This window comes from Macrotis lagotis, chromosome X (genome assembly GCF_037893015.1).
Source record: "Macrotis lagotis isolate mMagLag1 chromosome X, bilby.v1.9.chrom.fasta, whole genome shotgun sequence".
Lineage (NCBI taxonomy): Eukaryota > Metazoa > Chordata > Mammalia > Peramelemorphia > Peramelidae > Macrotis > Macrotis lagotis.
Window position 1 is genome coordinate 624,451,809 of NC_133666.1, and position 59,558 is coordinate 624,511,366.

The 59,558-nt window shown below is 40.1% G+C and overlaps 2 protein-coding genes across 3 annotated transcripts; one reads left to right on the forward strand and one right to left on the reverse strand.

Annotated features, from left to right (window-relative positions):
- The first annotated feature begins 12,785 nt into the window (after positions 1 to 12,785).
- LOC141500239 (zymogen granule membrane protein 16-like) lies at positions 12,786 to 17,389 on the forward strand. Its single transcript, XM_074203261.1, has 4 exons — positions 12,786 to 12,849; positions 14,340 to 14,403; positions 16,070 to 16,205; positions 16,530 to 17,389. Exons 2-4 carry the CDS (start codon positions 14,340 to 14,342, stop codon positions 16,843 to 16,845), a joined length of 516 nt encoding a protein of 171 aa, XP_074059362.1. The 5' UTR covers positions 12,786 to 12,849; the 3' UTR covers positions 16,846 to 17,389.
- A 3,002-nt stretch (positions 17,390 to 20,391) lies between these two features.
- Positions 20,392 to 54,747, reverse strand: COLGALT1 (collagen beta(1-O)galactosyltransferase 1). 2 transcript variants are annotated; one of them, XM_074203259.1, is made up of 12 exons: positions 54,324 to 54,743; positions 54,118 to 54,228; positions 53,750 to 53,867; positions 49,060 to 49,194; positions 48,351 to 48,555; positions 48,014 to 48,133; positions 40,995 to 41,071; positions 40,778 to 40,884; positions 39,842 to 39,974; positions 37,428 to 37,555; positions 22,865 to 23,071; positions 20,392 to 22,069 (listed from the first exon to the last, which is right to left on the reverse strand). In XM_074203259.1, exons 1-12 carry the CDS (start codon positions 54,590 to 54,592, stop codon positions 21,802 to 21,804), a joined length of 1,878 nt encoding a protein of 625 aa, XP_074059360.1. In that variant the 5' UTR covers positions 54,593 to 54,743; the 3' UTR covers positions 20,392 to 21,801. The 2 variants fall into 2 exon arrangements, with proteins under 2 accessions (XP_074059360.1, XP_074059361.1); XM_074203260.1 differs by lacking the exons at positions 20,392 to 22,069; positions 22,865 to 23,071 and adding an exon at positions 32,864 to 34,271 and having other exon boundaries at positions 54,324 to 54,747.
- Between the last annotated feature and the right edge of the window lie 4,811 nt (positions 54,748 to 59,558).

The following is a 59,558-nucleotide window of genomic DNA, read 5'->3' on the forward strand; positions in this document are numbered from 1 at the left end:
GGGTCACACAACTAGTAAGTGTCAAGTATCTGAAGCCAGATTTGAACTTAGATCCTCCTGCTTCCACATGCACCCCATGACAGAGGTAGATTCTCATAGGTATAGTACAGGACACAAAGCAGTGGCCAAAATTATTGCATATTTTCAAGGATATCTCCTCTGGATAATTATATCCACTTGTTTCAGTGAAAATAAAATCAAGAATTAAGAGTTAATAAAAGTGAAACCAGTACAGCAAATTTACTCCATCTAATTGTCTGAGCACCACAACAGTTATTTAATAGAGAATATGTTCAAATTAGGTTAACTCTGAGCTCCTGCCTGTAGAATCTTAAGGCCAGTATAATCTGCCACTGTCTTCCTCAGCTCTTGTAAAGTACTGTAGCATTAAACTATATTTTGTCTTAAGGGAATTGTATTACGGTCAGTATTTGCTTGAGCCAGCACATCACATCATGTCACATCACCAGCTAGAGCTTGCAGAATTTAGCTGAGACACCCAATTTTAGCTCAGTGATTAGCTGGTGAGTGATAAGAGAATTCTGTCTCAATTCTATTAACCTCTTTTCATTTAAGAGGAGTATGTCAAATAACTTGCTCAGGGGTTAATGGTTCTGGTTAGTACACAAATTCAAATTTTATCCTGAGAGTTTTCTAACATGTTTAGAATTTTACCTGATACAGATCTTTCCTTTATATGGTCTGTTCTCTGATGTGTACATCTTTACCTTCTTCTGCCTTCTATAAAATTCAATTGTCACCATCCTGTCTTATAAATAAAACTTATGTAAAATTCCTTAAAATATTCCTTGTAGGGGCAGCTAGGTGGCACAGTAAATAGAGCACTGGCCCTGGAATCAGGAGGACCTAAGCTCAAATCCAACCTCAGACAAGTACCTAGCTGTGTGATCTTGGGCAAGTCACTTAACCCCATTGCCTTGCAAAAACCTAAAATAGATAGATAGATAGATAGATAGATAGATAGATAGATAGATAGATAGATAGATAGATAAATTATATTGCTTGTAGTCCACTAGTTTTTGTATATCATGGGATTATGTGAGCAGCAAGGTGGCATAGTGGATAGAATGATGGGCATGGAATCCAGAAGATCTGAATTTAAATCTGGTCTCAAATATTTACTAGCTGTGTGACTCTGGACAAGTCACACAAGATGAGGAGGGAGAGCATTCCAGCTCTGAAGGATAGCCAGAGAAAATGCCTCAAAAAAAGAGATGACATGTTGGGAGTCAATGTCATTGCATTGAAGAATATGTGGGAGAAAAAAGAAAACCAGAAAGGTGGGAGAGGGGATGAGGAGTGAGGTTGTGAAGGAATTCAAACATGCAAGATTTTCTATTTGCTTTCTCTAGCTAGACTGAGTGCCAAACCTAGAGGCAAGAAGATCTGAGTTCAAATCCAGACTCAGACACTTAATAGTTGTGTGACCTTGGGCAAGTCACTTAACCCTATTTACCTCAGTTTCCTCTGTAAAATGAGTTGTAGAAGGAAATGATAAATCATTGCAGGATCTTTGCCAACAAAACCGCAAATGGGGTCAGACATGAAGAGTCAGGCATGACTGAATAAAAACAACATGTTTGGTATATAATAAATCAGCTTTTCAAATGACCCTGGATTTTGATAAATAGCATTTGATCAGCAGCATTATCTAGGTCAACTGCAATTAATGATCCATTGGAGAGGTATGTTAGGGAGTAAATTTGAGGGATGGAGGTTGTTCTCTTTGTATTCTACTTGGGGAGGGGGAATGGAGGATGATCAGAAAAAGGAAAATTTGCCTAGCCCTATCTATCCTAGATGAAAGCAGGTTCTCAGCTATAAACTTTTTTCTTTATAGGAATTTTTTATTTCCTCTTATTAACTTTTTTTATTCAAGATTCAGGATAATTTGTCCTGTAAATTTTGGTTCCCTAAGTGTCTGTCTTCTCTTAATTTTAACCTTACCCAGGGTAGCTAGGTTGTGCAGTGGATAGAGCACAGACCCTGGAGTCAGAAGGATCTGAGTTCAAATTCCGACTTAGACACTTAATTAATTACCCACCTCTGTAACCCTGGGGAAGTCACTTAACCCCATTGCCTTGCAAAAAAAAAAAATTAACCTTATCTAATTAAAATCTGACTCATGAAATAAGGGAAGACTGTTTGACATTCCTCAGATAGTAAACAAAGGGGAGCCAAAGTGATTTAGTTATTTGATAGCTTCCCTAGCTAACTTTGTAGGAAGGATTTTCCAGATGTTGACTCTTCTTGGTTATCTTGTAAGATAAGTCATTTGGCTAGAAATGGAATATGAATCTCTCTTAATCACAGTGGTCTATCCTGACCAGAAAAGTCCCAGGCTGGCCATTCAGTCCTTATTTGGGCATGGAACCTGGGTGTACCAGTTATATACCTCGTTTATAGTTGATGATACATTTGTAAGTCTCAGATTTGGCATGATGCTGACTGTTCTATGCCCCATAACTGTCCAGTCTAGAGGACAGACTGTGGGGTACATTGAGGTGAGCCAGTGTGGTTAGCTGAGTTGGTCAGACCTTGTATTGCTTGCAGCATAGAGTAGGCAATGATGGACAGTGGACAGGCAGACAATGGATTTATCGAACAAGGAGGTGAAATGAACTAGGAACTTGGGATACTGATAAGTAAGGTTGGTTTTGTAGATTTATGAGTAGATTTGACCCTGTAGCTTCCCACCTCCAAGGCTGTACAATAAAAGTTATATATCTCTCCAAGCCTCCTTAGCATTCCTTTGGCTTCTCTGAATAAAGAACCTAGAAAGCAATGAGGAGGGGATTTGTTTGAAACACTCTGCTCCCCTCTATTAGATAAGGATTAGTTGTTGAAGTTTTGAAAGGATTGATCTGTCTTACATTTTTATTTGCTTTAAACCCCTTCAATCATCCTATTTATAAAACCTCTAAATGTAGTTTCATCTGTAGCCTAACTTAGTTTACCTGCAGAATTTGTTTGCTGCTTCAGTTTATTCAACCTTTATGAAACTGAAGGAAATATGAAATTATGATTCTAGCTTCCCTTTTACTTGTGTGGCCTAAGAAGGTACAAGATTAAATACGTAATATTTTTCTGTCACTCTGCTATAACTTTACCTCTAAGAGGACTTATGTGAATTCGAATGGAGGTTAGGGTTTTCTCTAAGGCCCAAATCTATGCTTGGACATAATAATAAAACCTAGGTTTTTAATTACATAATTTCTACATTGTGGTAAATATATTTTGGCAGCAATTACCTGCTTCCCTATGTATCTCCTATGTAATTGTGAGACCATCTTTTGTTTTTTATATCACCTAAATTTCTGAATGCTTCTCTCTCCTCTCCCCTGTCCAATGAGCTGGCTATCATAATAAAGGAATGAGAGGAAAGCAAGAGGCCTTCAGGAAAACTAACCAAGAAGTCAGTCCAGACTGATGTCATCAATACAAAATTGCCTTTCTTTATATTCTCAGTGCTTAGGTCTGGCACATAATGAGCTCTAAGTAAATGCTTATTAACTGACTGGCTAGTTTACTGACCCCCCAAGGTTATGGAAATATGATTCCCCACCTTTGTAAAGAAAGGAGGAAAGGAAGGAGGTCTCAGCCCCAAACATATCCATCCTGTACTGCTTTCCCAGACACTGGATTTTTGCTGTCCCTTTAACTATCATCTACTTTATTTATCATCTACTATTGGTGCTGAGGCTAGAACCCCCATCTCTGCAAATTAGCTCCTTTGAATCAAATTTTAGGAAAATATTCTTCTTTGCTTCCCCTGCAACTTTGATGGCATTTTCCCCCATTTTCAAAGAAGCTAAGTGATTTGCCCAATGTTACAGGACATATTTAGACCTTATTGCAGGTCACCTCTCTCAATCTCAGCCAAGTAGGTCTTCCTGAAATAAGAACTTGATTTTTGCCTAAGGCATATTTTCATCACAGTAGTAATTTGGAGAGTCTAGAAATTATCAAGAGAGACTCCCTCAATCCCACTCCAAGGAATGTGTGTGTAGTGGGCAAAGAAGGAAACTGAGCCAGAAAGAAATGGAAGTGATCTACCTAAAGTCACACAGAGTTTCAGAGCAGTCAAGACTGAAATTCAGGTCTCCAGGACTCCTAGATCATTGAAATTTATTACATTTTTGCACCCAGAAGCTGTTCACACACACACCCCTCCAGACTAGCCCTCTCTGTTTTGTGGTTAAGGATCGGTTGTTGCAGATGCTGCCACTGACCACAATGTAGGGGTCTTGAGAATGCTCTGGAGAATGTGAATGTTTGGTCAGCAGGGCCCTAGACCCTAGGATGTTTGAGTTCTGACCATCTTTGAAGACTCAGCCAAAGCTATGATCTAAGATGTTATTGGAATATCAAAACGGTTTGGGTTAATGTGATAAGAGAATTTTTGAACTAACTTTCTGACCACAATCTACTTAAGATAAGTGGATCAGTAACTAGCTAGACCCTGAAGAAGCAAGCTGAAGTTATATAGCTCAGGTATTAATGGTCAGTTTAAAAATTCCAGCAAATTCTGGTGTTTACTGACCAGTTTATTATTTTATCTCATAAAGATCTTCTACTTCTGCTTTCTTTAAAATTCCATTATACTCATTCTGTCTCTATAAATAAATTCTAAATAAAGCTACTGGGTCTGCTGACCACTTAATCAGCTGTCCATGTTTCTGCATGTTGATAGTTATATGATTGACAGTAATATCTATCAACAAATTGTTGAAGAATTTTTTTATCATATATATGAAGGAAAGAAAAGAGTATCAGTAAAACATCTAAAGCACGCAAAAGAAAACAAAAGTAAATTTAGAAAAGGGGGAAACAGGACAATGTTGTTTCTACTGTATTAAATATAATATATATTTGGAAAAAGGCTGAAGTTTGTGATTTCATATACAATTCATTTTTTGTTACTTGTATATTGAAATGTTCAGGAAGATCTTTTTTTAGCATGTTTGAAGAGATCTATAGATATTCAGAGTTTAGCCAATAAATGCCCTTGAGCAAAAGTTCTCTTAGGACAAATTTGTGCCTTCTGGTTGTGAGAATGAACTTCATGTCACTATATATGTTCTCTGTGTATCTAGAGATATCCCAGGCCACACAATAGAAAGAACACAAGGCTTGGAAATCAAAGGAGCCAAGTTGGAAACCCAGTTCTGCCATTCTCTGTAATTTTGGGTAAGTCATTTGACCTCATGGACCTATTTCCTCATCTATAAAATAAGGAGTTTGGACTGGATGACCTTTCAGATTCCTTCCAACTCTAAATTTATGAAATTATCATGTTAAAATTATGTGGATTGCCTTGGGAATTGATGATTTCTCTCCCCTAAAAGACTGTATGTTATTCTTACTGAATCATTTTTCAATCATGCTGATTCTCCATGACCTCATTTTTGAGGTTTTCATAGCAAAGATACTAAATTGGTTTAACTTTTCCTCCTGCAGTTTATTTTATAGATGAATAACTGAGGTAAACAAGGCAATTGACTTGTCCAGGATCACACAACTGGTAGGTATTTAAGACTATATTTGAACTCAAATGCTGACTCCAAAGACAGCACTTTATCCACTGTGCCACCTAATTGCCCAAGAGCCCTTATAGCTATAAATCTATGATCTTAAGTAACCAGATGTTTTTAAATTCAACAGAAAATTTTCAACTGAGTAGCCTTGGCAGAATAATGAGTTCTCCATAATTGAAGGTCTTCAAGTAAGGACTGGATGGTCACATGTTAATTGATATTAAGGATGGAAGGCATGTATTTCATTCTTTCTGACATTCCATATGCCAATTTTGTGATTTTTATGATTCTGTGACATATCTTTAAGATATATGAATAAAGGAATGACCCTGGTCATAAATGACCCTAAAATAGGTCTGGTTCTTCTTTGTGAATAGGGGTGGCCCCAACCACTAGTTCCCTAAAATATCTGTATCTTTTGTATGGATGCAAGAATGACCCCTTTTTGCCAGTTGAAAGAGATATGTCAACACAAAATCCTTCCTGTTTCTCTAAGTTTCCAAACTCCAATATCTCTGCTCCGGCCACAGTCCATCAGATAACATCTAAGTCTAACAGTCCTAGAGTTTTAGTCAGCAGATATTTGGTAAAGATGAGTCCATGCCCTGAACTGGGCTTAGGACACCTGGGTCTATTGTTCTCAATCAGTTGTCCCTGTGCAGCAAAGCCCCTGGAAAGGAATGCAAATTTATTATACTTTTATACTTTATTATTATATATCTTATATACTTTATTTGTACTTATTTAGTATTTACTTTACTATCCAGTTTATACTTCCACACAACCTAAATGTGAGATTGTAAAAGTATGAGAAAGTAGGTCAGTAAAGAATGCAAGCCAATTGAATTCAATTGAGTTCAACAAACATTTATTAAATAGCTATCATTAAATACCCCATAAGTTATTGGAGGTTCAACTATCTCAGTTGTCCCTTCTTATAGGTTTTCTCTAAGCCCTTCCTTCCTCTCCTAACTTACTTTTACTATCTTAATTGCCTGTTGGAGAGCTAGAGACCTTATGGCCTTAATTTATGGAAATTTAGACATGAACTGTGAATGAAAGAAGCAATTATTAAGCTCTTACAACATACAAAACATTGTGTTAAGTATCAAACCTACAAACAGAAAAAACCAAGACAGTCTCAACTCTCAAGAACTCACATTCTAATGGAGAGACAAAATACCTGGAAGGTTTTAGTTTCCAAGTCAAATGGATCCTACTCTTTAGGAGACAACAGCAAAGCAGATGAACATTCCTCTTATTTAATATCATTTTCACTGATGAAATCATATCAGTTTCTTATGTTGAACCATTTGGCAACACCAAAGATTTGGTGGCAAGAATGTTCTTTTCTGGGTCTTCAATAGATGTTACTGAAGAACATGTAGGAGCAACTGTCAGGGCACATTTTCCTAGGGGTTGCTTCTTTGGAAGATGTTGGAGGACACTAGGCTAGAAGCTGTTCCCAAGTCTTTTGGACTAAGCTCCTGGACAGTCAATGAAAGGATTTGAGGGGAGGTGGAAGTGAGAGGAGTTGATGCTCAAGGCTATGGTGGTGGTTTGACTTGCCTGTATATGCTGCCTCTTATCTCTCAGAGGCCCTTGCCTCTGTAGTGAGAGATTTTCCTGGAGTAGCCTCCAGGTGGGAGCAGCAAGCCAAGAAAAGAAATGTGAGTACTTAAGATGGAAAATGAGTCTGTGCAAACCCAGAATCTTGAGTTGAGGAATATCTCCAATATTTATTGAGGTCTGACTATGTGTAGGGCACTTTTTTAAACATAGTGAGGAATTCAAAGAATAAGACAAAAGCTAGACTTTCAAAGAACTTTGAGGAAAATAAGACTAATTAGTGCACACAGAAAAGATAACAACATAAAAGACCTTCAGCCTCTGAGAATTCACCATTCTCTCAGCCCACATCCTTTTCCTTAGCAGCACATTTTGTTTTTATTAAACTCCATATGGGACAGAGCCACTTTCTATTTTTTCATTCTTCTGACTTTATTTTATTATTTCTTGATTTCTCATGGAGTTGATAGCTTCTACTTGACCAATCCTAATTTTTAAGGAGTTATTTTCTTCAGTTTTTTTGGTGTCTTTTACCAAGTTATAAATTCTCTTTGGATAATTTTCTTGCATCAGTCACATTTCTTTTTCCATTTTTCTATAACTTTTATTTAATTCTTAAAATCTTTTTATTTGTTTGTATATTTGCTTTTTCTAAAGCTTAAACTTAAATTCAGCTAGAAATTCTTGTTGGACTTGTTCAGCTCTGCAATTTTTTCTTTCAGGCTTTACTTGAAGATAATTTTAAGTCATTGTCTTCTACTGAATGGTGTCTTGAACTTCCCTATCACTATAGAAACTCTTATGACTAGATTCTTTTGTTGTTGTTTACTCATTTTTCCAACCTTTGCACTCTGATGACCTTTGGGGGAACAGAATGGCAAGTCTATGCTTCTGTAGTTCAGTCTGAGAGACCTGGAGTTTTTAATGTTTCCACTATAGTGACATCAGCAGAAAGGTCTACTCACTGACCTCCTGATCTGTTCTAGTCTTTACCTAGGTAGGCCCTGCTCCCTCATGACCACATCACTCCTCTTTGCTCTAGAACTACACTCAGAATAAGGAGCTGCCAAATGATATCTAATCCTGTTCCCAGTTCTAGCAAAAGGATTCCCTGGAATCTTTTTCTCACAAAGTGGTCAATATTCTTACCTTCCTTGGTCATTGGACATTACCTTCCCCATGCCCCAATGTTACTGTTGTCTCTGCTACCTCCTGGCCCTTAGTTGGTGCTGTTACCATATTCTTCATACAAAATTCCAGCCAGCCCCTACGCCATTATCCATTGATCTTTCTGGGTTGTCCTACGCTAGAAAAATAACTTTCTGTGACTTTTTTGATTCTATTTCAATTTGGTGTTTTATCTGAGCATTTTGTAGAAGAGGTTTTGAGGGAAGTTTGATCATTGTGACTATTCACTTCTCTATCTTGGCTCTGCCTAATCCCCTCCCCCCAATTACTTCTAAGGGTGGCATAGGGCTATTTCTTTATGGTATATTTTTATTAATGAGTTAACTTGAGGGAGAGTGGAGAAGGCATAGTAAGAGCTTCTGCCTCCCCCTTCTCTCTGTTTTCACCTCTTCCTTGTTTCCTGCTCCTAGTTCTAAGCTTTTGAGGACTTGGGTCAAAATCCTACATAGTTTGGTTCAAGCTTCTCTATACCTTGTTTGCAAGAGAGATCAGGAAAAACTTGAAATCCCAGAATTCTCAGGGAGAATCCAGGCCATTCCTCCATCCCATGGGTGGAGGGGGGCAGAGTTGAATCTGTCCCACTCCACCTCCATTGTTGTCAACCAACAGAATTTAAGTTTCTTGAGCACAGGGCCTGTTTCATTTTTGTCTTTGTTTCTCTAGCATCCAGCACAATACATACTAATAAATACTTGCTCAGTTGAATTAAATTGAATGACACAAGGAATAGCTAACACACTGATGAAAAAGTCAAGATTCAAAGCGTATTAATAGGTTAGAACACTAGACTCAATAGAAAAAGTTGAAATTTAGCACCTATGTTAAAGAAATCAACTTCATATGTGCAAGATGGGTAATGTTACTACATGAAAAAGAAGTCAGTACATTGAAAGAAGGGATTTTGTGACTTACAAGCTCCATCTGGGTCAATTGTGTGACATGTCAGCCAAGAAAGTTTATGTGACCTCTTTGTTGTTGTTTTTCAGTCACTTCAGTAGTATCTGATTCTTTTTTTTTTTTTTTTTGCAAGGCAATGGTGGCTTGCCCAAGGCCACACAGCTAGGTAATTAAGTGTCTGAGGCTGGATTTGAACTTAGGTACTCCTGACTCCAGGGCTGGTGCTCTATCACTGTGCCACCTAGCCTCCCAGTAGTATCTGATTCTTTGTGACCCCATTGATCACATTTCTTGGCAAAGATAATGGAGTGGTTTTCCATTTCTCTCTCCAGCTGATTTTACTAATGAGGAAACTGAGGTAAGCATGGTTAAATGGCTTGCCCAGGGTTACACAGTTAGTGTCTAAGGGTGGATTTGAACTCAGGAAGACGAGCAGTCCTGGTTCCAAACCCAGTGCTCTATCCCCTGTACCACTCTATCCACTTGCCCCATGACCTACATTAAGAGGAGTATGTATCTAGGTCTAAGGAGGTGACCATGCTGCTGATCACTGGTCTGATCATATATCTGGAGTCCCATGTTTAGTTTTGGCTATCACATCCCAGGAAGGATATTTGCAAGGCAGATGATGTTCAAAGCAAGAAAACCAGTTTGGTAAAGTATCTCCCATTCATATATTGTGAGGATCAGTTCAAAGAACAAGGAATAGTTAAATTGAAGAAAAGAAACCTCAGGAGAGAGACAGCATAATTCTCTGAGGATTTGAAGGGCTATGGATGGCTTGTTTTATTGCCTCTCAAAGCAGAAAAGTGGAAAATCTAGAAACAATTAGTTTTGATATAAGGAAAATTTTTCTAATGATTAAATCCCAAATGGGGATTGGTATTAGGTAGGTTCCACCTCACTTGAGATCTTTACCTAAAAGCTGTACTGCTAAATGTGGTAGAGGGCATTCTTGTTCTGATAAGGGTTGGACTAAATCATCTCTGAGGCCCTTTCCAAATAGAGATTTTGTGACTCTGTAAGACTCTTAGCTTTGGATATTTATTCACCATTATACTCATAATAGGTACTAAAGTGGGCTAGCCATCGTAAGACAAGTAGGGAAATATAATTCCTATACAAATATAGCTATCACCGAGATATAGTTAGTCTTATCAAATTATCTTCTAGTCTGGCACCTGGGATGGGACTCTAGAACATGGCTATGGAAGAATATACTTTATGCAAAAGGAACAGATTATAATAAAGTGACATTGTAGTATCATGGAATTTCAAAAGAGAAAAGATATTCATGTGTGCCGAACCATGAATCTAAGCTGAATACGTGATAGAATCTAGTGGTAAGGTAAGGATTTCAATTATCTAGATATCTGCTGGATGCAGAGCCCCCTGTTTGCATTGTTGATTATGGTGATTAGATTAGATCATGGGTTCCTTTAGAATAAGGTTTTTTCCCCCCTTTCTTTGGATGTCTAGCACAAAATAGGACTTAAAGGAATATGGATAGACTTTTGATTGGTGCTCCAAGTGGCAACTTATGATTTCAGTGAGGAATAAAGAAGGATGGGTTTTCTCTATTAGAATCCGAGTGATCTTGCTGCTGCTTCCCACTTGAAGCATGGGAGGTTTGTGCTGGGGACCCCTAATAATCAAGATCTAGAGGCAACCTTGAGTTCCAAAGAGGCTGAGAGGCCTTTGAGGCAATGATGTCACCTTAGGGGGAATGGTTGGTGAGAGGGGAAGCTTCTGTATTAGAAATTGAGTTATTGAAATTATTGAAAAGAAGATTGAGGGGCAGCTAGGTGGAGCAGTGGATAAAGCACCGGCCCTGGAATCAGGAGTACCTGAGTTCGAATCCAACCTCAGACACTTAATAATTACCTAGCTGTGTGGCCTTGGGCAAGCCACTTAACCCCATTTGCTTTGCAAAAATAAAAAGAAGATTGAGTCAAGCTTAGCTGTTTCATTAGAAAGTGCTCAAATCTAGGAGAAATGTCAAATAACAGCTATGTATGTCCTAATAAAGTAAACATTAGCCTCCTAACTGATTGTAAGCTTTGTTATAAATTGTTCCTTTATTTTAATTGTTCTATCAATGTATGGTATGATTCTTTTATGCTGGGCATTTTTCTATGTAGGAATAAGCCACCTGACCCACACCCTTTTCATGTTTATATATTAGGTACCTTTACCTTTCCATATAGGAATAAATCCTAGGATTGTAATTCCAGGATCAGTCTTATGAGTGGAAGAATAGGGAGTCCCCTAATTAGAAGTCAGACTTTCCTAAGAATGAACTCAGTCAAACAGGATTTCCATATAAGACATATAAATTAGATGGAATTGGGTCCAAGTAAATTCCTCAAGATGCTGAAAAAAATAGAAGGCCCTACTAGTTCCCTGGAGCTTCTGATTTAAAAGTCTGTCTTGCTTCCAGCCTCAATGAGCTGCCTCAGATCTCCTAGACAGAAGAAAGCACACAACAATCTTTTGAGATCTGATGCTTAAATTTTTTGTGTGAGCATCTACACATTGAAATTCTACAAATCCTACAAATCAAGGCTTGATTTATTGCTTTACTATTTCTTAACTTATGAAAGTGATAGAGAAAATATTGATAAAGCCAATTAAACTTTAAAATATTCCATAGATACATTTTTTTGGGGGGGAAGGGGAAATCAGCTGTTAGATTCTAGTTATATTTCTCCTGCTCACTCTCAGTCTATTGAATGTAGTTCCCAATATCCTGCAATGATAGAAGAAGGTGGCTGCCCTAGGGTCAGGAGGACCTGAGTTCAAATTTGACCTCAGATACTTACTAGCTATGTGACCCTGGATGAATCACTTAACCCTAATTGCCTCCAAAAAAGAAAAAAACAAAATGGATTGGTTATACTCTGCTCTAATCATCTGAAATATTCCCTTCCAGATGCACTGCATTCTAAGAAGGACAGTAACATCAAAGAGTGTGTCAAAAGACAATCAAGATGGAACTACGCTGTGAAAATCGATAGGACCCCCAAGAATTGTAAAAAGGGAACAAGAATGGGTCAGACATTGTGCTAAGCTCTTTACTCATGGGAAAAAGGCATTAGACTTGATCTGTTTAGCCTCAGAGAAACGGAGTCAATCAGAATCAATGCTGGGGATGGAGGAAGTTACAGAGAGGCAGATTTCGTTTAAGATATAGAAAAACTTTCTTGAAACTAGAAAATGTCCCAAGGTATAATGGAAGACAATGAGTCACTAGAAGCCTTTGAGTTAAATCTAGGTAGGATGGGAGACAGAAGTAAGGAGGTATTCTAAAGACAGATTATATTTCAGGATAGGGACTGAACTGAATGTCCTCCTTTAAATCCTCAAATTCTCAGACTCTGGCTTCCCTCCTCACTTCTCTCCCAAGCTTGGGAACCCTATCCCCAGAATCTGTCCCTTCAGATCTGTTCTCGGTCAAGGAATCGGGAGGTTGGGACTTGAGATATGGATGAGGAACTGAGATGAACAGATAGAGGGATTGGCTCTGTGGGTTTGGACAACTGCCAAAGTGAGTTCCTATTTAAGGGGCAGAGAGAACAGGACCCTGCCTGGACACTTTGCTGAAGCATTGAGGACCAGTCAAAAAGAGTGAAAAAAGGTCAGTTTTCTCCTTTCTCTGGGTGGCACAGATTTTGGAACTTTGTTAATAGAGGTGGGAAGGGAAGCTGAATGACACAGTGTATAGAGGAAGGAGCCTAGAGTCAGGAAAACTCCTTTTCCAGCTCAAATTTGATCTCAGACTCTTACAGTATGATCCTGAGTAAGTTACTGAACTTTGTTTCCCTCAGTTTCCTTATCTGTAAAATGAGGCAGAAAAGGAAACAGCAAACTACTCCAATATGTCTGCCAACAAAACCCCAAATGGGGTCATGAATATCCAGACATGTTGTCTGTTGTTGTTGGCCCTTCATTCCCCAAAAGGACCATAGTATCAGAGAGATGTCATGCCTTACAAGTGAATTGGAGTTAAGTGAGGGAGAGCTGGGCAAAGTCATCATCCTCACTCTTCCAGAACCATCTTGGTCCAGGGGCAAGATATAGATCAGGACAATTGGAGCTGCACCCCACCCCCGGTCATTTTAATCAGACATAATTCAAAAAATGCCTGAACAACCACTACAACAATGAATAACAGATACGAGAGATTAATCCTGGGAGAATTGGGGAGGAAAGTAAGGTTCAGGGTAGAGAAAGTAGACTAAGGAGGAGCTCAGGAGAGTTAGGTCTAATCATAGGAGCCAGGGCTGATGGGAGGAAGCGAATTTATATGTGTCACATAATATTGTGTATCACACAATGTTACAAGTTTGGGGCTACATTACACTGTTGCCTGGCATGGTATTTCATTGCAGGATAAAATCTTTATATTGTGTCCCATTTTTCTACAATTAGTAGATCATATCTGAAATAATTCAACCTTAGTATAATTCAGGTCTGGGAATATGGGATCTTCAATCAGGAATGGAGAGCAGGGGCTTCATGATTGTCATCAGACAGACATTGTTACCCCACTGTCACAGGAATCCTGTCTCCTGGGGGGAGTCTTCACCCTCAGTCACTAAAATTACCACCAATTCTTGGGGGCTAAGAGATGATGAGACACAGTTCACAGTGACCCCTTCTCAAATTCTCAGAGCTTCCCATCAACTCTTCCACTGAATTTTTTGAAAAATTACATTGAAAACTCCCCTCTCCATTTGAATTTGGGTGGGGCCACATCAGCTGCATCAACTTCATAATCTTGGAAGAATCCACCTGGAGAATCCACATACCAAATCCTTTCTGGGACAGAGATTATAATCCTGATGCCTTCCCTGCCTTCATCAGAGTTCTTTCAAGGGAAAAGGGCATGCTTATTTTTTCAGTCTCCCCAAAGATCTCTGGATAGGATTTCCAGAGACACTACCCCTCCCTTCCCTAAATAATTTTAGAGGAGGATCACACCTTCCCTTCAGCTGTTGGTCAAAGCTCTTGGAAAGAGAGACACTCATACTGGTACTCTACCCAAAACTTTCTTGACATTCTTAGTTTTAGAGGAGACAGAGCTTTGGGGGGACAACATTAACCTTCACTTTCTCCTTGTTTCAGATGATGCTGATGTGGATATTTTTCCTTTTCACCCTCCTAGCTACTGTCACTACTGAAGAGGATGGTGAGTGATGCCTCTGCAATGTATTCTTCCTGCTACTGGTTCAATCCCACCCCATAAATATGATCTCTTCCATGTCTGACTCATCTCTCAGGAGGGGTCTCCATCCCTGGCTCTCACCTCTGATCCCTTATTCCTAACCTCTCAAGACTGATTTCACTGGTAACACCCAATCTTTTTTTTTAAGATTTTATCTATTTTGAGTATTACAATTTTTCCCCTAATCTTACTTCCCTCCCCCACCCCCCACAGAAGGCAATTTGTCAGTCTTTACATTGTTTCCATGTTGTACATTGATCCAAATTGAATGTGATGAGAGAGAAATCATATCCTTAAGGAAGAAACATAAAGTATAAGAGATAGCAAGATCAGACAATAAGATATCAGGTTTTTTTCTAAATTTAAGGTAATACTACTTGGTCTTTGTTCAAACTCCACAGTTCTTTCTCTGGATACAGATGGTATTCTCCATTGCAGACAGGCCCAAATTGTCCCTGATTGTCGCACTGAAGGAATGAGCGAGTCCATCAAGGTTGAACATCACCCCCATGTTGCTGTTAGGGTGTACAGTGTTTTTCTGGTTCTGCTCATCTCACTCAGCATCAGTTCATGCAAATCCCTCCAGGCTTCTCTGAATTCCTGTCCCTCCTGGTTTCTAATAGAACAATAATATTCCATCACAGACATATACCACATTTTGCTAAGCCATTCCTCAATTGAAGGACATTTACTTGATTTCCAATTCTTTGCTACCACAAACAGGACCGCTATGAATATTTTTGTACAAGTGATGTTATTTACCCTTTTTCATCATCCCTTCAGGGTATAGACCCAGTAGTGGCATTGCTGGGTCAAAGGGTATGCACATTTTTGTTGCCCTTTGGGCATAATCCTAAATTGCTCTCCAGAAAGGTTGGATGGTTCACAGCTCCCCCAACAATGTATCAGTGTCCCAGATTTCCCACATCCCTTCCACATTGTCCTTTCTGGTCATATTGGCCAGTCTGAGAGATGTGAGGTAGTACCTCAGAGAAGCTTTAATTTGCATTTCTCTAATAAGTAATGATTTAGAGTGATTTTTCATATGACTATGGATTGCTTTGATCTCCTCATCTATAAATTGCCTTTGTATATCCTTTGACTATTTGTCAATTGGGGAATGGCTTTTTTTTAAAATTTGACTCAGTTCTCTGTATATTTTAGAAATAAGTACTTTGTGACCCCCATTCTTGACATCACTGATCCTTCCTTCTTTTTATTTCCATCTTCCTCTCAGTCTCAGGCAGCACCCTGTGAGCTTGCATGCAATGGAGAATCCAATGCCAGCACTCACAGTTTGATCCGTCATTTACATCAGTGTAAATTAGTTCACTAATTGGAGAATTCATATTTTTAAATGTTCTTTAAAGTTTCTTCCAACTCTTAGAATGTGTGACTTTGAAAAGTGAATTCTAGAGAAATGATTAAGGAAATGAAAATAATATTGGGTACACGCAATTTCCTAGGGGAGGGGGAAATATAGCTGATCTACAGCCTTCATAACTCTCAGATCTAAGTTCTAGTTTTTGCAAAATTGAAGCCAATAATATTTGCACAATATTTGTAAATTACTATCTAGTTCCCTGTAGGGACTAGAAATTGCCTAAGCCTTCCTCCTTCCTGTTTCCAGATCAACAACGAGGGTCCTCATTTTCTGGAGAATATGGAAATGGAGGAGGAACCAGTTTTACACTCTCTGGGGAGCACAGAAAAGGAAGGATAACTGGATTTCGAATCCAAGAACAATGTGGTGGGATCATCCATGGGTAAGGACCTGGAGCTTACAGCAGCAGCCTATCCATCCCCAGTGACTTCCTGTTGTGCTTCCCTTGAATTCCTAATCATTCTTATCTACTCACCCAGGACTTCTGGCTTCCTAAGTCCTCCAACCCCCTTGTGGGCCTTGATGCCTCCCCCAAACTTGTCCCTAAGGAGGTTTCTTCTTTTCTCCCTCACCTGCCTTTCCCACCTGCCCTATGTTCTTACAGGGTTAATGTGAGACCACTGGCTCATTGCAAGGCTGCTAGGGATGGCTCCTGCCCTCCTCACCCCCTCAGCTCCTTCTCTGACTTTCACCTTCCATTCTACAGCATCCAGTTCCAGTATGGCAACATCTGGGGTGAATTCCATGGTCTTAAGTCAGGATTGCATCACGAAGTTCTCCTGACAAGGAATGAGAACATCACTCAAGTCCTGGGTAAATGGTACTCATATTACATCCAGCAACTGATATTCATCACCAACCATGGGCGCATCTTCACTTTTGGGCAGCCAGCAGGCTACTCCTTCAATGCTTCTCCCCTCTACCGGGGAGCCTTCCTGAGCTACATCAGTGGGCACCACAATCACTATGGCCTCACTGGCATCGGCTTTCACTGGGATGAGCCCAGACTAACCAAGGCCTGAGAGGCAAGTGGGCACAGTGAAGGGAAGAGAAAGGCTCTGGATTCTCTGAGCCTATCAGTCATGGAAATTTGGGGTGGGTGACAAAAGATATATTTGACAAAACTAGCAGGATACCCTTTGGGGAGGGGAAAGGAGGTTTCATATGGGGTTTAGAAAGGCAGGACTAGGGAAGCCACAGGAAAGGAGGAATGGGAAGGTGAAAGGGATATGTGGGGACAGAGCAGTAGAGGTGAGAGGAGAAAGAGGGCGGAAAGAGGGAAGGAAGAAGGGAGAGATAAGAGTGACAGCAGGTAGAAGACAGGATCCTGCATTCAGAGAAAGGGAAATCCTCTTTCAGGCTTGGAAAGAGACACAAATAAAACAGGAATTATTTTGCTGAAGGGAAGTGATAGATATTAGCTGGGGTGGTCCCTAGGAATGGAGATTAGAAAAAAGAATGGCCTCTCCTCTGCTAAAGCCCTGAGATGCCCTTCCCCATTACCCTGCTTGTTTATCACAATTTTATCTGTAATAAATGGTTTTCTTGGTCACATCATAGCTCCATTCCAGTCACTGCTAAGTGCTGCCAATTTGGGATCATTAATAAGTTGTCGGTTTCAGTTTTTGCTCTGTTCTTCAATGTAATTCAGAAGTATTTGGGTTAGGTCTGGAGAGTTCAAAGACAAAAAAAAATCAGTCCCTGCTGTCAAGGAACTTACACTGGGGGTAAGGAGATAGGAGACTTTACAAAATGTACATGGATAAGTCTAGCATCCTCTCTGGCCTCTCTCAGCCTTCTAATTGTGGGTACCTTGCTTTGGTCAGTTGAGTCCTCAGGGAGCAGTTGACATTTCTCATTTCCAGTTTGCTCCTGGAACCCTTAAAGAATTGGGATAAGGGGGCAGCTAGGTGGTGCAATAATTAGAGTACCAGCCCCAGAATCAGGAGGACCTGAGTTTAAATCTGGCCTCAGACACTTAATACTTACTTAGCTATGTGACCTTGGGCAAGTCACTTGACCCCATAGCCTTGCAAAAAGAAATAAAAAAAGAATTGGGATAAAGGTCATCAAGGAAATTTTCTGGTCTGAGAGCAATGGGACCTCTTGGGAGAAGCAAACCCATAAATGGGGGTTTGAAGGTTATGAATTAAAGATCCTGGGTCAAACTTAAAATCAATAAATATATTAGTATATTAAAGCAGGTGGCAAGTTTGCTGTGTGTATTGTCAGCTCCCTGGGAACAGATTTATTTTTTTAATAACTTTTCATGCTTATTTAGAATGCCCAGCCAATCAGTAGCATTTTGGAGCAACTTAGATTAGAAAAAAGTATTTCAAGCTCATTTTACAAAGGAGGAAACTGAGGCAAGCAGGGTTAAGTGATTGCACAGCTACTAAGTGTCTGAGACCAGATTCGAACTCATTTTCCTTAGTACAGGCCCAGCTCTCTATCCACTGCCCTATTACCTACTACTGCTAGTAAATAACAATCCAGGATTAGGGGTTCTCCTGAGTGCCTGGAAGGACAAACTACTCTTAGTCCAATGGAAAGCTTCTGAGCCCCCCTCACACCTATGAGAAACATACATGGAAACACAACTGTGCCCTTCTGTGTGTTCTTCCTTGGTGTAGCAAGAAACATGTTAGTGCTGCCTCCTAATGGTTATTGCTGTCATCTGCCCTTTATTCTCAAAGATGGGCATCAAGGGAAGTGATGCCATGCATGACAAGGATGGGTACTGGATTTGAGTGGGAGGGAGGTGGCCATATATGGATCAGGATGACTGATCATGGCCCTGGATGTGAGGCAGGGTTAAGTGACTTGCCCAAGGTCACACAGCTAGTAAGGTCAAATTTGAACTCAGGTTCTCCTAATTCCAAGGCTGGTGCTCTACCACTGCATCACCTAGCTGCTCCTACCCAATGGGTATTGCCCAGTGCTTGGAACCAGAGATTTTTGTCCTGAGGTTTCAAGTCACAGAGTCTATTTGCTTTCTTCCATCTGCTCAGAATGAATGGGACTTAAGTACATCCTTCTCTTTAGTCCCTAAGGTCCTACATCTTTATTGGATCCTGGGATTTTTCCTCTTTCCCAGAAGGATGTATGTTTAATAAAAGAGCAACATGCTCCAAAAATATGCTGGAAGGTAGAATTGGTTACCACTGAAGATTGAGGGTTCAAGAAGGGAGAAGGAAGGAGGGTTGAGAAAAGGGAACTATAGCACTCTGAGGTTTTGCCTGGCATGGGAAGATAGTTCTAGAAAGGAACAAAATTGACCTGGTGGAGAAATCCAAACAGCCCCCACAAACTATGAGCTCAGGTACTTAACCTCAAAGAGCTTACATTCTGCTAGGAATACTATGAGTACAGATAAACTAATGCAATGTAGACAAAACAGTTACAAAAAGGAAACAATCCTAACCTTTGGGAACAACAGGAAAGGGATTTTTAAAAAAGCAGAACCTCATCTGGATTTTAAAAGAAGTTGGGGGACGGCTAGGTGGCACAGTGGATAAAGCACCGGCTCTGGAGTCAGGAGTACCTGGGTTCAAATCCGATATCAGACACTTAATAATGACCTAGCTGTGTGGCCTTGGGCAAGTCACTTAACCTCATCTGCCTTGCAAAAACCTAAAAAAAAAGTTAGGGAGCCTGAGAGGTTGAGATGAGAAAGGAGTGAGGTTCAGGCACGGAAGGGAAGAGACTAGATATCAGATCCAGAGAAAGCTAGCAAGCCAGAAGGACAGACAAGTATTTGAAGAATAGCAAGAGTTAAGATTGGAAAGGTATATGGGAGCCATATTATGCAGAGCTGGAAATATGCTGAATTTCCATTTTAACTTAGAGTATAGGAAGTCAGGGAAGATTTTTGAATATTAGAATGTTCTGAATATTGATCAGATCAGTATTTTGGGAATATCAGTTTGGTAACTACGGGCAAGGTGAAACAGAAAGTACAGTCTGGAAGCAGGAAGATGATTACAACAAGCCAGATAAGATCTGACCAGCATAGGTGGTATTTGATTCAGTATTCTGCCTTTCCTGATGAGGGTTGGGGTGGGAGTAGAGTCTTCATCCTAGTAAATGACTTCTCCTTCTATTTACCTACCTAGAGCTAGTATCCCCATGCTCCTGTCTCCTAAATGTCCTACTCAGCTAAGAAATCACCTCCAATGTCATTCCTACCATGGTCACTCCCTCACGGAAAATGTTCATTCATCTCTTCTCAATACCATGATCCTTTATCCCTCCTTCATGGGAAGCAGCTGCTTACTTTTCTATTTCTACAATTTAGTAAATTGCCTGTTACACAGGAGACTTTTTTTTTAGCAAGGCAATGGGGTTAAGTGGCTTGCCCAAGGCCACACAGCTAAGTGTCTGAGGCTGGATTCGGACTCAGGTCCTCCTGACTCCAAGGCCAGTGCTCTATCCACTGTGCCACCTAGCTGCCCCTACATAGGAGACTTTTAATAAATATTTATTTATAAATGTTTTTCATAATTCTAGCCATAGCAACCCTACCCAATAAAATCCCTTAAGCAAACATTTATTCCAAGAGAAAAAAAGACAACAGAAGAAAACAGTTTATTTTTTTTTAATTTACAGAAACATTGAAACATTTACAAAAACAACGTAAAAAAATCACTTGCAATAAAAGCAAGAGATTCCTGGCCTAACACTGTTTCATCTGGGCTGACAGGAAGACAAGATGGGAAAGGGAGTGAGGGATTCTGGAAAGGCACACCAGGCGCCTCAAAAAGAAGGGCCATATACCCACAAGGCCAAGAAGAACATCACCCTCTGAATTTCTGGCAAAAAATGGGTCAAGCAGCTGGTAACAGAAATTAAGTGAAAAAATGGGGCAAACAAGTTCATGCATCCTGCTATGAGGAGACCTTAGAGGAAAACAAGGTGAATAAGGCAGTCTACAAGACCAGTCCACTCTGACCCCCTCCCTGAACTAACTGACTACAGAGCCCAATGGAAATAAAAAGATAAACATGTTGTCTAAGTAAGGAAGCTAAAGGGAACCCAGGATCACAGAACTGAAAGTTAGAACAAATCTCAGACATCAGAAATCTTAGATAAGATCAATTTTCCCATAAAGTAAAAATTTAAATTTTAGATTAAGATAACTTAGTTTTGGTTGCATGCTGACAGTATCACCATAAATCCATGAGGGCAGAGGAGTTGGGTGCCACTGCACAGAGCCCTCATCCAGAGGGGGTACCTTTAGCCATGCTGCCAGCTGCAAGGCCTGCGGACTTCAGAGCAGCCCAGTCATCCCTCCATAGGCATCTATAATACCTGAGCCAGACCAAAAGGGTCACCTGAGTAATAATGGTGAATGCTAGGGCAGAGAGTCAAGTTGATAGGCCAGTGTCCTGATGGTCCTCAGGACTAAAGCCTAGCTAAAAAAAAATGTGACTTTCTGACCTTCAGAAAATCTCTAAAGCTGGAAGAACCCCCAGCAAACACTGGTGGAAATTAGATGCTTGCTGCAATCTAGGAAAGACCCTGCTCCTACTGAGTGCTCAGAAGCTGAGTGGTCTCTGAAGGTTTTCCTGGTATAAGAAAACTCAAAAAACCCTGGTTTTAAAAAAATCCCTCAAACTTCTTCTCAGGAAGCTTCTTCCAGGTCCTCAGGATCCTAGATCTTGATGCAAAGGAAGAGGAAAATCATTTTCCAGCAGGTACACTGCAGGATTAATCAGTCATGCCCTTATTGAGGTCCCACTGTGTGCCCTGGCTACCATGCTTCCCCCAAACTCTTCCTGTAGTAGAACTCTTCTTATAATAGTGAGCTATGTCTCTCCAGAGCCTGAAGTGCCAAGGAGGTTGCAGTTCTGGTGCCAGGTTCTCCTTTCCTGTAGCCTGGGCTCTGCTCTTGCTCCCTTTCTCCCTCCCTGCTGTGTCCATCCCAGATGCCAATAGATGCCAGGCTCTCAGGGCTTCTGAGGATTAACTCTGTAGGCTCACAGCTCATCCCGGGCTGTGCTGTCCAGTGGAGACTGTAAGACATCCGAATTCTTGGCCTCCTTGCTCAGCTCTTGCTGCTCCTTCATTTTCTGGGATTTGGCTCGATCCCAGTCTGTCTTCACCTTTTCGTTATTCCATACAACTGAAGTCTCTGTGTCACTGATGTAACCATCGTCCCCTGTGTAATGAGTGGGGTACACAAGGAGGGGCTCCACGGAGAAGGCCAGCAGGTCCCGCTTCTCAAAGTGTTCTTTGTATTCAGAGCTGCAGAAAATGTGTCTCTTTAAAGGGTGAATCACCCCATGTCCTTCACCCACTTTTTCCCCTCCTCCCTCAGTACCCCTTGTCTCAGGAGGTTCAGTGTGTTTTGAGATCCTTCAGCCCTGAGCTATCCTTCCCAACTCTGCCCATCTTCTCACCACCCCATCTCATTCTATTGGTCCCTCCCTCCAGCCTAGAGCAGCCCCTTCCTTGATTCCTGAGATGGGAGCTCTATAAGATGGTAGGTAGCACCAGTCCCCAAAGAATGCCAACCTCCAGGAATCAAGAATCATGTCAGATGATATAATTTTATCTGGACCCTCCATTTGAAAAAATCAGTACCAAAGAACTCCATTATCAAAGAAGCCAATCAACCCAGCCTATCCTGAGAAACCTCTGTAGCACTGCAGGGTATTATAGGATTCTAATGAGCTCTGGTGCTTCAGGCTCTCAAATGACCTTGTCCTCTTTCAAGACCACAGACAAGGGTACAGTGCCTCTAGTGTTATTGGAAAAAACCTTGAAAGGTTGTCTCTTCCCTACCAGGAAAGACATGGGGCCATCTTCCTAGTGATAGCCCTCTCTTGTGCCCTCCTAAAAAAAAAAACGGCTAGAGAGATACATAGCGCTTTCCTCTCAGCAGAGCACACATCTCCCAAAACAGTCACACATGGGTTGTCTCCCCACCATAGGCACAGATCAAAGAAGATAATGCTAGCTCCATTTCTCACACTCCTCCCAGAGAATTAGGACTATTATAGCCACTCCAACCCTGGCCCTGCCCCCACACACACTTACACTGGATGCTTATCAAACATCACTGGCAGGAACTCATCCACAGGGAGCATCTTAGAGAGAGGCTGGGCAGCCAGTAGCTTCTGTGCTCCCTGGAGGGAGATGACATAGGCCAGTGTCCAGTAGGAATAGTCAGCCTCTACCAGATTTCGAACATGTGGCACTGCCTTTTCTGGGTGCTCCACTTGCATTCTCTTCCTGCCCACATAGCTAGAGAGAGAGAGAGAGAGAGAGAGAAAGAGAGATGAATGGCCCCATCCCAGAGTCAGGAAAACTATTAGAACCTTGGCAGAAGCAAGAAGTCTGTGACATCCAGAGTGAACCTGCCTAAATAACTGAAACCAAACCCTGTATCCCGAATCCTGCTAATAGAATAGCTCCCAATCCTCCCTGATTTTATTCCTCTTTTAAGAGGATTATGACCTTTCAGATTCCTTCCAACTCAAAGGTTTTACAAAATATTTAAGTCTGTTCCCTTTAGGGTTCAACAGTTCAACAAAAACATCTAACACAGTAACTGTATCTGCCCCATTCTGCCGCCACAGCTTTCCACCTGAATCCTAAAAAGAAGTTTGTTTCATTCTCTTTAAGTTTTGTTTTGTTTTTATGAATGAAGGGCAGTATGGTACCCTAGAGAGAGAGAGCGCACTGGACTTTGGAGTTACAAAGTTACAAAGTTATAAAGACCTGGGTTCAAGTCCTCCTCCAATAGGATAGAGATTGTCTGACCATGGCTAGGTCACACAATATCTCAGTATTCCAGGCAACTTGCTAATACTTTAAGTCAGAGAAATTGCCAATCTTCTTTGGAAAGGAAATTTCTTCCACCTATTAAACTGTCAGTCCCAAATAGTAATAATGACAGCAATAGTAATAATTGACCCATGTAGTACAGATGTGTGTACTTTACACACATTAACTTATATAAACCTCACAAAAACTCTGTGGTACTAGAGTTAATATTAACCCCATTTTACAGATGAGGAAACCAAGGCTCAAGGGGCAAGATTTACAACTAATATCTTTCTGACTCCAAGATCAGGCTACCTCCCTGGTTGAACTAGTTCTAATAAGATACAATTTTCAAAAAGTTCTGATTCAGTTTATAGTTCTTCCAAAACAATTACTGTATCTTATTGAAAAATTGGGTATGGAGGCCAAAACACCAGACTTGAAGTCTAAACTAGCACATCAGGGAATGAGATTTCCCACTTAACCTATTTTCTAGAAAATCCAAGATTTATCCCCCTATCATAGGATCTGTGCTCTCTATGACCTCTTCTTCTAAATAGTATGTTATTTTTTTCCAATTACAAGAAAATGAAATTTTTAACATTCATTTTTTAATAAGATTTTGACTTCCAAGTTTTCCCCTTCCTTTCTTCCCTTTTCTCCTATGTACCTCAACCCCTCTCAATCTCAAAGATCCCAGAATAGAGATCTGGAATTAGAGTGATGCCTTCTCCTTGCCAATCACCATCTCTGTGATGTGGAAAAGGAGAGAGAATATCTAACAGGCATCAGAGTTAGGACTTTTCCCACAAAACAAGGGAAGCTCGGTAACTATCTTTAGAACTCCTACACTATAACTCCAATTTGAATGTCTTTTCGTGCAAGTCTTTCCAGGCTTTTTTGAAATCCTGTCCCTCAGCATAAGATCACTTTTTTTATAGCAACTTCAGCCCTCCTTAGGTTTTGGTTGGTTAGACAGAATATTCTTTAATAAATCCCTTAGTCTTGTGTCTTCTCCTTTTACCTCTCCTGTGAAGATGCTGATTGACTTCATTTGAAAAGACCTTTGTCATCAAATTTGGGAACTTTCACAGAGAGCCCTTGAGTAACACTGATTGGCCTGCATTTAAAGCAACAACACCATATTTTAAAAGTCCTGTCATTCTGCCAGGTTTAAATTCCAAAGATATCCAAAAAGGGGAGAGACCTATTTGTCAAAAAAGATTTAGGGACAGTTACATGGTGCAATGCATAGAGTACCAGTCCTGGAGTCAGGAGGACTTGAGTTCAAATCCCTCCTCAAACATTCTAAGGTCTTCTTGCAGTTAGTCTCTCTTCTTTACATATAATTCTCTTGTCAAAGACTTCCTCCTCACACAAAAGATCAAAGTATATTTTGGGGACTTCTTTTCTCTCTCTTACTTATTGGTCCTAACCAAGTGGAATCTAGGAATGTCAGTAATTGCCTTCTCCTTATTTCCCACCTCCACCTCCCCACATCCCCATCAGCTCCCTTCACAAGTACTCAGGGACCCAAAGTCCAAAATATGACTCATTTATACCTGTAAATTAATGGATACAGAAAAGAATCATATTTAAGACCAGAGAGGTACAACAACCTCACAGTGGCAAGCCCTAACCCCAAAATCTACCTGATCACCCTTCATTAATGCAGAATGGTCCCTCCATACCTAAAGAAATGGCTTCCATGAGTTACCAGGATCCAAAAATAGTCACTACTGTTACCAAGCTTCTTGTAAAAAGTTAATACAAACAACCATTTTAACTGGACATATAAATTATGTTACACAAATCCCAATCTTCTTCAGCAGAATCCAAGGAACAAGATGTGATCCTCCTTCAATGACCTGGGATCATCAAAACAAGCTAGTCATTCTCCCCTGATGCTCCTGGGGCCTAATGAGGTGAATGAAGCTATTTATCTCAACAATATACTTTTATTATACTTTTTCATAGGAGACTCAAACAAATGTTAAAGCTGGAAAGCACTCATAACTCATCTCATCACTCCAAGAAAAAGCACAAAAGGGGAAAACATGAAAATTAGAGAAGAAACAAAGAAATCTAAAAATAAAAAAATTATAGACTGTTTTTAAGACTAAGAAAATCAGTCATTATTTTAACATTTTTTTTAAAAGAGAGGAAAATACTAAAATAAAAAATGAGCCATGAGAATAATTAACAGAGTAAAAACAAATCACCTGGTCTGATCCCATCACTTTACACAACTATAGAAACTGAGACTGAGGGATGAGGAGTAATATGCTGGGAGACACACACATTTAAGAATAGTAAAAGAGATTAAAACCAGATGTTCTCTATTCCTAAAGTAGACTCCATTCAACATCTGAATTCTTCACTCCTCTAAGTCTGCATTTATAACTTTTATATTTCTGCTCTTGCTGTCAGCTATCACTCTGCCTGGCCTTCTTTCTAATTTGCTACTTTTGATATTCTGCAGGCTGATCAACCAGATAACCATGCTTTTTAGAATTCTGGCTGAAATACCACTACTGGGTCTATACACTGAAGAGATCATGAAAAAGAGTAAAAACATCACTTCTACAAAAAATATTCATAGCAGCCCTGTTTGTGGTGGCAAGGAAATGGAAATTTAGTGAATGTCCTTCAATTGTGGAATGACTGAACAAATTGGGGTACATGTATGTTATGGAACACTATTGTTCTATCAAAGACCAGGAGGGATGGGAATTCAGAGAAGCTTGGAAGGATTTGCATGAACCGATGCTGAGTGAGATGAGCAGAACCAGAAGGGCATTGTACCCCCTAACAACAACATGGGGGTGATGATCAACCCTGATGGACTTGCTCATTTCATCAGTGCCACAATCAGGGACACTTTTAGAGTACCTGTGATGGTGAATACCATCTGCATCCAAAGAAAGAATTGTGGAGTCTAAACAAAGTCCAAAGACTATTACCTTTAATTTTTTTAAAAAAAAGTATCTTATTATGTAATTGTGCTATCTCTTATATTTTATTTTTTCCTTAAGGATATGATTTCTCTCTCAACACATTCAATTTTCATCAGTGTATAGCATGGAAACAATGTAAAGACTATCAAGAATGCCTTCTGTGGGGGCTGGGGGAAGGAAATGAGATTGGGTGGAAAATTGTAAAATTCAAAAAAGAATTTAAAAAAGAATTCTGGCTGACATGAATCAGTGAACTGGACTCCCAGAGAAGACAGAGCAGTAGATTTGTTTTGGTTTTTTTTTTTGGTTTTTTTGGCAAGGCAATGGGGGGTGGTGACTTGCCCTAGGTCACACAGCTAGGTAATTAAGTGTCTGAGGCAGGTTTTAAACTCAGGTACTCCTGACTCCAAGGCCAGTGCTCTATCTACTGCACCACCTAACTGCCCCAGGGCACTAGATTTGGAGTCAGAAAGATCTGAGTCCAAATCTGGTTTCAGATTCTTACCAGCTGTTAACCTTGGACAAGTCACTTATCCATGTTTTGCTATCTATAAAATGGGAATATATATAATAGCACCTACCTCTCAGAGTTGTTATGAGGCCAGAATGAGATAATATTTGCAAAGCACTTTGCAAATTTTAGATGCTAAATAAATCATAGATATTATGATGATGTCACAAGGGAACCAGATTTTCACTGTCACTTAAACTCAGTCAATGAAATTTCCCAAAGAAGAAAAAGTGTGTACTTGTGAAATTGATTTTTTTGAATCAGAGTATAAGATGATAGATAAATAGATAGATGGATAGATAGATTAGATAAATACGTAGATACATGGATACATAGACGCATAGATATCTTTACTGAATTTTATTATATTCAGTCCAATGCTCTAATCTGGCAAGCTCTTTTTGGTTCATCCAATGAATTAGCTATTCCTCCAAATCTCTTATCATCTGAAAATTTGATGAGAATGCCATTCATCCCATTATCCAAGTCATCAAGCAAAATATTAAACATCAAAGAGTCGAACTAAAATGCCTGGAGGCCTTCTACCAGGTAGATAATCAAGTATAAATAACTACATTTTTAGCATGGCTATAAAACTAGTTTTGAATTCACATTATTTCATCTACATATCTATCTTCTTCTCAAGAATAGAATAAGTATCAAATGTTTTAGGTAAACTATATCTACAGCAGTTATTTCATCTAGGAATTGGGCAAGAGTCTAGAGAAGGAAACAAGATCTGTCTTGGATAAAGTCATACTTGCTCTTTATAATCACTGATTCTCTTCCTGGATATTCACCTGTTGTCCCTTTAATGATTCATTCTAGGATTTTCCTAGGACTTGACATCAAGGTCAATGACAAATAATTTATAGGTTCTATTCTCTTGCCCTTCTTGTAGTGTGCAAAGCTGATATGTGAGTCCAAAAGTCCTAGTTATTACCAATCAAAAGGAGCAGGAAAAGTTTCCTGAAAGGGATGGCATTAATAGGAATTGGATTTCAAAGGCAAAGAAAGGAAACAAGGGCATTACAAGAATAGCATAAGAAAGGAAGGAAGGGAGGGATAAGAAAAATAATAGGGAACTGACTTGGTCCCTGACTGGATGGGGAAAGGAAGGGAGAGCATAGAGACAAATGTAACTCCAAGGTTACAAACATGAGAAGATAGGGCAAATGGCAATGCCTTAATGAAAATATTAAAAACAGAAGGAAGAATAAATTTAGAGGAAAATAAAAGAAATTCATTTTGGGATATGATGAGTTTGAGATGCCAATGTGATTTAATATAAAAATTTTTAACACAACAAAATAAGTGTTCTTAAACATAGTTAATAGTCATAATCACACTTAATGTAAAAGACTAAGCCTCCAAAAAGAGATTTTAAAAAGAAGATACAATATTGTATTGGTTAAAGTACTAAATGTTCTGGTTAACTTTAACAGAGGGGGAAGGAAAAACAAAAGGACAAAAATGGTTAAAAGGATATTTGAATTGTATTTAGTTTTATTAAGCTTGGTTTAATTAAAGGAACAGTTAAAGCTTATGACTACATTCATTTCTCATGATTTAAATAAAAATTGTAGCTAAAAATTGTAAACAGTAAATCAGATCTATTATCACATAAAACAGAAAATTAATGAATTCTTGAATTAAAAAAAAGTTTATAGATTATAAACCAGAATGTAACAATATGTTGTCTGAAGGAAACACAGATCATACAGAAAAGATTCATATAAATTGTAATTATAGAACTTATCTAGTATATATATATATATATAGGATATAAAAATGAGGAAAAACAGGAGTAGTGATGTTGATAGCCTGATAAAACTGAAATCTTAAACCAAAATGCTCTTAAAGAGAAATACTCAAATTTTTCCCTATTTTGTTAGTGGAAAATTTACTCAGAAAAAAATTTTAGTATACACATACTAAAAAAAAATTTGGAATTTAAATTAACTCTTAAAATCCTATAGTTTGGAGAGGCTAGGTGGCGTAGTGGATAGAGTACTGGCCTTGGAGTCAGGAGTACCTGAGTTCAAATCCGACCTCAGACACTTAATAATTACCTAGCTGTGTGGCCTTGGGCAAGCCACTTAACCCCATTGCCTTGCAAAAACTAAAAACAAAAAATCCTATAGTTTTACAAAAGGGAATATTATAAAATTAATAATTATAGATCTTAGTGAATATCAGAATATAAAAAACAAGCAAAAACAAAGCCAAAATTTATAATACATACTTGAACAGGTTACAGAAGTAATTGTGTATATAATAGTTACAGGGAAAGAATTTAAAGGGGACAACATTTTAAGTATTGCATTCTTTTCAGGTATATATGGAACACTGGCAAAGAAAATTCACTTGGTCACAAAGGAGCTCTTAAAATTAAGTAACTTTTAAAAGGCAGAAATTTTACATGTTACATTCTAAAACCCCTTCACAGAAGTCTTCTATTGATACCTCATAATGGCATGGAAGTGATAGTGGGTACAAGCTCTACCAAGGTTCTACCAACAAGCTGGAAAGACTTCAAATATGGATCTAGAAAGACTCTGATCCAAGAACCAATGTAGCTAAGTAAACTGAGATTCATCACCAGGAGGTTCACCACTAACTTAAATTTTTTGGTTGTGCAAACCAGAAGAGAAATTCACTTGACGTAGAAGAAAGACATTTCCATTGATTTGAAGAGCTGTCATGTAAAAGAGGGATCAAGACTTTTCTGCTTGGTTTCAGGGGTCAGAATTTGAACTAATGGATGGAAGCTGTGAAAATGAAGGTATCTGCTTAATACCAGAAAAAGCTCCTATATCTTAGGGTCATGGAAAAAGCAGGATGGAATACCCTGTAAGGAAGTGAGCTGCCTGTCACTGAAGATCTTTACAAATAGGATGGATGACCACTTTACAGAGACCCTATAGGAGAGATTCCTGCTGAAGTGTAGGATGGACTAGATGAAGTACATGACCTTATAGAATTCTATTTCTGTTTGTCCTTAAAGGAAACAAAAATAAACTGTGATTCTGAGTACTCTCCTGCACAAACTCCAAAAAAGGAGGGATAACTATACTCCTATTTGTAGAAGACACTGCCAATTGCATTAAAATCCAGAAGACTACATGGAACCCTCAATGAAATTCATGTTTACATAGACCAAGCAATCCATACAGGAAAAAAAAATGGATATAGAACTAGTGGATGGAAGATGTGAAGATGAAGTTATCTGCTTAATACCAGAAAAACCTCCACTATATTAGAGTTGCCTAGATTATGACATATAGTTGGATGGGAAGCTGAGTTAATCCATCAGTAAAAATATTTTGAATAGACACTTAAAAGGGAAAATAAACTGTATAGAAAGTTAAATCACCTAGGCCTCTTGGTAGCACTTTAATGGAAACAGTGCTAGGGCTACAGTCAGGGAAGACCCAGTAACAAGTTCAAATCCAGTTTTAGACACTCACTAACTCTGTGATCCTAGTTATCTGCTTCAATTTTCTCATTCTTAAAAGAAAGATAATAATAGAACCTACCCACTGGGATTGTTACGAGAATAAAATGAGATCATTATATTTTAAAGTGCTTTGCAGCTTTAAAGTGCATCTAAATGTTATTTTTATTATCATGAGATTGGTCTGGCTTATATTTAGAAAATTATAAAATGACTTCAATGATTCCAAGGTCCTCTCTACCATAAAGTCCATCTTTTTAAAACCAATATTCTTCTAATAATACCATGTGGCTATATAGCATGGAATTATATCATTTCAGAAGAATAGAACTGAAGATGTCTCAAAGGGCATGGAAAGAGACATGGTCCAAAGAAATTAAAGGAAAAGGAAAAAGAACCCATATGAACAAAAATATTTATAGAAGTCCTTTTTTATTAGTAACAAACTGGAAACTAAGGGAATATCCATCACTTGGGAATGACTGAATAATTCATGGTATATGAATTTTCTGGAATACTATTATATCAAAGAAATAATGAAAAGGACCATTTTAGAAAAATCCAGGAAGATTTATGAGCTGATTCAGAGTAAAGTGGGTAGAACCATAAGGACATTTTACAAGTATAAAAATATTGTGCGACAAAATGTTGAAAGACTTTAGATGTTGAACAATACAGTGGTCAACCATGATTCTAGAAATGATGGATTCAAGAAGATACATATATACACAAATTATTATGATATATACATATACATATGTATATACACATATGCACATAATTTTGGACCCAAGATATATATGGTTTTTGCATAACAATGGGGTTAAGTGACTTGCTCAAGGTCATACAGCAAGGTAATTATTAAGTGGCTGAGTAGGATTTGAACTCAGATCTCCTGACTCTAGGCCCAGTGCTCTATTCATTGTGCCACCTAGTTGCCCCTGGACTCTAGATATATTGGTTAATTTGGCTGAATATTTTTCTTTCTCTTTTTCTTCATTATTATAAGGGATAGCTCTCCAGGAAGGAATGGACAAAGGGAAACATTGGGAAATGCAAGTGACATAATTTTAAAAGCAAAAAATTATTTTTATATTTGAAAAAATTATCAAGACATAAAGACAAAAGTATAAAAATATATTTTAAAAGACCAAAATGAAGTGGATCTATATGAGACAAAATATAGAGAGAACTCCCATGGAAGCTAAGTGGCACAGTGGATCTTTCCGAGTTCAAATATGGCCTCAGACACTTACAAGCTATGTAACCCTAGGCAAGGTCCCTTCACCCTGTTTGCTTCAGTTTCTTCATCTGTAAAATGAGCTTGAGAAGTAAATGACAAACTACCCTGGTAACTTTGCCAAGAAAATCTCAAATGGGGTCATGAAGAGTCAGAAATGACTTAAATGGTTGAACTAACAAATGGACAGACCAGGTTATTATACTGGCATCTCTAAGATACAAAAGGAACTGGAGAAAAAAACCATTATGTTTGGTAGATTCTTTAAGGAGTTAGAAGTCCAATTTTTTTTCCATTACTTCGTAAACTCAGACCAAAATTCTAAAGCATGAAAAGCCAAATAAGGCCATAATCTGTACCAGTAGAAAAAGTACTTACATCAAGAAGAACATAGAAGCATCCCAAGTGTAGACACACACACACACACACACACACACACACACACACACACACACACACCTTCTCAAAGTAATTTTAGATTCATTAAAATATCAAGTAAAATATCAACAGGTTACAGAAATGAATAAAAAAGTGGAGAAGTTTATGCAGGAAAAATAAATGAGTGAGAACATAAAAAGGAGAATTAGGAAAAAATTGATGCAGGACTATTTCAAAATAAATCATAGATAATTATTTGTGAAAACTATATGACATGGGAAGAGGAACAGATTATTGAAATAGAACAAAAATATAATAAAGGTAAAAGTCCAGCAAATATTTATTTTTTAATAAACCTAAGAATATTGAGGAAATTGAGGAATTGTTGGAGAAATTGTATTATAGGAAGGTGAAACATGAATCTAGCTCTAAATACCACATCATACACTATAGTATATTCAACTGCATCAATAAGTAACTTTTTTTTAAAAAATTCATTTGGAACTTAATCAATTTTTTTCTTTTTTATTCTATGATATTGTTTGTTGCAAAGGTTGAATTTTATAGAAGGGGAAGGGGAAGGGAAAAGATACAGGGAAATTTTAAGTAATATAAAACCAAAATAAATTAATAATTTTTAAAGTTAGAGTGATAATAAAAACCAATACTAAATTAGAAAAATAAGGATAAAGATGAGAAGACAACACTAAATGCAATTAGAGTAAATCTAACCAAGATTTTTAAACATTCTGTCAATTTGAATGGGAAATGGATCAAAATAAAGATAACAACTCTGTCACTATTTCAGAGATATCTTTAAAATTATGCAAAGCAGTCTACACAACAAGGAGGCTAAAAAACATTCAGATTCTTCAATCAACAAATACTTGATTTCCTTGCCAAGAAGAGAGATAGAACAAACCAGAGCAGAAAAGGACACCACCAGCTCAAGGTACAAATTTATTTGCAAAAACATCATGGAGGAGCATGACTATGAGTTCAAAACAACTGGAAAAAGCAATTGCAGGGAAGATAAGCCGTCAGAAAGTTTAGGAAGAAGCCTAGTGAAATCATGTCACATCACACCATACCACAACATTTATAAATGGAACTAGGAGAAAAAAAAATAGATGAGGAAATAGAACAGATCTGCCAGTATTTCTATAGTGATCTAGTTTCATCAGTAATTAGAATGCAATCAATACACTTAGACTCCACTACCTCACTACACCACAGATATATAGAAATAACAATGACATTTAAGATGATAAAGTCAGAAAGCAGGGCCTGGACCAGATCAAATGTTGAATGTAACACAATGTTTTAAAATACTAGAGGAATCACTTTTTTTTTAGGTTTTTGCAAGGTAAATGGGGTTAAGTGGCTTGCCCAAGGCCACACAGCTAGGTAATTATTAAGTGTCTGAGACTGGATTTGAACCCAGGTACTCCTGACTCCAGGGCCAGTGCTTTATCCACTATGCCACCTAGCCACCCCGAGGAATCACTTTTTAAATATTTCTCAAAGAGAAAAAATTCCGAAAGAATGTCAACATACCAAAAGAAGACAATAAAAAGAGATCAACAACTACCAATTGGTTCATCTACTTTCTTACGAGAATAAAATAAATATTTATCAAGGGTGCAACTGATGAAAACAAAAGAAGGAAATAGACAACTTCCCTAAATTATTTTCTATACTAAATTACATTTTAATCCTCATACAATTTACAGGTATAGGAAATACAGTGTCATACTGTATTTATTATTTGTTGATTTTTTTTTAATCCACTGAGCAACAGGGTCTCCTTTCAGAATATGTCTCCCATGCATATGCTACAATATCAAATAAGATATTCTATTACCTCTATGAAAAATGAGACCATTTAGCAGAGACCTGCTAAATAACATCAACTAAAGTATAAGATAGGGAGACTAAAGGTGTTCACCTGTGTCAGAGAGGATGTCCTGTGCAAAGCCCAAGTAGAAGAGGGATTCCTTATAGACAGAGAAGCTCTCCGGATGCTCCTGTTTGTGGATGATACCATGATGAATTCATCGAGCCCTGGAACACTCCAGTGCCTCCTCAACGAGATCCATAGTCACTCAAAAAAAGGATTAGTCTAGCAATTCACACTATGAAAACAAAGTGGATGAAGAATGCTTACTGCCTGGATTATAACATGTAGTTAGATAGCCAATTGAGGTAGTCCATCAATCCATATATCTTGAGTATATACTACAGATGGACTCAGAGGTGGGCCTAGAAATGAACTGGTATAAGTGGTTTACATTGCATTTGGGAAATCACATAGCTCTCTAAACATCAGTGTTTTCTTGGTTATAGTTATATGGCTAGGAATCATAAGTCATAACTACAGGTGATCCAAAGAACAATGAAAGAACCCACAGATGATAAATGTAATCAATAATGACTGGCTTAGAAGAAATTGCTTAGGAGACACCATCAAGGACATATATGACTAGGAAATGGAAACAGGTTGATCTTATAGCAAGAGCAAGGGATGACAGATGGACAGTGTATAAATGGAAAAAAAGAAATGGACTGTTCACCTAGTAAGAACGAAGATGAGCCACATGAGTATTTCAGTGGTATCTATGAAATAATATAAGCATAGAAAGACCTTTTGCAGCATGAGATGGACCCTCAGGAGGATTTGCCGAAAAAAAGCAAGATCTGAATCCAGAAGGTACAGATGGATTATAAGATGGAATGGCAATAAGGTCACAAATCCATTTAAGTAATGAAATGACAAAAGACTTACAGAAGAAGAAAAAGAAGAAAAAGCCATGTGAAAAAAAAAGCAGAACCAGAGAAAGAGTATATATACTGACTTGGACTGGGTAAAGGAAAAAAATAAATTTTTTATGAATACAAGTATAAAGACAAAGAGGGGAGAGATCTAAATGGGAATACATTGTTATCATCCTTATCTAAAATGTATCTTTATTAGTGAGTTTTTATTTTTAAGCTTCTATTTGTTTTTGTTAAGGGTACCGCTGAATTACTGAATTACCCATGTGAAGGGCTTTCCCTATATGTATTTACCACATGTTTTTCCACCAAAGAGTGTTTCTACAATATTCCTGTGTTTTTCTCTGTGTTCTATATTCCCCAGGTTTCTGGATAACTGATTTCTGGATAAGTGAGATGCTGCTGTATTTAAACTCTATTTAAATTGTAGCCAGTACATCTGTTGTAGTTCTGCTCTAGGTTTAGTTCAAGCCTCTGTTGGGGCCTTATGAGCCACCCTTGAAAGTGTTCGCTGGATGGATTCAAACCAGGTAGACAGAAGGGAAGAGGGTTTCTCTTCTGTTTTTTACAAAATCACAAAATTTAGATTTATCAAAATCCTCTTATCCGGGATGGACCCAAATGAGAAATGGAGCCTTAGAACAACACACTGGCAAGGGGTCACCCAGCCTCGACTGAAAGACCTCTAAGGAGAGAAAACCCCTCCACCTTTGTAGAACTCTAATTGTCTGATAAAACCTAAATTTATCTCTTTGCAACATCCATTCAACATGCCTGGGTCTGCCCTCTAGAGTCAAACAAAAAAAGTCTAGTCCCAATTTTACATGGCAGTCTCAAATACTTAAAAGATAGCTTTCAGGCAATTAAGTGGCACAGTGGATAGAGCACCAGTCCTGGAGTCAGGAGGAACTGAGTTCAAATCCAGCCTCAGATACTTGATACTTAACAAGTTTGGGCAAGTTACTTAACTCCATTGCTACACTTTGGGTTCAAAACAAAAAGAACAAAAACAAAAACAAAACCCCCAAAAAAGAGATAGCTATCATACCATCCCCCCAATTGCTCATGACTTCTCAAACTCAATATTCTAACATTCAATTAATCCTCACATGATAGTCTGAAGAGCCTTCACTGTCTTGGAGTCTAGGGCTGAAAATTTTATTCCACGTATAGTCTGTAAAGGGCAGAAGACAAAAGAGCCAACCTTTGTTTTCAATTGTGTCTGATTCTTCATGACCACATTTGGGGCTTTGGGGGGTTTGGGGGGGCAGAAGTACTGGATTGGTTTGCCATTTCATTCTCCAGCTCATTTTTACAGTTGAGGAAACTGAGGGAAACAGGGTTAAGTGACTTACCCAGGTCACACATCTAGGATGGGTCTTAGGTTGGATTTGAACTCAGGTTTTCTTGATTCCAGGCTCAGAATTCTGTGTGCAAAGGGACAACCTAGTTGCCTATCATATCCTTATTCCTAAGAGCCATGTGTCTCCTAATGCAGAGTAAGCTCATCTTAGCTTCTTTTGGACTAGATTGGTGACTCATATTGGACTTGGTCCACTAAAGTCTCAAAATCTTTCTCAGATAAATTTCTGCCTAATTGTGCCCTCCATCTTTGGGGAGGCTAATTTCTTGAACTCAAAGTGTAGAATTCTTAGATTTCAAAAGTTTTTCTATTGAATGAAAGGACATCAGATAAAATGAGGCATGGTGGTTAAAAAAAAGTGGGGAGGGGGTTAGTGAGTTGGATTTGGAGGCAGATGACTTGGGCTCTGCCAATCACTGAGTGCCCTTGGCAGCTAGGATCACAGCAGACAGAGCATTGGGCCTGCATTCAGGAAGATTTGAGTTAAAATCCAGTCTCAGATGCTAAATAGTTGTGTGACTCTGGGCAAGTCACTTAACCTCTTATCCTCCTTTTAAAGTTTCCTCAACTATAACTCCCAGGCTTGTTGTGAGGATTAAATGAGATAAATTTGTAAAGTGCTTCACACATGGTAAGTAATGGTTCCCTTCCCTTTTCTTTCCCCTACATTGAGAATTCAATCTCTGTAGGACTTCAGTTTCCTCAATTAGTCAAATGATGGAGGTGGATTACATGACCCCTCAGTTTTATGTCTAGGATACTATGGAGCCAGTGGTTTCCTCAAAGGGCCATCCTAGCTCTAAAAGTCATGCAAAGGGGAGTCATTCAGAATTGGGGGATAGTGCTTGGGGATTGTCTCCAAGCTGAGTAGAGTGATGGGACCTATTCCTTCCCAGAAGCTCAGAGGAAGAGAGCTGAGAGCCCATCCTTTGAGCTACTCTCCCATGTTGAGGAACCCAGAAACTTCTTGATACAATCTGATGGTGCTTATAGACAGACCCCTTCCCAATCAGGAGGTCATCACAAGAAACTATAATCTGTTTTCCTGAGTGTTGGTTACAAGAGAGCCTCAGTTTGGGAGGCTGAAAGCTTGAGACCCTGAGCCTTGACTATATCTACCTCATCCCTAGTGGACTCCAACCCTGGTACTCACATCAAGTCCCACTCCAGACCTTCTTCCTCAATGTCATACATCAGATTCATCAGACGCCTTTTGAAGAAAATCTCAAAGCGAAGGTCGTCCTCGAACACAAGAGATTTCTCCAGCCCTCGCTCCACAATCTGATGATGAAACGGGTGATATGAATGAGGATGGAGAACTGGAAGCCCAATCCATAAAGGCTTTGGGACTTAGAGATCTCCAAGTTTCTTAGTGGTCACTCCCATTGGATTGAAACAGGTGTTCTCTGACCTGCTTCACCCACAAGCACAAGCCTGTCCGGCACACCTCTACCTGCTGATTCAGCGTGTATCAGATTTGGAGATGAAAGATGGGGACACACTACTCCAAGCTCAGAATCATGCATTCAGGGACAAAGAGAAACTACTTAAACACATATAGGTGTATCTATACACAAGCTTTTGCAAAAGACTATCATTTAAATAAACCAGAATTTAAATAACCAGAGATCCATGTGAATATTATGACTTTCTCATGTCCTCTCTAATCAATGGAATGTCCCCCCAGCCCCCCCACAGAATCCAATGGCTTAGGGGCAATTGAGGGTCTTCAGGGCCTGCTTGACTTTCTCATTTCCCTAAATCCCACAAAAAAGGTAGACTCATTCCTACTAACTCAGGACGCCTATGACCCCCACAACTTATTCCAGGTATCATTCCAATAAAGCCTTTCTTCTCCCATTCCAATGATCCTCTTCTTCCCCCAAGGCCAGTGTTTCAATCATTTTGGGGGTCTGACTAGGAATAAAGGCAACCAGTCAAGAGTCTTAGCTTTAGGAGAAGCCCTGGCCCTGGCCTGGCCTAGGCCCAGCCAACACTATCTTCCCTCTTCCTCACTCTGACCAATAACTGAAGGTCTGTATATCTACTTACTCCCTGATGCTATTTGAGATCTTCTTCCTTCTTGGCCCAGGTCACTCACTATCATCTCTCAAATAATCACAAGTGGGTCTTCTACTTCAGAAGCACCCAGCTCTCAAGGAAAAACAACATCCTCCATCTCCCGGGCTACCCCTTCTTCCCTTCCTTTCCTTTCCCCACAACTCACAGTTGTAGAAGTACATGGCTAGATTTCCCAGCTTCTCCCTGTGCTAGAAGGTCTATAACCACCTTTTATGACATCCAGACTAGACATTCTGGGAAAGAGGGACCTTAGGGGGACACCCCAGCTGCTTCCTGGGTATGTGATAAAGGCTAAGGTGGAGAATAAGAACCAGATTTGTTCTCCTTGGTCCCAGAAGATGGAACTATGGATATCCTGCTGAGAGACAGGTTTGAGCTTCATAGAGGGGAAAACCTAGGAAAAATTAGAGCCGTCCCAAAGTGGAATAACAACAATAAAAACAACTTTCATTTCTATAGCTCTCACAGTTTGCAAAGCCCTTTTATTTACAATAAGAATGAGATGTATATAATGGTCAGATTATTAACTCCAATGCCCACACCCCCATCTGGATTGTCATGACTCCCTTGTTGGGATGCCCAAGAAGGGATTACTGCTCAGTTAAGACTACATAACCCTGGGGTCCTCCCAACCCTTGAAATAAGCATGACACCAGAATCCTAGGCATAGACTTAGAAGATTTCAAAGCTAGAAAGGACTTCTGGTGCCATCAAGTACAATCCAAGCCTGGAGAAGAGTCTCCTCTTCAACAAGGTTGACATTTGTCCTTTTTACTTAGCTGCTTCAGACAGCTAGGTGATGCAATGGATCCAGAGTCACCCCTGGAAGTCAGGAGGGCCTGAGTTCAAATCTGACCTCTGACACTGGACTCTTACTAGTTGTGTGACCCTGAGTAAATCACTTAACCCTGATTGACTCTCCTCCCAGGCATCTCCAGTCATCCTGATTTATATCTGATCACTGGATCCAGATGGTTCTGGAGGAGAAAATGAGAATGGTGACTTGGCATAGCACCCTCTCACTCAAATCCAATTCATGTGCTTATCATTACATGACCTTCTTGAGGTAATGGTCTTCAAGAATGAAGGACAAGCACCATCATCATCATCATCATCATCATCATCTCCTTTGCTTGAAAAAGTGCCACATGGGGGAGCTCCCTCCTTCCCATTCCTGTTTGGGACAGCTCTAGATGTTAGGAAGTACATAATGACTTCATCAAACTGGAATTTTTTTTTTTTTTTTGGCTTCCACTCATTGTTCCTAGTTCTGTCCTCTGAGGACCAGACAGAGAAAGTCAAATTCTTACTTTGGAAGACAAGTCCTTCAACTCCTCCAAGGGAGTTTTATCACATTCCCCTAATCTCCCCACCCTGGTCTCTAGGCTAAAAATATCCTTCTGTGTTTGTTGGGGAATGGAAACCTATCTGCCTCTCCTGAGACACTGGCTTTGGGCCAGAAGAGTCCTTCCCATTGGCACTTACCTCCTTCCAGATTTGGTGATGACTGAGGAAGCAGCCCAACTCCCCCTTGGTGAGCGGGCGGCCATGGTAGGGATCCTGATAACCTGGAAGCATCCGAATCCCCAGCGCTTCCACTTGGCTTGTGTTCATGGCTCTAGAAGGAATATGAACAAAACTGTTTTCTAAGTCATTCAAGGCAACAGATGATGACTGAGTCATCTGCTTACAGTTCATGGGGGGGAAGAAGGGGAAGAAAACAAACTTTTATATAGTCCCTATTATAGTGTTCTATACTCTACTAAGTTCTTTACAAATATCTCATATAATCCTCATAACAACTACCCAAGGTGGGTGCTGCAATTATTCCCATGTTTATAGTTGAGGAAATTAAGGTAAACAGAGGTTAAATGACTTGTTCAGATTCACATAGTTAGTAAATGACTGAGGCCAGATTTGAATTCCAGTCTTCCTGACTCCAGACCTAACTCCTCTTAACATAGCAACCAACTTTGAAAATATAAGCAATATTCTATACCTAGAATCCCCTATTCTTGCAAGGAAAGGAAGGAGGTACATTTTTTATTTGGGGGCCAAGTCAACTAGCTACTCCTATGAGCCCACCAGAAGCTAACCAGCATTTCATACCTCAGCATCTGCCCAGTGAGGAGGATCACTGACCACATATTCCCTCCAACAGAATAAGTTAAAAACATGTGGACCATCCTATTACCCATGGAGTAAGACCCAGGATTCCCATAGGAATGGAGCATGAGGTTGGCCATACTCTGGCAGGGGATGCCCTACACACCATTCCAGGGCTGAGCAATTCTGTACAATCCTTAGGAGAGTGAATCCTCATCAGAGGACTTGTCATAGCCCTGGAACTGCAATGTCACTGGTCCCTCCTGTGACCCAGGGCTTCCCCAGGTCCCCCAGCTATTCAAGACTGGAACTCACTTTCCATCGATTGCATCAACAATTTTGCATTCAATCTCTTGCTCATAGAGAGTCTTCAGCATACGCTCACGTCTGTCTAGTCGACGTTTAAGATTAATCATGAAGACCTACAAGGCCAAACATAAGCCACAGTCAAACTCCAGAGTCTTCCTCCATCCTCTTCTTCCCCTTCTCCTCCCACATTTGGCTCTCCTCAAGACCAATGACAAATTCTTACCTCATCAAAGCCCATCTTATCGGGTACCTTGGCTTGGACAGAGGTAAAATGTGAAGGTTCCACTGGGGGGTACTTTACTACAGGAAAATAAAAGATAAAAAGACATGTATAACAGATTTTGTGGTATCAAAGAACTGGGAACAAAGTAGATATCTATCACCTTCATGCCCCAGAAACCTTATCATCCTACAAGATCACATTTTGGCACTTGGCACTCACACCTCATCAGAACCAACTACTCCTAGGACCACTCTGAATGGAAGATGGAGCAGAAAGCTGTCTCTTCATTCATTTCCTTCCTTGTACTTCTTTGGATTTCCTGCTCCCAAACTGGGTCCCTTTCTTTCTCCCCCACCTCTACTTTTTAGCTTCCGTAAGTGAAATATTTTCCCTCAAAAGATTGTAAACTCCTTGAGAGTAGGAATTTTCTTTTTTCATATATAAACACACACACACACACACACACACACACACACACACACACATATTTCCACTGCTTAGCAAAGTGCCTGGTATATAGTAGATGTTTAATACATGTTTATTGACTATCTGATTAATGGCTAAACAAATTGTGATACATGAATCCAATGTAATATTACTATGCTGTAAGAGAGCGAATATGAAGAGTACAGAAAAGATTGGAGTAAGTTGCATGAACTGAAACAGAGCAAAATAAAAAGAACCAGGCAAACAATTCACACAAGACAACAATAATAATAAATAGAAAAAAGAACACAAAACAAAAATGACCACACTTGACCCTAAAGAAAAAATGTACCTCTTTCCTTTCTTTACAGGAATGGGGGATTCTGGACACAGAACATTGCACATACTTTCAAACTTTTGTTATGTTACCTGGGTTTGCTTAACTTACTTCTCCCCTTCCCCACTGATTTTTTCAATCTTTATTAAAAGGGATGGCTCTCTGAGTAGGGAGGGAAGAGAAAATATATTTGGAAATTAAAGTGATTTTAAAAAAAAGATTAAATGGGGTATTTTTTTAGGTTTTTGCAAGGCAAATGGGGTTAAGTGGCTTGCCCAAGGCCACACAGCTAGGTAATTATTAAGTGTCTGAGACTGGATTTGAACCCAGGCACTCCTGACTCCAAGGCCAGTGCTTTATCCACTACGCCACCTAGCCACCCCAGATTAAATGGTTTTTAAAAGACATGCATGATAGTTCATCTATTGATCTAGCCTCCAAATGTCAGAAATGTGAATTCAAAGCCAACAACTACATATATCCACACATATAATTCCTGCCTTCAAGGACACATTCTCCAAATACAAAGTCATATCATACCATATCACCAAACATAAGGAAAACAGATACACATACACAGGAAACCATAGATGAGATGTACATAAGAACAATGAAATAGGAAAAAAACTACAGATGGGGAATCAATTTGTGTTTATTCTGTAAGGATACCAGAGAGAAGGAAGGAAATGTCTGGAAGGAAATTGTTAAATTGAATCAGCCAGGGAAATCTTCAAGAAAGAGCTTTTTCCTCCATAGAGGAGGAAATGAGCAGAGGTGAACAGACTAACATTCCAGGCTAGGAGGATGAGAAGCAGATTGGCTGGAGCAGAAGGAACACCACACAGATTGGAGCTATTGCCTTCTCCACTAAAAATGCCCAGGGATAGGAACCTGGCCTTTTGAAAGTTGAGCTGACCTCCACCAACCTTCAGTTCTTTCAGGCCTGTCTGGAATCAGGACAAAGACATAGTGTGAACCTTCCCCAAGAAATGCAAGGAGTCAAACAGGCACTGGTCTGTGCTATGGACTGGACTACAGCCAGAACAGGAAGGCAGCTGTAGGAACTACCAGCAGAAGCCAACTTGCCAAGCACCTCCAACGAAGGGTCTGCCCTCTGGGCTCATATGTCCTCAACTTTTGCAATCTAATTTCTTTTTTGCTCAACTTCTGTTCCCTTCCAAATTATTAGTACTTGTTAAGGATGCAATCCACTGACCTTTTCTCCTTTCTTATTCCCCCTGACCTTTCTATGGTATTTGACGTTATTTAAGAGACAGTACAGTGCTATGTAAAAAAACTACTGAACTTGAAATGTGTCATTTAAACCCTTCACATCTCCAATCTACCTTTTCCAGTTTGTTATGCATGATTCCTCATCATACATTCAATGATATGGACCATCTCCCATCTTTATCCTTTCTCGTCCTATCAATGTTTAATATGCATCCCTTTCTCTTTCATATGTCTCTTAGATCTCCTAATTTCCTCAAACAAAATAACACCTTCTCCTGTCACCACATAGCAGAGTTAATGTACATAGTAGGAGTTTAACAAATACTTCTTAATCAATTTATTCTTTTTTTTTTTGCAAGGCAAATGGGGTTAAGTGGCTTGCCCAAGGCCACACTGCTAGGTAATTATTAAGTGTCTGAGACTGGATTTGAACCCAGGTATTCCTGACTCCAAGGCTGGTGCTTTATCCACTATGCCACCTAGCCGCCCCCTTAATCAATTTATTCTTGACTTTGCTAATTACTGAACTTGAGCAAGCCATTTACCTTCTCTGGGTCTAAGTTTTCCCATCTGTAAAATGAAGAGGTTGGGCTAGATAATGTCTAAGACCACCTGTAGTTCTTAATCTATCATCCTGTGATGACTTTCTTCCTTTTCACAATATTCAGGTCTCTTTTCCCATTCCTCTGTCTCCTATCTTCTCCCACTCTAAGAAAGGATATTCTGCAAGAAGCAAATGAACTTAGCAATTGCTTATGAAATGTTCTGCTTTGGGTCAGGTGCTGTGCCATGCAATGGAAATTCAAAGACAAATAAGAGTTGAATGTAAATCCTCTTCTCACTTCATTCATCCAGAAAACATTCTAATGATTTCAATTAATGGCTGCACCGAAGATTTCCAATTCCCCTTGATCTCTTTCTGAGCCTCCAGATCCACATCTTTACTTGATATCCCACCAGCACAACAAATACGTATCTTTTTCCCAAAAATATCTCTCCTTTCTTTATCTATATTGCATTGATGGCCCGACTATTCTCCCAACCTCACAGGACCTAAGTCATCTCTGACTCCTCATCCCCCCCACTATCTCCTGACTTTCACTAAGTTCTGCTTATTATTTCTTCCAAGTGTTTCTCTATCCTTTCTTTACCATTATTTCCCCTCCTTTTTTAATTTCCATAGCCCAGTTCCCCTGATCCCCCAGAGAAGTCTCTCAAAAGAAAAAAGCCAGGGGTTGGCAGGATTTCTTATTCTAATATGGATCTCCTAAATTTGCAGAATTTCACTGCTTTTTTCTCCAGCAGTAACTGGTACCCATATGGTCCCCTTCTTTACAACATCCTCAGAGTCTGTCCATAATTCCCAATACACACAATGAGTAATCTTGAGTTATTCTTAAATTATTCAGATTATTGAATAATCTTTAGTTATTCTCAGGTTATTTAGGGATCCTGGCACAAATTTAAAAAATAAAGTGGTATGTTTCAGGTGATCTTCCTAAAGCACAGGTCTATCCATATCACCTTGTCCTCTACTCAACAAATTTCAATGTTTCTTTCTATACCTCTAGGACTGAGCATGAACTCCTCTGCTAGGCTTTTACAGCCTGCTAGACCCTTCTTAGCAATCTTCTTTACTAGCAATTGATTTTCTTGTTGTCTTTGAATATGAATCCTACAACTCTTAACTGTAGGCATCTTCACTGACTGTCCCCCCCATGTCTGAGATTCTCTCCTTCCTTACCCCCACTCCTGGCTTCTCTTGCTTCCTTCAAGACTCAGTTAAATGCTACCTTTGGGGCAGTTAGGTAGTATAGTGGATAGAGAACAATCCCTAGAATCAAGAGGACCTGAGTTCAAATCCTAATTCAGACACTAGACATTTTTATTTGCTGTGTGACTCTGGTCAGGTCATTTAACCCCAATTACTTTGTGGGGGAGAATCAAATGGCACCATTTGTAAGAGACCTTTCCCAGTGTTCTCTTCCCAACAGCTAGAGTCTTCCATCTGAGATTGCTTTCATTTACATGTGAATATATCTTGTATGTACATAGCTATATTCAAGTTGTCTCCTCCACTAAAATGTGAGTTCTTTGAGGTCAGGGTATCTGTTTTTGCATTTCTTTATATCACAATAATACCTGGCTCATTTGTTGATCAGTTGTTTCAATCATGTCTGACTCACATCAAAACTGTCTGGTATTGGCTAAGAAACAGAGCAGTGGACCAGTGGAATAGACTAGATGCAACAGCAGGAAATGATTATAGTAATCTGCTGTTTGATAAACCCAAAGAGTCCAGCTATTTGGATAAAAATTCTCTTGTCGATAAAAACTGCTGGGAAAATTATAAGTTAGTATGGAAGAAACTTAGATTAGACCAACACCTCACACCCTATACCAAGATAAGATCCAAATGGATACAGGATTTAGACATAAAAAACAATACTATAAGTAAATTAGAAGATCAAGGACTAGTTTACCTGTCAGATCTATGGAAAGGGAAGCAGTTTATGACTAAGGAAGAGTTGGAGAACATCACTAAAAACAAACTAGATGATTTTGATTACATTAAATTAAAAAGCTTTTGCACAGATGAAACCACTGTAACCAAGATCAAAAGAAATGTAGTAAACTGGGAAACAATCTTTACAACCAATGTTTCTGACAAAGGACTCATTTGTAAAATACACAGAGAACTGAGTCATATTTTAAAAACGAAGCCATTCCCCAATTGACAAATATGCAAAAAGGATATGCAAAGACAATTTACAGATGAGGAGATCAAAGCAATCCATAGTCATATGAAAAATTGCTCTAAATCACTATTTATTAGAGAAATGCAAATTAAAGCTTCTCTGAGGTACCACCTCACACCTCTCAGACTGGCCAATATGACCAGAAAGGATAATGATCATTGTTGGAAGGGTTGTGGGAAAACTGGGACACTATTACATTGTTGGTGGAGCTGTGAACTCATCCAACCTCTCTGGAGAGAAATTTGGAGCTACACCCAAAGGGCAACAAAAATGTGCATACCCTTTGACCCAGCAATACCACTACTGGGTCTACACCCTGAAGAGATCATGAAAAAGGGTAAAAACATCACTTGTACAAAAATATTCATAGCAGCCCTGTTTGTGGTGGCAAAGAATTGGAAATTAAGTAAATGTCCTTCAATTGGGGAATGGCTTAGCAAACTGTGGTATATGTATGTCATGGAACACTATTGTTCTACTAGAAACCAGGAGGGATGGGAATTCAGGGAAGCCTGAAAGGAGTTGCATGAACTGATCCTGAGTGAGATAAGCAGAACCAGGAAAGCACTATACACCCTAACAGCAACATGGGGGCAATGATCAAACTTGATGGACTTGCTCATTCCATCAGTGCAACAATCAGGGACAATTTGGGGCTGTCTGTGATGGAGAATACCATCTGTATCCAGAGGAAAAACTGTGGAGTTTGAACAAAAACCAAGGTCTATTACCTTAAATTTGGGGAAAAAAACCTGATATCTTACTGTCTGATCTTGCTATCTCTTATACTTTATGTTTCTTCCTAAAGGATATGATTTCTCTCTCATCACATTCAATTTGGATCAATGTATATCATGGAAACAATGTAACAACTGACAAATTGCCTTCGGGGGGGAGTAAGATTAGGGAAAAATTGTAAAACTCAAAAAACTCAAAAATAAATAAAATCTTAGAAAATTGAAAAAAATCATCATCTCTGACTCTTCAGGACCTCATTTGGGGTTTTCTTGGCAGAGATACTGGAGTAGTTTGTCATTTTTTTTCCTCCAGCTCATTTGAAAGGTGAGGAAACTAAGACAACTAGGCCAAACACCCACAAATCTATGATGTTTCAGGGAGGAAATAAATTTTGTCTTCTTGGATTTGGAAAGCTGTCAAGTTCTGACTAAACAGAAAGCTCAATTTTGATTCCAAACAACAGATGACAAAGCATTTCTACCTTTCAGTGAAAAGTGGGAGACTATATAATACTTGCTAATAGACATGATGCCAGCAGTGGTTAGTTTTGTGTAATTACTTTTCTTCAATACTAGAGAGGATTCTAATGATGGGTGGGGAATAAACTGGGAAATGACTAAGAGCTAGGTGGCTGTGCATAGAACATCATACTCTAGAATCAGGAATTCCCAAGGTCTAATTCAAATCAAGACACTAAGTAGTTCTGTGACCCTGAGCAAGTCACTTAACCACTATCAATTTCAGTTTCCATATATGCAAAATTAATAGCACATACTTCTCAGGAGTATTGTAAAGATCAAATGAGATAATATTTCTAAAGTGCTTTGCAAATCCCAAAGGATTCTACAAATGCTATTAATGATAATAATAATATCTTTAAATAGTTCTACGATCCTCTGCCTTGCCCCATTTCCATCTCCAAGCCTTATCTTCTGCAATCCAAATCCTATCCATTCTTTTTTTTTAAGGTTTTTTTTTGCAAGGCCCAAGGCCACACAGCTAGGTAATTATTAAGTGTCTGAGACCAGATTTGAACCCAGGTACTCCTAACTCCAGGGCCAGTGCTTTATCCACTGTGCCACCTAGCTGCCCCTTCTATCCATTCTTTAAAGACAATTTTGCCCTACATCATCCATGAAATTTTCCCAAACTACTCCTGGATACCATGACCTCTCCCTCCTTCAAGTTTCTATATATTGTCTATAACCCTCAACCACATCAGTCTTATGGATAATTGCCTCTGGAATTAGGAGTTTGAGATCCTAATGACCAAATACATGATCCCTGTACTCACAAGAAACTTAGTGGTAGCCTAGATTCTGATTAGAAAGAGATTTGATCTCGAGAGAGATATAGTTTCTACTTCCATGTTGCCCAATTCAATCTTGGGAGATGGGCATGGCTGTGTACGGGGAGCTGTTCATTTGGGATTTCACAAAGGACACAAAGAATTTCTAAATATAGAGTGTGAAATGGAGAGAGAGGAAGAAGATAGTCATTTCCAGAGAGACTGGGATTGGACTTACCCATGACCTCAAGCTGGACATGCATGAAACTCTCAGTCTCATCTCGCAGGGAACTGTGGGCCCTCAGTGGCACAGGGAGGAAGCCATAGACCTCCTTGTTGCAGACAAACATCTGCACTTCTGCAAGCAGCAAAAAAACAAAAAATAAATCAAGGTGTAATTGTGCTGTATAATGATACATGAACATTCAAATACCAAGCTGATTAAAAGACAATGGTAGGTTGGATGGACGAGCAGGTTATTTATGCAATTTGAGATTTTATCATTATCCTTGGAGTAGAGACCTGTCAAATATCATGTAGATGCCCCAAGTCTATAATAAGACAAAGATGCTCACCTGCTTGCTTACAGGAAAAAGCAAAGACAATGATGTCATCAAAGGACCAGGTGTAATCAGGATGTGGGGGATAGAAGGCGAGCTCCCGGGAAGCCTCTTTCCTCAGGTCTATCAAAAAGGTGGAGTGCACCATGGGAACAGCAAAGCAGCCACGGCGATCCCGCCTCCTGATGGGTATGTATGCAGGTGTTCGTTTGTAATAGCCCTGCAAGGAAAGACAACTGAGTCCCAAAGTAAAAGGGGAATACCCAGAGAACTCCCAAGAGATATTCAGAGCCCTCGAAGATGAGTTCAAGAGGACGAAGATGATAAACAGCGAAAAGTTGCTACTGTTTCTATGCAAAACAGTGTAAATGCAGAGAAAGCAGGAACTGATGAGAAACTCAATCAATAAGCATTTATTGATAGCTTTATTAATTTACTAATGTGTCAGATATTATACTAAATGTATTCAAAAATATTTAAAGAAAGGTTAAAAACAGTCCCTGCCCTCACAGAGCTTACATTTCAGCAGAAAGCAAAAGACAAAGTTACTTGGGTCCTAGAAAAATAAAGGCAGAGCAGACAAACCCTGATTTTTTTTTAAAATGACCAATTCAGAAGCCAACAGAATTAGGGCTACCAAAATCCTGCATGTGGGCCCCAAGAGTAACTTTTATGTTCCCCACAGATATCATCACACATTTTATAGAAGTCATGATCTGCCTACCTGAGAAGTCATCCCACACCAGAAATTGGAATAAGCAGCTCTGGAGTCCAGCATAGGAGCCACGACTGTCTTGTTCTCTGCGATCAGCAGGGACAGAGTGTCTGGGTTTATAAGAAGATTATCTGCATCCAGAAACTAAAAAAGCAGAAGTGAATCACAGTAGAATTGACATCATGTGACTGAAGCAGCCATCACCCAGCTGGCTTCTCCAAAATTCCAGCTTCCTCCTGCCCTCCAGTCTCTTTCACACTAACCAGTATAGCATTCTTTACATCCCAGTCAACCCAGATATTTCTTCACATGGCAGCTTTATTTAATCACAATTTATTATTAGCCTGTGTTCTTAACACATCTTCATTTTCAAATATAATCATATCCCTTCCTTCTCTACCCATTGAGCATCTTTTGTATCCAAAGCTTTAAAAAAGAGGAAAGCAAACAAAAGTGTGCATACCCTTTGACCCAGCAATACCACTACTGGGTCTATACCCTGAAGAGATGAGGAAAAAGGGTAAAAACATTACTTGTACAAAAATATTTATAGCAGCCCTGTTTGTGGTGGCAAAGAATTGGAAATCAAGTAAATGTCCTTCAATTGGGGAATAGCTTAGCAAACTGTGGTATATGTATGTCATGGAACACTATTGCTCTATTAGAAACCAGGAGGGACGGGATTTCAGGGAAGCCTGGAGGGATTTGCATGAACTGATGCTGAGTGAGATGAGCAGAACCAGAAAAACACTGTATACCCTAACAGCAACATGGGAGTGATGATCAACCTTGAAGGACTTGTTCATTCCATCAGTGTAACAATTGGGAGCAATTTTGGGCTGTCTGCAAAGGAGAGTGCCATCTGTATCCAGATAAGGAGCTGTGGAGTTTGAACACAGTTCAAGGACTATTCCCTTTAATTTAGAAAAAAAACAGATATCTTATTGTCTGATCTTGTTACCTCTTAGATTTCTCATCTCTTCTTTAAGGATATGATTTCTCTCTCATCACACCCAATTTGGATCAAGGTACAACATGGAAACAAAGTAAAGACTGACAGATTGCTTTCCATGGGGGGGGGGTGGGGGGGGAGGGAAGTAAAATTGGAGGGAAAGTTGTAAAACTCAAATAATATATTTAATAAAAATAAATTTAAAAAAGAGGAAAGCAACTCAGAAAAATTAACATCTCAACTGGTTCTGCTAGTCTATGTGATGTCACTGACAGTATGGGGCAAAGACCTCCCCCTTCCAAGCAGTCATCAAACCTTTAATGAGAACATCTTGAATTTGACCAACTATTTGATTACTTACTAACCATATTATCACACTGACCAAACATACGGTCATTAACTAACTAAACTATCATATTGACCAACCATATAGTTAGTGACTAACTATACCATCATGCTGACCAACCCTATGGTTACTGACAAACCATATTATCATCTTGACCAATCACATGGTTTTTGATTAACCATAGTATCGTCTAGGCTACATCTCTTCTTCTTCTCCACAAAAATAGTATGAGGATCTTTGGCAAATGTTTCTCTAAAACTTGGGCAAGCCAGATGATTCCTTTCATCTACTAGTAGAATAACCTGTCAAAAAAGATGAAGTAAATCTGACATGATCTATTCTTGACAAAGCTATATTAGATCTCTGTGATCTCTGCTCCTCTAAGCAAAATTTGAGAGAGAGAGAGAGAGAGAGAGAGAGAGAGAGAGAGAGAGAGAGAGAGATTCATCCGTCTCCAATCCTGGCCAAGAAATTATTAGCAACTCTGCTTTGGCTTTAGGAAGAATGCCAGCAGATACTCAGAAAATTGAAGTCCCCCATCACTTCTATATCATTAAAGACTTGTGATTTATTTCCCAAACTCCTCCAGAACAAACCAGAACCACAAAGTTATTCACATTCTTTGGTCTAGAAATTCATCTCTTGAACTCCAATATGAAAAAGAAATTTATGCAAAGATATTCTCAGTTGTACCATTCAAAACTGAACAACTGCCAATGCTCCCTTCATCCCCCTGAACAGGGTGTTTGTTATGCAAACAGTGGATTGATGGCAGCAGGGTGATGGAGTGGGAAGAGCATTGGACTGGACTTTGGTGGCTGAGGACTGGATTGGATATCTAGCTTCAATGAATTCATTAGCTGTGGGAGTATGAACAAGTCCCTCCATCTCTCTGAGCCTCAGTTTCATCATCTGCAAAATGAAGATAATGATCCTAGTACTACTGGCCTTAAAGGGATCTTAAAACCTTGAAAGAGAATAGAAATCAGAGCTATTATTACTGTGACTACATGGTGGCAAAAAGGGACATATGGACACTGACTGGTAAGATAGAAATATATCTGAGGGTGGTTAGGTGGCATAGTGGATGAAGCACCCACCTTGGAGTCAGGAGTACCTGGGTTCAAATCCGGTCTCAGACACTTAATAATTACCTAGCTGTGTGGCCTTGGGCAAGCCATTTAACCCCATTTGCCTTGCAAAAAAAGAAATATATCTGAGAAGTGATGTTAAATGTAAAAAGTAGAAAACAAAATGCCATATGCAATAGTGATCATATCATGACTCCATTAACATCTTTCCAATGAAGAGAACTGAGTGTAAAGTTGAATATTTATTTGCTTTTTGTTTAGGGATAGTTTCTCAATTTCATATTTTTTAATGACAATGAGACTTAGTTATAAAAGGTAATTAGTTATTTACTTATTACAAGATAATTTGTGGTCAGATGCTTCCATCTAAGACCTATCTTTGCTGTTGCTATTGTTGTTCAGTGGTTTCAGTTGTTTCTGACTCTTCATGACCTCATTTGGTGTTTTCTTGGCAATGATATTGTAGTGATTTGCCATTGCCATCTTCAGTTCCTTTTACAGATGAGGAACTGAGGTAAACAGGGTTAAGTGACTTGCCTAGGGTCACACAGCTAGTAAGTGTTTGAGGCTAGATTTGAACTCAGGTCCTCCTGATTCCAGGTCTAGCACTCTATCATTTCACCAGCTAGATACCCCCAAGATGTATCTTTAGGTCCCAAAATATCAGAACTGACAGGGATCTAAGAGAAAATCTTGACCAACCTCCTCATTTTACAAAAGGATAAACTGAGAACCCATCTGAGTAAGATGGCTTATTCAAGGTCCCATGGTTAGCTAGTGGCAAAGTTAGTACTCAAATTAAAACTGAAGTTGAGATAATGTTCTCAAGAAAGTCTCTACTATGTATCAACACTGACCACCTCAGTCGAGGGTACTTCTCTATTTACATTCACAGGCTTGACAAAAACTAGGCCAGATTTCTTTTTAAAGAACATTGGGGTGAGGATGATGGCCAGGGTAGGTGGTGGCAATCCTTTTGCAAAAGGAAAGGAATTAATTTACCTGTTTCATAAATCAAGACAATCACATGCCAAGTTTGCTTAAAGTAAAAAGCACTTAGAATGCCAGCTATTTCTGGCTTCTCCATCCTCCTCTCTTATACTCCCGCTCCTCCTTTAGGATTTATTTCTCCCAGACCAAAGAGAGAGAGTGGTCACACTCCCAACCTTAATTCTGCTCTGCCTCCTTCCTGTTGCTTCTGTCATCAGAGGTACTCCCTCTAACCTACCAAGGGCCAGAGAAACCCTGAAGGATCTGTCAACTCTCTGGGGATACCAGGATCACTGATCCCTGGGTCTCGGTGTGCTAAGTCAAAGTAGACTTGGAAGCTGATGACACAAGTAGGGCCTTTCTGATGATGATGATGATGATGATGATTTATGGTGAGGTACTGTGGCATAGTGAATAGAGAATCCTTAGAGTCAAGATCAAGAGCTGGGGACAGCTAGGTGGCAAAGTGGATAGAACATTCAGCCCTGGAATCAGGAGAACCTGAGCTCAAATCTGAATTCAGACATTTGATACTTATTAGCTGTGTGACCTTGGGAGAGTCACTTAATTCCATTGCCTCACCAAAACAAAAAAAGACCAAAGGTTCAAGTAAGATTCTGATGTATCCTGGTTGAGTGACCCAGGGCAAGTCACTTTAGCTCTTGGTTTTAAGAGGCATCACCCTCTTAAGACTTATAAAAGGCAAAGTAAAGGACTGAGCAGCAGAGTGAAGACTGAGCAGTACTAGAACAGGGAGTCTCTTGCTCTGAGAATTCTCTACACCAGTGAAATCACACAGTCAGTCCAAAACAAGCCAACAAACAAAACCCCCACCTTTCTATAACACTTCCAGAGGCAATGTGGTAGAAGAATGTAGAATCAGGCCTTAAAGTCAACAGCCCAAGGATTCAAGTACAAACTCAAGCGTCCTAAATCTGTGATACTAAAAGAGTCCTTTCAATCCCCCAGGCAATTTTCTAAGTCTCCCTGAGCCTGTAACCAACGAAATCACAGGGGTCAAGACAAAAGCTTCAAGTTTGCATAATTGATAGAATATTATTATTATTATTATTATTCTCATTTTACAGAAAAGGAAACTGAGGTTAAGGGACTTGGGTAAGATCACACAATCTGTGCCTGAACTCAGGTTTTGGGGGGACTCCCAAGTTCAACACTTGCTGCCTCTCCTTGGATCAGCATCAATTCAGCTTTAACTTGCGACAGGCAACTTCCTCTTCCCTCATAAAGCCGAGGAGCTGGGAAGCTGAGGTGGGGGAGGGGGGGGAAGGGGAAGGGTGGGGAGCTGTCAGTGGCTCTTACCAGAATGTAGTCTGCCCACATATCCCGGGCTGATTTCAGGGCTGCCTGTCTGAGCTTCATCACATGCTCGTAGCGAGAATTGGACCAGTGCTTGGGGCCCTCCTCGTCAGGGTAGGACCTGTGGGGAGCCACAGTTGTCTACAAAGTGAGGAACGGGGCCTGGTTGGACCCCCACCCCCACCCCGACCACATAGCAGCCCTTGGGTGGGGGTGGGGGGTGGAGCTAAGAAACCCAGCTCCGCGGGGTCTGCCTCCAGGGTTGGCCCTTCCCGAGTGGGTGTCCTGGCGCCCGGCAAGCCCCGAAGCCTGGCCCGGGCCACCCCGGCCAGCTTCCCGCCTCCCGCACAACCAGTCCGGCCCCCCCTCACCTCGGCTCCTCCAGGGGCCGCCACTCCACGTAGTGGTACAAGTTCTTCACGCCCACCAGCCACTCCCGCAGCACGGCCGAGGTGTTGTCCACGTTGTGGTCCGTGGCCACCCTACAAAGACACAGGCACTCTGCGCTCGGGCCGGGGCCAGGCCGAGGAGGGGGCCCGGCCGCAGGGGAGGAGCAGGCAGGGACGGGGATCCTCACCAGAGCGCGGTCCGGTCCCGCGGGTGCCGCAGCCGCTCCAGGGCGCCCAGGGTCGAGGGCAGCGCGTGGGCCGCATTCCGGGCGATGAGCGCGATGAGGACCCGCGGCGCCTGCAGGGAAGACTCGGGGCTCCAGCGCTCCTCGGGGAAGTAGGCGGCAGCTGGGCCTGGGCCCCGCAGGAGCAGCGCGGCGGCGGCGCACAGCGCCAGGCCCAGCAGGCGCGGGCTCCCGGGGCTCCGGCTCCGGCTCCCGGCCCAAGCTGTGCCCATAGCGAGAGGACCCTGCCGGGCCCTGGCCGCCGCTAAGCCGCCTTTCCGCCTCCGCCCGCGGCGCTCTGCACACAGGCCAGCCCTGCTACGGCGCTTCCCCGGGAGACTCTGGGCCCGCGTGAAGCCAGCCCGGATCCGGCCCTAAAGGAATGGGCCTCGAGTCCCAATCCCCCACCCGGGACCCCGCCCCGCCCCAGCACCGGTCTCGGGCCTTAAAGGGGAGGGCCCTCCTCCCCAGTCCTGCCCCTTCCCCATCCAACACCGCCCGGCCACGAAGCCCGGCCTCGTAGGGATCCGCCCCTTGAGTCTAGACCTGACCCGGTCTGGGGAGAGGCTCACTGGGCGCCCCAGCGGAGGCCCGGGCTGGACTCTGGACACGTGCCCCACGGGGTGGGATCCCACACGGACCGAAGTGGCCCAGTCTTGCAACACATAACGGGCTGAGTCCCGCCGCGCCTCTAGGTGCTGGGGCCGGGCCTTCCCATCCGAAATGACTTTTGGGGGGAGGATTTCGCTCAGTCAGGGGTCACTGAACGTCAAAAGTGGAAAAGGGCCCCTTCACCCTCCGTAGGGTGCTAACGCCTCGGCTGACCCTTGTACCGAGTCCTCCCCTTACCATCTATGGAGCCTGGAGGCTGGACTCCAGCCCCACCCCCTCTCCGGGCCTGGATCGGAAGACCTCTCTCCCTCTAGAACCCACTGCCACGTGTGAGCAGCCTTAGCTACTCTGACCAACCTCACCAAACGGAGCAGTACTGAGCTGAAGAGGTCCTGAGGGACCATCTAGAGCTACCACCTCTTTTTACAGTTACAGAAACAAGACCCCTGGAGTGGTTGGTTTATAATTTAATGGCATTTACATAAGATTTTAACATTTGCAAAGCATATTACACGTGTTTTTTTATTTGATCCCCATAATAATCCTGGAGGTTGATGCTATTATCACTCCTGTGTTACAGAAGAGAAAATAGGCAGACGATTAAGTGATTTGCCCAGGTTTACACATCTACTAAGTGTAACTTGCTCAAGGTCACACAGATAGTAAATGTTTCTAGCTCTTTGTAATGGCTTAAGGGAGCAGGGTCAGGATCTCAGATCACAGATTAGATTTAAAGTCCCAACATGTCTTCCATGTGCAGATACTGTCACTCCTTACTGTATTGGGATGATGTAAAGGAAATGGCAAGGAGCATGTGTTTAATTTGGCTCCTGTGAAATCAATGGCCAAATATTTACTGACTGATAATGTTGCTCCACCTCTACTACCTTGGTTTTTGAAGAGAGTAACAGGCTACTGTTTGTTCTCCATCACTATAAGAACCATCGAGGGCAGTTAGGAGGCAAGTGATAGAGCGAGCACTGGCCTTGAAGATAGGAGGACAAGAGTTCAAATCTGATCTCAGACCCTTGATGCCTACTAGCTGTGTGACCTTGGGCAAGTCACTTAATCCTTATTGCCTGGCAACCAGGGTCATCCTCTGTTGTCCTGATTCATATCTGGTCACAGAACCCAGACGGTTCTGGAGGAGAAAGTGAGACTGGTGACTTAGCACATCTCCTTCACTCAAATTCAGTTTACATCTTTGTCATGGCATCACTTCCCTGGTGTTGTGGTCTTCTTCAGAAATGAAGGACAGACATAATTACAAGAACCTGTAGAATAGGTTCATTGGTCAATTGAGACTTTTCCTATCCACTGACTAGAAAATTCTTACCTTTCTCCTCCTTGTGATCCAGAGTAACCATCCATTGAGATAAAAGTCTTACACTGCTATCAGTCCCTGTTCTCTCAAGCCCATCTAGTTCTCCTCAACCTCTCCAAATTCCTTAACCTCTACAGTCCTTTTGTGCCCTCTGGAACCTCTGTTCTATGATAAACTAACTCCCTTTCTTCCTAAACCTAGACTTCTTCTTATATTCTTTCTATCTTTCTATGCTCAATGTCTTTCTATGCTCAAGGAAACCTAACACACTCCAGGAGAGGATATAACCAAAGTAACAATGCCCAATGCTGGATGCTCCTCTTATCCCTGCCCCCATACCCCCAACCCACTGAACCAAGAAATGTTATGTGTCATATTCATTTCTCCAAGCTGCCATTTCCAAATGATCCCTCTGCTTCTTTCACTTTGAAACCTTTCTCCTTTAGAGGTTGGCTCCATCTCTATCAATGATGTTAGAATGTTTCTTTATAGTTCTTTTGTGCATTTTGCCACCTCTTCTTAATCTTTTCTGTTTCTATTAAATTCCTATGATTTTTTGCCTTTTATCAGCCCATTTTACATAAAACTTTACCTTGATATGTCTAATTTTTATGAAGAGATCTCTTGTCTTTCTCATTATAACCATATATAAACATCACTTCTTGGCAAGTAGAGGAAAAAGAAATGGAAGCAGTGTCAGATTTTATATTCTTGGACTCAAAGATCACTGAAGAAGGTGACTTCAGTAAATAAATTAAAAGATGCTTGCTTGGGTCAGCAAGGTGACACAGTGGATAGAGCACCAAACCTGGAGTCAGGAGGACCTGAATTCAAATCTGACCTCAGACACTTAATAATTGCTTAGCTGTGTGACCTTAAGCAAGTCACTTAACCCCATTGCCTTAAATAAATAAAAATTTTTGAAAAGAGTTATAAAGTTGTTTAAAGAGAAAAGATGCTTGCTCCTTGGAAGGAAAGCTATGGCAAAACTGGACAGCATACAAAAAAAGCAGAGATATCTTGCCAATAAAGATCTATATAGTCTAAGCTATAGGCTTTCAGTAGCAATGTATGGCTGTGAGGATTGGATTGTAAGGAAAGTTGAGCGTCTCAGAATTGACACTTTAAATTCTGGTGTTGGGGAAGACTTCTTTTTAATTTCTCTTTTTTGTGAGGCAATTGAGATTAAGTGATTTGCCCAGGGTCGCATAGTTAATAAGTATCAAGTATCTGAGACCAGATTTGAATTCAGGTCCTCCTGACTCCAGAACTAGTGTTCTATCCACTGCACCACCTATTTTCCCCTGGAGAAGACTTTTGATCATCCCTTGAACAGCAAGGAGATCAATCAATCAATATGTAAAGATATTAATTCAAGTTATTCACTGAAAAGTCAAACACTGAAGCTTAATCTTAAATACTTTTTGATCACACAGAATGAGCAAACGGTACTCACTGGAAAAGACACTGATGTTGTGAAAGATGAAAGGCAAAAGGGAAAAGGGATGGTAGAGGTTGAGATGAATAAGTAGTATTATGGAAAAAATGAATGCCAACTTGGACAGTGTTCTTAAAGATAGTGAAAGGTCCAAGGGGTCATGAAGAGTCAGACAGAGCTGACCCACAACCAAGAACCATCTCTATCAGGGCAGCGAGGTAGTACAATGGATAGAGGTAGTACAATGGATAGAGTGCTGGGCTTGAAATCATAAAGACTCATCTTTCTAAGATCAAAAATCACCTCAGACATTTACTAGCTGGATGACCCTAGGCAAGTCACTTGATCCTGTTTGCCTCAGTTTCCTCATCTGTAAAATGAGCTGGAAAAGAAAATGGCAAGACCACTCCAGTATCTCTGCCAAGAAAACCCAAATGAGATAACAAAACCCCAAATAAAAATTAGTGAAAAGCAATCACCCTATTTAGTTTCTGCTAGGACACTATTCTTCTTCCTTTTTCTTTTTTCTTTTTCTTTTTTTAATTTTATTTTCCCAATTACATGTTATGAAAGTTGTTCAGCATTCATCCACTTGCATATTTATGTTACATCTTCCCTTTCCCCCTCCCCTCAGCAGCAAATAGTCTAGTAAAAGTTGTATATACACATTTGCATTTAATATATTAGTCATTTTGTATATAAGGAATTAGGATTAAGGGAAAAGAAAGAAAACCTATGGGAAAGGAAGGAAAAACATAAGAAAAGTTTTTAAAAAATGAACATAGTACCCAGATTCTGTGTTTTTGATGTTTTGGGTTTTTGGTTTGTGAGAATTGTGAATGTCCAAAACAGGCCTCCATATATCTCTGAACTACTGAGATGAGCTGCCTCCATTATGATTGGTCAACTCACAATGTTCTGGTTAATGTGCACAATGTTCTCTTTCTCCTTCTTTTTTCAGGGATTTGTGTATGTATCAGAGACAGTTTTCTTCATTACCACCTTTGTCCTAATACTTGGAGAAATCAGCATGGACTTTGATGTCCTCTCAAACCTCCTACCTTCTCAGTTCATCAGCTTCAATATCTATATGTCTTTACTCCATGTCAGTAACCCACAAGGACAGTCATGCCTTCAATCTCATTATTTTGCTAGCCATGATCCTGAAACTCTGAAGTTTCTCTCTAATCATCACTTCCTATCTCTGCATTTCTCCCTCTATTGCACCTCTCCTAAATCCATTGAAACAATTCGTCTTTTCTTTGCCTTGCTTTTCTACCATAATTTTGATCCTATATTTGACCAGTTCAAACTCACACAGGCCCTTGCCCTCTTCACCTGTCTCCACCTGTACTTTGCCAACAATCCTGGGCTGTCCCGATAATCTTTTCCTTTGCTCCTACTCATATCCTGCTTTATGCCACTGGAGGGAGTTACTTAACCATACTAACTAGGTCCTCCTTGCCAAAGCCAACCCTTGTATGTGTGCCCTTGATCCTCTCCCCTTTCCTCTCTTCTGGTAAGAAGTTTCCTCCTTGTGAATCTATCTGCTTTCTCTTATCATCAGTCTCTACCAAGCTATTGGCTCCTATAACTGTTTCCTTCCTCAGTCTTAAAAAAAAAAAATCCTTTATTGGGAGCCAGGGTCTCTAAGCTGTTTGACACAGTTGCAGCAAGAAGACTCAAGGCAGTCACACTGCCTGATGGAACATTTCCTTCTTCAATATATATAGGGATTTCATGCATACCAATATTTATAGGTTTATTATTGATTACAATATTTACTCACCCTAATACTGGAATGACTATAAAGTAAAGATTTCAG

Coding starts and splice junctions, on each gene's coding strand:
- LOC141500239 (XM_074203261.1), top strand. CDS start 14,340: ATGATGCTGATGTGGATATTTTTCCTTTTCACCCTCCTAGCTACTGTC. Junction 14,404..16,069: donor TGTCACTACTGAAGAGGATG/GTGAGTGATGCC, acceptor TCCTGTTTCCAG/ATCAACAACGAGGGTCCTCA. Junction 16,206..16,529: donor TGTGGTGGGATCATCCATGG/GTAAGGACCTGG, acceptor TCCATTCTACAG/CATCCAGTTCCAGTATGGCA.
- COLGALT1 (XM_074203259.1), bottom strand. CDS start 54,592: ATGGGCACAGCTTGGGCCGGGAGCCGGAGCCGGAGCCCCGGGAGCCCG. Junction 54,229..54,323: donor CGGGACCGGACCGCGCTCTG/GTGAGGATCCCC, acceptor GTGTCTTTGTAG/GGTGGCCACGGACCACAACG. Junction 39,975..40,777: donor GTTGATGCAATCGATGGAAA/GTGAGTTCCAGT, acceptor TATTCCTTCTAG/AGCCATGAACACAAGCCAAG.